Source organism: Bidens hawaiensis, unplaced genomic scaffold (assembly GCF_021521415.1).
Source record: "Bidens hawaiensis isolate Kalapana, Puna unplaced genomic scaffold, B.hawaiensis_p1.1 tig00009541_1, whole genome shotgun sequence".
NCBI classification, from domain to species: Eukaryota; Viridiplantae; Streptophyta; class Magnoliopsida; order Asterales; family Asteraceae; genus Bidens; species Bidens hawaiensis.
Genome location: NW_027491709.1, coordinates 379,482 through 451,570, shown reverse-complemented (window position 1 = coordinate 451,570; position 72,089 = coordinate 379,482). Strand labels below are relative to the sequence as shown.

General features: G+C 35.9%; 3 protein-coding genes across 3 annotated transcripts; 1 reads left to right on the top strand and 2 right to left on the bottom strand.

The window, feature by feature from the left end:
* Positions 1-29,152: 29,152 nt before the first annotated feature.
* LOC143532702 (F-box protein At5g07610-like) lies at positions 29,153-29,878 on the bottom strand. Its single transcript, XM_077027679.1, has one exon. The coding sequence runs from the start codon at positions 29,876-29,878 to the stop codon at positions 29,153-29,155; it is 726 nt and encodes a 241-aa protein (XP_076883794.1).
* A 26,406-nt stretch (positions 29,879-56,284) lies between these two features.
* Positions 56,285-60,497, top strand: LOC143532726 (inositol-tetrakisphosphate 1-kinase 1-like). The gene is made up of 3 exons (XM_077027695.1): positions 56,285-56,816; positions 57,518-57,649; positions 59,941-60,497. Exons 1-3 carry the CDS (start codon positions 56,337-56,339, stop codon positions 60,223-60,225), a joined length of 897 nt encoding a protein of 298 aa, XP_076883810.1. The 5' UTR covers positions 56,285-56,336; the 3' UTR covers positions 60,226-60,497.
* A 6,542-nt stretch (positions 60,498-67,039) lies between these two features.
* LOC143532724 (lysine-specific demethylase JMJ13-like) lies at positions 67,040-70,351 on the bottom strand. Its single transcript, XM_077027694.1, has 8 exons — positions 70,117-70,351; positions 69,881-70,037; positions 68,837-69,056; positions 68,702-68,755; positions 68,529-68,608; positions 67,991-68,268; positions 67,522-67,914; positions 67,040-67,436 (listed from the first exon to the last, which is right to left on the bottom strand). Exons 1-8 carry the CDS (start codon positions 70,322-70,324, stop codon positions 67,270-67,272), a joined length of 1,557 nt encoding a protein of 518 aa, XP_076883809.1. The 5' UTR covers positions 70,325-70,351; the 3' UTR covers positions 67,040-67,269.
* Positions 70,352-72,089: the final 1,738 nt, after the last annotated feature.

The following is a 72,089-nucleotide window of genomic DNA, read 5'->3' as shown; positions in this document are numbered from 1 at the left end:
ATAATATTCATAAGCAGTGTTGTGAAAGGCAGAACAAAGTAATAAACCGTTACAAGAATGCTCAATTACAACATTAGAGCGATTAAAGTGGAAATCGAGACTACGGAAAGGAGCAGTACTTGGGTCTTCAACATCAAACGCGACATATATAGATTTTAGAACGGTATGGCAATGGCCGATGAAATGCATGTGAGCAAAAAGACCAGGAGATTTTAAAAGCTTACTATCATCATCGCGGTTGATGAAGTGTTTGTGAGTCAAAAGCGATCGCCAGTGTGTTTAGATACGGATTTGAAACGAATGATCGAGATAGTAGGAAGCCGGACAAGGATTTCGGTTAAAAGGTCGTCGGGAACCAATGAATGATCCAGATCGATGATTGGAGTCCTCCATTAGAAGATAATACTCGAACAAACCGTGGGCGGCAATTAGGTTTTGATTAAGCGTGCTCCTTAACCCTAAGCCGTAGAGATTAATAAGTAATAAGTAAGAGCCAAGAAGACACCTTGAGACCCCCAACTTATGAAAGATGAGCACAATAGCCCTTCAATGTTGGCAGCAAAATAAAATAAAACAACATTTCATTAAAAGATTGCTAATAGAATTATGTGCCAGGTTATTCAGGGCCGGCTCAACACTTTGAGAGGCTTAAAGCTCACAACACATTTGAGGCCTCTTTTTATAAGTCATTGTTGAAGTATAGAAAAAATTAAATGTAATTTGAAATAATCAAAATTAATATAATTAAACAATCAGTGATATTTTTATAATTTTCATTAACATATTACTCCGTATTTAGTTCTAAGCAATAGGAATATGTAAGTTGGATAAACTTTGAACATATTATTTTATGGGGTATTGGTTTTTAATACTCTCAAGTTTCACCAATTGGTTAATAACACTCGCAAATTTCACTTTGTCACTCACCACTTCCAACTTTGACCATATTTGTTTTCATCACTTCCTCTCTAATAGACGACTAACGTCGTTAGTGGAAACGCTGATGTGAACATTTATTAACTGATTTGGTATGCTTGTGTGTTACATGTGGGTCCCACAAGGCCATCTCATCTCCTTCTTCATCATATTAGCCCTAAACACATCCATCACCACCCATCAATCTCTACCTCCACCACTTACCTCTACCACCACTCATCCTTCAACTCCTCCACCACTCACCAGATTACATTCAACTCCTCCATCATTGATGCTCCTGGTGGTTAAGCAACAAACATATGGAGGTTCTAGGAATGCTCCTGCAGTCACCGAAGGGGCTATGGCTAATATGATAAAGAAGGAGATGAGATGGCCTTGTGGGACCCATATGTAACACATAAGCATGCCAAATCAGTTAAATAAACGTCCACATCAGCGTTTTCACTAACGACGTTAGTCGTTCGTTAGCGAGGTAGTGACAAAAACAAATATAGTCAAACTTGGGAGTGGTGAGTAACAAAGTAAAAGTTGGGAGTGTTATTAATCAATTGGTGAAACCTGAGAGTATTTAAAACAAATACCCCTTATTTTATTGGTTATTAGTATAACTTTAAACATACTATTTTATCCGGGTTTTTTTTTTTACATTTCAATATATATTTTATTACAAAGAGTTATATTCCAAATATATACTTTTCTATTTTCCAAATACATATAGAATTCTTTTTATAATAAGTTAATTTAAGAGAAAAATACTTAGTGTATTCAAAGTAACTACATATTTTAAAACTTTCGATAATTTTATATTTAAAAATGTAAAAGTAACAAAAGAAAATTGATCTTTTTTGTTGTATTAAAAATCGCTTTTACCAATTACTTTTTAGCTAGCAACTATATCTTCTCAAAGATGATAACAGTTACCAACAACAAAAACAGAGCAAAGCCACAACCTATCAATTTTGTTTCAAAAGTTTATTCTATTCTCTTTACAAAACATAAATAAATGCATTATCAATGGTGTAATTTGCTAAGAAAATAAGCTATGGAATATTTTTTTAAAAATGAGGCCTTTAAATGTGAAGGCCTAAAAGTTTTGCTTTACCATCTTCACACTAGAGCCGGTACTGAGGTTAATCTACAAAATATAATAAAAATGAGAAGGATGAGAATGATTTGTAGCTACACAAGAAACCTCTAAAAAAATTAAAAAAAAAAACATAACTCAAAATTTAATAAAAAAACAAAAAAGGTAAAACCACAAAAATGTTTCTACTGTCTTCTCGTTCTCATAAAAACAAAAATCAAAAAACAAAAAACAAAAACAAAAAACAATGGTAAATGAAAAAGTCTTTGTGTCTTTTTGGTTATTATTGTGTTTTTTTTTATTTTCATCATTGATTGTGTATTTTTTCTTTGACATTGTGTCTTTTTTTCTTTATATTGTGTTACATTACTAAACATTATGCTGTATTTTGTTCGGCATTGTGTTATATTTTGTGATTTATTTTGTTTTTTTAGTTATAATTATGTCTTTTATTCATTTTCGTCATTGTGTCTTTGATTTTCGCATTGTGTATTTTCGTCATTTTTTTAACGGGAATGATGGTGGAAATATTTTAGTTTTTCAATTTTTTCGTTTTTTATTTATATTTTGAGTTATGATTTTTTTATTATTTTTTCTGAATTTATTTGTAAGGGGCTTTTTGTGTTGTCACAAATTCTTCTCACACTTCTCATTATTGTCTTCTTTGTTATTTTAACTTTACCCTTTAGCATTTTTCTTTTGTTAAACGTAGGAAATCTTTTTTTTATGTTAATGTTGAGTGGCAACATGACTTTTACTATTTATTTTTAAATTTTAATATAATTAACTTGTTTTTTCAATTTTTAATTTTAAGTACACATATTGCAAATTCCGACAGCCCACATTTTATCCTCCATGACTTTCTTAACGCACAAAAAAATTGTTGAGACTCGATTTGAATATTTAGTGACCCAATTCGGAGGAAATTTGCATGAGTATCCCAATTGAAACACTTTTGAAACTTGTTACAATTTTATAACATTATCCCTCTAATTAAGAAACACTTTTATAGTAAAAAATTTAGCCGGTCATGGGTCTCACCAACCCATATAGCTTTTAAAGCAGGTTATTATATCTTATTTATTTGTGAAACTCTTTCATCATCAAACCCTACGTATATTATTAACTTTCTTACAATAAATATAATAAAAAATCCAAAGAACATTTATAAATATTAGAAGCGAATAATGTAAAACAACCCCGTAATACGGGGATAAAACCTAGTAATACATAATTATAATGGCGTCACATGACATCAATTCAACATTTGCAGACCTACAAATGTCATCATCATCGTACTCAGTATATCCCACCAATAACAAAGCTATAGTAGGGTCTGAGTAGGATAAGATGTAGACAGCAGACCTACAAATATATACCAAACAAAACAAACATACACCATCACTTTAAAACCAAACATACACCTAACTTTTGAACCATTAAGACTCCTAGACTGAATTTTTGGTACAAATTAATGTAACTATTTGACCTGGCCCGTTATGATCTGACCCATTTTTGTAACTACTGACGAGAAATTTGAATCGGTCACTGTTGGTGTTCAATGCTAATAGGATAATTTAGGTATACTCATATTACACAATGGGTTGATTCAAAATAAACACCGGGTCAATTTGGGTTAGTTCAAATAACACACCAAGTCAAAATGGGCCACTTGATAATACTTGCGAACCTGAATGGTCGAAATAGGCGAGCGACACCCACACCCTTTGTCGTCGCCACAACCTACCATTCGCCACCGCCAACATCAACACCACCACTGCCACCAACCACTGTTCTACTGATGTAACCACCACCACCACCCTCATACTCACATAATTCGACTCAAGTAACAGTCATATGTCCATGAACTTCTAAATCCAGTTCTAGATTAGTTTCTAAGAATTAGTATCCAACGGATAGACAGTAACAATCAGTGACGGAACTAGAACTTTTTAACCGGAGGGTAATGATATAATTTTTTTACGTTCACTGGAAATGTTCAATAAGCTCACTTGTACTTGTACTTGGAGGGGTAGAGGACGACCGAAATTGACTTGGGATGAGAGGATTAGGCATGATTTGATAGACCTAAACCTCTCCGAGGACATGGTTGAGGATAGGAATTCGTGGAGAAGTAGAATTAAAGTTAAGGATTTTTAGAGAGAATTGAATACCTTAGGGCTTAGACTTAACTTATTTAGGTCACATACCATAATGGTATTTCCCTTACATATATTATTATTATTATTATAATTATTATTAGCTTTTATATAGCTGTTAAACTGTGATCTTATTATTAATATTAATATTATTATAATTAGTAGTAGTTTTTATATAACTGTTAAACTTTGATTTCCTTTATTTTGCTTCATACATATGTACTTAGAGCCGAGGGTCTCTCTGGAAGCCACCTCTTTATTCCTTTGGATAGAGGTACGGTGTGCCTACATCCCACCCTCCCCAGACCCTACTTATAGCTTTGCTTTCGGTGGGATTTTACTGGGCATGATTGATTGATTGATTGATTGTACTTGGAACTTTTCAATTGTTAGTGTTATTGTTATTTAACAGATTTATGACCCTTGTGTTTGATTAGGGTTTTCTTTAATCTAATTATTTTTCTTAAATAGATCTCTACATTATCAAAAGATAAAATTATTTAGTATATATTTATTGAAAATATGATTAAAAATAACGAAAACCATATAAAGTAAAAAAAAGTCCTAAAACAACTAAATGACAAAGTAATAAAAATATTCAATATAACTGAATAAACCATCAAACACTAAATGAGAAAAACTCAATCAGTATTGTTTTTTATTAAATAATAATAAATAGTAAAAAAAGAAAGAAAATAAGTTATTTTGAATGAGTGGACAAGTCACCTTTCTATCTATAATAATAAAATACTTTTATATATTTTATTAACCAAGAAACCATTAGTCTCCTATCTTCTTCCTTCTCTTCTACTGCAAATACACCCTCCTGCCAGCCACCGGAAATTCATAACAAAATGTTATTTTCACCATTTTTCCTTCACTTTAATAGGTCTACAAGAAACATTTTAAAGGCTATAACTAAGCTAAAAGTTCCTCGTCCGATATGCATGTTAACATAAATTACGGCCACCGGAGAGTCAACGGACCCCCCGGACCCTCCTGTGGTTCCGTCCCTGGTGGCAACAGCATTCATACGTTTACAGGAGCACATACGAAATTTGTATGGACGATTATGGAGTAATGGTTTATAAATGATGGCGTGGTGGCGGAACATGAATGGTTGCTATGGTTTCCTATTAACTACTTTATAACAAAACTTAATAATTCATGTGATATCTGGATTAACTTAATAAAACCTTACTAAAGCTTCCAGTTTGATCATCAACTTAGTACCAGATATAAGCTAATATTTTGAAACACATTTAAACACCTTAATAGAAAACATAAACAAGCCTGATTTTCTTCTAGAAAGAAGACAAGGTTTCGATGTAACGATAAACACTTGCAAATTCACCGGAATACTCTTTGTAATGATATAACTCCTTAAAACTCTTGTCGTGAACATTGTACCTTACCATCTTCAAAGGATCTAACACCACCAAGAATGTATGTTCTTCTTCTTTTTCTCTAACCACATCAACAACTTGAAATTTATGAAGGTATCACACATTCTAACGCCCATATTTTAAGATCACCTCTGGGTTACCCAGAAGCGCATCAAGTTCTACTCGATACTTGACAAACCACCCCGAATGATCCGTCAACATCTCGTACACATTAACGAGAAATGTGTAATCTTGGTATTTGTTCTTATATATTACATGTAGATGACCTCTCGATTCCCCAAAATATAATAACTTTCTATCAAACTGCGGCTCCGGCACAGGCAACATTTGCAACTGTTTAGCATCCAATTTGTGTTGGATCAGGTCCCTCACTCAACACACACAACACAAACTTACGTATATATGTAAAAGTGAATTGCAAGTAAGATAATATGCAGACTTCTGTTTATTCGATGAACATGCTATTTAAAAGAAAACAAAACAAACACATGCATAAAAAAATAAACCACGCTCCCTTGATTTTAGAACAACTTTAACTTCCACTTTCCCAGCCTTTTCTCCTACAAACTTGGTCAATTCTAGACCTTTTTTGCTCCATATCCTTCGACACACTCCATGGGTTGACCCGTGACCCGACTTGACCCGTACAAGACCCGTAACATCAAGATTAATTCCAACATTCACCCCCTTAATCTTGATGTCGGTTCTTGCAACATACTCGTTTCTTGGTCACATTCGTTCTTGCTTTCCATGCTAAAACCGGAATCGGTTTTCTCGATAAACTTGCCACTGTCTTTCTTGATTCGAACCTTTCTTGCTCGCTTACATCGAATCATCTTGCTCACTTATTGTTTTCTTACATCTTGCTATTCATGCTTGCTATCGGTTAATAATCCGACTCTAAGCACTTGCTGAACGAACCCCACGGGTCTGATTTCTCTTTTTCTAACTTGCTATTCGAACCATACGGTTCGGTCTTTCTCTTTCTTTACGAACCAAGAAAGTCCGCTTCTTTCTTTCTTTCTTTCTTTTGGTTATCGGTTATCTTTCTTCTTTCTGATCGATTCCCGTTCTTTCTTTCTTCTTTCTTGTGATGGCTCTTTCTTTCTTCTTTCTTGCACCGCCGTTACTTTCTCATTCTTTCTTTCTTTCTTTCGGTCTGCTGTGAACCCCTTCGTTCTCGTTCTCGGTCTTTTGTTCACAGTTTCGGTCTACAATCTTTCTTTTCCAGCAAAAATACGGTCTCGGTCTTTCATTCCGGAAAGAAGAACTGCTTTGGTCTTGGCCGTTCAGTCTGTTACGACTTTGGTTCTTCTTCTCCGGCAACGGTCTCTCTCACGCCAGTTCGGTCTGCACGGCGCGGCACGGTCTTCTCTTCTTGCTGGTGCTTCTCCAACGTCGATCTTTTCTGAAATCTCCTTTCCGATGACGGTCTTATTGCTGATTTTAATCAGCCCTTTCTTTCTAGCGATTAAATCGCCTCTTCCTTTCATCACTACTAACAGCCCAGAAACACAAGTGTTTATCACCGGTCATCCCGTTGTCTCAACTGGTACGTCTACCATGACAACGGCTTAACCGAAACACCTCAACGCTTTCGTCTTCTGCTGTTAAACACCCCGAAACAACACCTGCTGTTCCGAACCTTCTTCACCTTCATCTTTCTTGGTTTCCACTGCTGCGTTTGCCCCGCAATCAAGAGCTATACTCCCTTTCTCGAAACTGACTTTCAAACCGACCGTCTCCTTCTTCCTGAGCCCTAGGCTCTGATACCAAATGTTGGATCAGGTCCCTCACTCAACACACATAACACAAACTTACGTATATATGTAAAAGTGAATTGCAAGAAAGATAATATGCAGACTTCTGTTTATTCGGATGAAAAGGGTACTTAACAATATTGCTGCTACATGCTATTTAAAAGAAAACAAAACAAACACATGCATAAAAAAATAAACCACTTTCCCTTGATTTTAGAACAACTTTAACTTCCACTTTCCCAACCTTTTCTCCTACAAACTTGGTCAATTCTAGACCTTTTCTGCTCCATATCCTTCGACACACTCCATGAGTTGACCCGTGACCCGACTTGACCCCTACAAGACCCGTAACATCAAGATTAATTCCAACAATTTGAAGTACAAGAAATTAATGCTCCATTCAAAATAGGGAGCCCAATAAACGGCTCCATTCCAGTACACCGGATCATGGATATTACTGGGAAGCGGCTCAAAGTAAGATTCGACACAAATATTCATTTTCCTTGTTCTGGACGAGTAGACTTGAATCTGAAGCAAGTATCTATCGGGCTCTAAATCACGAATACAAACAACTTTATAGTGTACACAATCTGTTTGATGATATGCCAGAGCCATAGACCTGATGGTTTTAGGAACTTTCTCACATCCGGGGACCGATGGGATGAATGCGAGTTGCTTGGTGGTGGGATTGAATACATAATATTCAGTAGCACCGTTGTAAACAACAGAACAAAGTAATAAACCGTTACAAGATTGCTCGATGGAGACATTGGAACGACTAAAGTAGAAATCGAGATTGCGAAAAGGAGGAGGGCTTCGGTCTTCATCAAAGGGAACATATATATTTCCACCAAACTTACAAAAAGATTTTGAAACGTTACTAAACCGGTGGATTATACGGCGGTGAGCAAAAATACCAGGAGAAGATTTAGAAAGGTTAATATTATCATAACGGTGGGTGAAGTGTTTGTGACTCAAAAGCAATCGCCAGTGTTTACATACGGATTTAAAACGGAAGATGGAGGTAACAGGGAGGCGGATAAGGATTTCGGATATAAGGTCTTCGTTTGAACCGATTATTGCTGCTCCAGACTGATAACCGGAATCCTCCATGGTCTGTCATTCTTGAATCTGCTTTTGTAGCCAGTGAATGGAGCCAGCCATGCATTGGGTAACCGACCCTGAAGTTCCAGCCCAAAGAATCGGATCCAGTCACATACGGTTTAACCGGAAAAATCCAAGGCAAAATCTGAAGTTCCGGACCAGCCCAATATTCTTGGGTGGGACTTGGGCTCCCCAGCCGGGCTATCTTCGAGAATAATGAAAATTTTTTTGGCCGAAGTCGGAAAAAAATTGGGCTTTTAATTAATTGAGTAGTTGGATTTAAACTTTAAAAATACATATATTATTTTTCAAAAAAATAAATAATTAAAAAAAATGTGGGCCTATCGGAGTGTCGGCCGGTGGTCGGTCGACCACCTGACCTTGACCTTGCCTCACAGTAGGCTCTGCTCCCCAGGTTGCAATTTGTGTTTGGTCATTAGCCGGATTCTTTTCAAAGCCTTGCAATGTTAAACCTTAGACAAGTGAATCAAGAACACCAAACACGATTTTGCATAAAACGTTTATGCGACTCTTTTCATTCATAAGAAACAAGAACAAAATACTTTCGACTCTCTCTACTCTTCTCTACTCTACACAAATAAAACCTTTGATGGGTTTATATAACACCCACAATTCTAATACTACTCAAACTATGAATCACAATTAAACTAGACCTCTAATTTATTTAATAATAAGTAAAAGATAATTATGACACCAAGTTATTCAACTTGGTCCCTGAACTTTGGATCTCCACCAAACCGCCCCTTGAGATCTTCCGTACCACCCTTATACTTTTCGTATTAACCATTCGGGTCCTTCAAGTTGGTGTTGCTCCAAGTTTTACACTCCCTCTCAATACCAAATTCCATTGTTCCTCCAAGATCCTTCACACCTTGTAACGCTCGCACTTCCTTGAGCTTGATTCTTGGATTCGACTTTATAACACTACCCTCGGGTTTCTTTTTCCTGTTTACAAATGAGATAGTTTTGAGATTACCACTATTTAGAACTGCATCACCCGAATTCAGATGGGAAATAACTTTTGCTTTCTCAATTTCATGACCAACTCTAATGGTACTTAAAGCAATTCTTCCATCCCCACTCGATGCATGCTCCCTCTCGAACTCAAGTCCTCTATCCGTTCGTTCATTCGAATCACCCGAACTTTGCATGAACCTCATGCAAACTCCAACGTCAACTTTGTTGGTTTGTTGATCCTCAGCGTTTTCTATTCCACCATGACAACCCGTGACATGAGACAGAACTACCTCCTCGTGCACTTCATCCAACACGGTTTCTTTCTCGTCTTGTTCGGTTACCGTCATGGTTACATCTTGATCAACCGTATTTTCTTCTTCAACCATGATTTCCTCATCATCTAAATTCAACATAACAATAGATGATTCCAAGGTTACCTTCAACTGATTCGACTCTGGCACTACTTCCTAATCTGCCCACCAACAGGAGCCTACTTCAAACCATTCATCTACCAGATTCGGTTTGAATTCGGTGTCAGCTGCGTATTTTCTTTGAACCTAGGCCATATTAGCCTCCACATCCCACGGTTCTTCTTCTTTAACAACAGCTACATTATCTTCCTCTCTAGGCTCTCGACAATACCTTGCCATATGCCCTTTTTGTCCACAGTTATGGCACCTAAACGGAAGCTGTTTTGGTTGGTACCTTGATTCCTTGTCTCGGTTCTCTTTGTCCGATGAATCTTCTTCAGAGTTGTCATCTCGACCCTTTCGGTTCCATTCTCTCTTCTTGGGTCTGTCATGTTTCTCGTTCTCCCGATATTTACTCTTACCTTTCTCGCCATAACGGTTATGATTTTTACTGAACCGATGCTTCTCCTTTCCTTCGACATACAAGGCTTCATTGTCGGTTTTAATCGACACCCCGGCTAACTGTTTTGCTAATGCTTCTTGTACAGCAAGAATATTCTCGAACTCGGTTATACTCGGTTGGGTCGCCCACCCTTGAATAGCGGTAACGAAGCTACGATACTCCAGCCTTAAACCGTGGTTAAGTATTCGCTTCATACGAGCATCGCTAACCCGAGACTGTGGATCGAGTTCTCCAATCTCCCGACACAAATTCTTGACCTTGCAAAAATATTGTGAATTTAGAAGATCGCCTTGGGAAATAGTCATCAACTCACCTTCGACTAGTTGCAATCGAGCATCGTTATTTTTCGTGAATAAGGTCTCTAGCGTATCCCCCACTTGCTTTGGGTATTCAAGATCTTGAATGTGATCAAGAACATCATCATCAACCGTTGTCTTGATGATAAACATCGCTCGGCCCGCTTTCACATGCCACTTCCCAATACTACCATTAATATCGTTTGCAGGTTGTCTCGTCTCGGTACCATTCGTCACTTGCCAAAGATCTTGACCTTGAAGATACGACTTGATGCACGTCGAAAATTGTTTGTAGTTTCTTTGGTTCAGTTTCTTGATTCCTCCAACAACCTGGAATTCTGCCATGGTTTCGGTTTCGATATAACTTTTATGTTGCGACTAGAAACTCACTACAATTGAACACCTTGCTGCTTAAGAAAGACGCCACGACGGAACTTGGTTTGATATTGGTTGATGTGTGAAAAAGTCAAACCAACACCAAAATAATATATTCTTATGGTGGCTGTGATATATCTCACGCAAAAAAAACAATTCACACCAATTGTAATATTCTTCACAGAAGACAAAAACCAAAGAAATTAACTATTGCATCTTCTTTCTCGAGGTTTCAAATTCAGAAAAGACAAAAAACAAGAACTATACTTTGTTTGCTTTAATTTGATTGGAAACAGACGACCACGTCTAGATTCAACAGCTATGACTCCAGCAACTCGCTATGACTCCAGCAACTCTCCTTGTGAAAATTTTGAACCGTTTCTTGCCTTTGATCGGTTTCTTGGCTTCTTATATCTTTGATTGGAACTACCACCGCAATCAAAACTTACCGTAGATTGAAAACGCGAGCCTGGATCGATAGGCTCTGATACCAATTGTGAAACTGGAAGCACACAACACAGAAGGTTTGATCGGACGATCGACTCTTTCGTTTTATTAATAACTAAACAAAAACGAATTACAATAATAATAAACTAAGCATAATGGGCTTATATACTACTTCAGTAAACTTGTCCTACTAAAACTCAAATAAGAAAACATAATTATCTAAACATTAAAAGATAATTATAAACGAACTTAGCCTCAATTCAAACTAAACCTTGGACTTTATTAATCTCCTCCAACCACCCCTTTAGAGATTACCGAACCACCCTCGTTTATTTCCGTACTAACCGTAGCATACGTCATCAATCGGTTACCCCAACAAGGCCTCGATCAAGTAACACCATACAAGCTCCTAATGAATATCAAGCCGAACGTGAGTTATTTCAAAGTATTTGGATGTGTCTATTATGTATTCATACTGAGTCACTTGCGACACAAGTTAGAGAAAAAGGCGGTTCGGTGTATATTTGTTGGATATGACCGGGAAAGGAAAGGATGGAAGTGTTGCGATCCTAATACCGGACGATGTTATGTATCCCGAAATGTCGTCTTTGACGAGAATTCCTCGTGGTGGTCACCGAGCAAACAACCACTACCAGATTCCGAACAATTGAAAGAGGATCTCGAAACATCTAGGATCAAACTGAAGTTGTTTGATGAAGACGAATCAGCAACTAGTGATCATTCAACGAGTGATCATTCAGAACTTGAAAGTCCGACAGAAGAACCGAGAAGGTAAGTGACCGAAGAACAACCACGAAGGCGATCAACCCGAGACCGTAGACCAAATACAAGGTACGCAAATGTAGTAACCATTGAAGAGGAAATAATTGAACCAAAAGATTACTCTGAAGCTATTAAGAAACCGGAGTGGATAGACGCGATGAAATCTGAGATTGAGGCTCTTAAGGATAATGAAACTTGGGAGTTGGTTCCAAAACCAGATGGAGTAAAACCGGTTACATGCAAGTGGGTCTACAAGCTTAAGAAGAAGGCGGATGGAAGAATTGATCGGTACAAAGCTCGTCTAGTAGCACGGGTTTTTCCCAAGAATACGGGCTTGATTATGACGAGACATTTAGCCCCGTTGCTAAACTAACCACGCTTCGGGTCCTGCTAGCGCTCGCGACAAGTCTCGGGTGGGTCTAGAACAAATGGACGTAAATAACGCGTTCTTATATGGAGATTTAAGTCACACAATTTATATGGAACAGCCTATCGGGTTCGAAGAAAAAGTACAGTTAGGTTATGTGTGTAAATTAAAAAAGGTGTTATATGGGCTCAAGCAATCTCCGCGGGCATGGTACGGTAAATTTGGGGAGTTTCTTGAGCATTGTGGTTATAGAAGTACGGTTGCGGATGCTAGTTTGTTTGTTAAGCAAAGCGGGTCAAATGTAGCGGTGGTTCTGGTCTATGTAGATGACCTCATAATATCAGGTAATTGGAAGGAAGAAACGGACCAGCTTAGAAGTAATCTGTCCACACTGTTCAAGATCAAAGATCTAGGGAAATTAAGTCATTTTTTGGGTTTGGAGATTGAATATTCCAAAACGGGCCTGGTACTACATAAAAGAAAGTATACATGTGAGTTGTTACAAAGGTTTGGATTTGGAATGCTAAACACAAAATTAGCAACAACACCTATGGATGAAAATTTTCGGTTGTATCAAGACGAAGGAAAGGAGTTGAAAAATCCGATCGAATACCGACAAATTGTAGGTAGTTTAATCTACCTAACTTTAACAAGATCGGACATCGCGTTCGCGGTAGGCGTCTTAAGTCGGTTCATGCAACAACCTCGTCGTCCACACCTGTATGCGACTCATCGAGTTCTAATGTATGTGAAGAATTCAATCGGGCTAGGAGTTGAGTTTAAGAGGGAGTCGAGTACCGAGTTAAACGGGTTTTGTGATGTGGATTATGCGGGAGATCCGAACACTAGAAGGTCGACAACCGGGTTTGTGTTTTTTATCGGTAAAAGCATGGTGTCTTGGTGTAGTAAGCGACAACCAACGGTGTCGTTGTCGACTACCGAGGCGGAGTATAGAGCCTCGGCAATGGCAGCTCAAGAATTAGTTTGGTTGGTTCGACTACTTGGTGAACTTGGGCAGAAAGTTGATTACAAAGTAAAGATGTTTTGTGATAATAAGTACGCAATCCAATTGGCCGAGAATCCGATGTTTCATGCGAGTACCAAGCACATAAAAGTGCATTATCACTATATACGTGAGAAGGTGTTAAACGGCGAAATTGTTTTAACATACGTGGATACAAAAGAACAAGTCGCCGATGTGTTGACTAAGAGTTTGTCTAAAGTCAAAATGTTGAAGTTTTGTTCGAGTATGGAAATGAAGAAGGTTGGTATTGAGAGGGAGTGTGAAGATTATGACAATACCACCTTAACGGGCCAAAACGGTTAGTACGGAAATAAACAAGGGTGGTTCACTAATCTCTAAAGGGGTGGTTGGAGGAGATTAATAAAGTCCAAGGTTTAGTTCGAATTACTTGGAGGCTAAGTTCGTTTATAATTATCTTTTAATGTTTAGATAATTATGTTTTCTTATTTGAGTTTTAGTAGGACTAGTTTACTGAAGTAGTATATAAGCCCATTATGCTTAGTTTATTATTATTGTAATTCGTTTTTGTTCTGTTATTAATAAACCGAAAGAGTCGATCGTCCAATCAAACCTTCGGTGTTGTGTGCTTCCAGTTGCATAAAACGTTTATGCGACTCTTTTCATTCATAAGAAACAAGAACAAAATATTTTCGACTCTCTCTACTCTTCTCTACTCTACACAAATAAAACCTTTGATGGGTTTATATAATACCCACAATTCTAATACTACTCAAACTAGGAACCACAATTAAACTAGACCTCTAATTTATTTAATAATAAGTAAAAGATAATTATGACACCAAGTTATTCAACTTGGTCCCTGAACTTTGGATCTCCACCAAACCGCCCCTTGAGACCTTCCGTACCACCCTTATACTTTTCGTATTAACCATTCGGGTCCTTCAAGTTGGTGTTGCTCCAAGTTTTACATGCAATGCTTTTTTAAGTGACTCTTCAAAGTTGAGTTCGATTCTTGTTTGAGAAAAGCATTACAATTTTTGCATCGAGCCTTATGCACCGCACCCCATACGACATTTCGCACTTGTCAAATGCGTCCACGTTACACGATTTCAGTTTGTTTCATGAATCTTCTTGACAGTTAGTACTTAATCCACAAAAGTAAACACCAACAAAAAATTTGTTGTATATATTGCGTACTTGGGGGATGAATTCGATCAATGATGCAAACCTGTAATCATGATTTCAATATTACCTTCTTGAACAAATATTGCCTGGATTAATCTTTGAATCGTGAATCACTTTCAGATAATCCTATTGCGGGTTACACGCAATGATTTATCGGATAAGACAGAGATTTTCTGTAGTTGGAATTGGATTTTGATGATTATGTGAATGCGATGAAGAACAAGAGAAGAAGTAACCGTCGTCTCTCTGTTCTATGTGTGTCGATTGATATAATCTTGTTATCCAGGGAATGAAAATATTGATTAATATATTAATCCAAATCTAATTCCCTCATGAGCCCAAATAAATTAATTAAAAGCTCATTTAACATTACACTTAAGCCCAAGTATAAAACCAAATAACAAAGCCCAAATAACATTTTTGTTAAACAAGCCCGCACTCCCGCGTCACTTAACTCGTTTAATCTCTTAACGTTATTTCCTCCATTGATAAGTTAATCCAATAACACTAAAATATCCAACAATCCTCCCCTATTTTAGTGATATCCATGATTAGCTAAACCATCATCACAGAAACGCAAACGTATGCATAAATGAAAATGTCCTACGGATTGAATTTTCATCTTTGTAAATTATACGATCAAACTATTCGAATATCGGGGTGTCCTATGGATTGAACCCTTGCTATCCATTTTGAATACTTCAAGGAAAAATACACATACGTTTATAAATCCAAATTTCACTCGACACAATATTTTACTAGCCTGTGTCCTAATCCTTCAAAGAATATATCAAAGCTCAAGTCCAAAGCTTCTTGAAGCAGCTAAACTTCATATTCTTATAGGTAGTTCATTATTCTCGCACCTGCAATGCAATTTATCAATGAACTATTAAGAAGCTATACTTCAACCTACTTTATCTCGTGGTCCAAACACAAACCTTGGGATGTTTATGATATTGTTTTCCAATATCTATATGACAAGCTTTCCGCATTGAATTCAGCATCTAACGTTGTATTAGATGGGAATTGGGTGTCTTGACATAGGATATTAAAGTATGGACTTTAAACCCATCCCCATGACTAATATGTTCGTGAGATCTCTTCCTAACTCTTTAGTTAGATCATCAGCCAAATTATACTCATACATTACAAACTGAACTGATATCACACATTGCATAGTATAATATATAACCGTCTAGACTTTCCATTATACATTTGACATAGTCATCACTATCTCACCTAATAGATTTTGGTGATATCGGTTCGACCACAATGAAATGAAATTTCATAAATCCATTCAACCACTTTTATCAGTTGTTGCAAATGCTAGAAACTCGCATTCCATTATCAAGTGATGCAAATTCATTCCTTAATTACCTAATAAATGAAACCTCCCCTTAAGAGAGAATACGCATCCACTTATTTATATAACTTGTATCAGAATACTCATTCTAAAACTGAAGGAAACCTGAATAACACAAATCATAATGCATGGTTTCTTTCAGGTACTTAAGTTGTTCATTGCTTGTCAATGTTGAGCACTATTAATTACTAGCTTATATGCTCAACTTACCCATAACATAAACTATATCAGTCCTTGTGCTAATCATAGCATACATAAGCATGACACTTGGGTCTATAGGTAGTACTTACATGAGAACAATTAAAACGATAAAATTTTTCAACACTTTCTCAATATAATGAGACTGTATCATGGTTCTACCATTGTTGCTCCTTTTAATCCTTAAACCAAGGATCACATATGCCTCCCCAATATCCTTTATTTCAAAATTAGAAGACAGTAATTTCTTATTACCCAATGAAGACATGCTATGAAAATCACATAAGTCTAAATCAATGAGTTAATTCACATGTATGAAATTTATTTTTATGAATATCAAAAACCGATATTAAACTCATCTTAGACATATATTTCATTCTTAAATAAGTTATGACATAACCTAGCATGTCACAATATAAAAAAAAATCTAGCATGTTTAAAATGATAATGACATACAAACATATTCAATAGCAAACGGGACATTTATATTAACTTTAAACATTTAATTACACAAATATCCAAATCCAAAAGATTTCACGTCGAGGTAAAATAAATTGATATGACCCAATAACCTGCTTAAAACCACAAATTATTTAAAACAACCCAGACAAGAGGTTCTTTTTAATCCCTGAAACATACAACACATAATCCAAAACATATGTTTTCCACAAGTAAATAAAAGTCTTCAACCGGTTCAAATCCTTCAAAGTTCAAATCATTTCAGATCCTTGTATATATGACTCGTATCACCCGAGTCTACCCACCATGGAAGCATGTCATCCTGTACATATTAGGAATAAGAAATAAACCCACAAATAATTCGTCACCGAATTATTTTAAAACCATTAGACTTTTCGAGTCCAATAACAAACCCAAATATCGAGTTTAATTTATTTCACGTCTCAAAGGGTTTTCCAACTTATATACTTCTAATGAGTTAATTATTACCCGGGCCGTGGCCTATTAACCCTATGTATGTACCATGGGGTCAAATGCTTTAACAATTTTATATTTCATTTAAATTATAAAGTTTTATTTCATTTTTCAATCAGTGAAAATATCCAAAAAGTAGTAGTCAAAGTTTATATTAAAACTTAACTTTGTGGTTGACGTTCAATAACAATACAAATCTTGCATGAAAATATATTTTGTTTACTCAAAAAGATAATGATTATGTCGGTTTTATAATTTGGAACATCCTTCTTTGTAATCAAAACCCCTCACATCCAAAATCAAATACAAAACAGAATATAATTCCATGACTATTTTTAATACCAAAGCAATTTACCAAAATAGTTCTTTTCTTCCAAAGAATTGCAATGAGAATATTTAAACAGTAAACCGATAATATGGGGAAAACTTATCACCGTATTCAAAATTTTGTATCAGGATTACTGTTTAAAAAGTAATTCATGAAATAGAATTGCACTTAAACCAAGACGTTAGTTAATATGTGTTGGTGCACATGAATTGAATTATTTTCAATCAATCTATTCATGTTTTCAATTAACATAAGTGCACATTTTGTTATCACAAAATTTTTATATGTATTCATGATCACCGAAACAAAATAATGCAATTTTAAGAAAACTGATTCCACAATCATCAAACGAAATTAATTTAAAAATTGAATTGTGTTCTAGAAAGTCAACCACCAACACATACCGCTCAAAACATTACGGAGACTTATAAAGAACACTTTTCTTTATCACATATATTAGAATTAAACACATGAGATTGGACTACATCTCATTTGATAACCTGATTGTTGTCTAGTTTTTGATAAAATTAATTTCACACAAAAAATAGTCTAACAATATAACCCAATCAAACCCTATTAGGTTTATCTTTGTTGTATATATTGCGTACCTGGGGAATGAATTCTATCAATGATGCAAACCTGTAATCATGATTTCAATATTACTTTCTTGAACAAATATTGCCTGGATTAATCTCTGAATCATGAATCACTTTCAGATAAACCTATTTGCGGGTTACACGCAATGAGATAAACCTATTTGCGGGTTACACACAATGATTTATCGGATAAGACAGAGATTTTCTGTAGTTGGAATTGGATTTTGATGATTATGTGAATGCGATGAAGAACAAGAGAAGAAGTAACCGTCATCTCTCTGTTCTATGTGTGTCGATTAATATAATCTTGTTATCCAGGAATGAAAATATTGATTAATATATTAATCCAAATCTAATTCCCTCATGAGCCCAAATAAATTAATTAAAAACCCATTTAACATTACACTTAAGCTCAAGTATAAAACCAAATAACAAAGCCCAAATAACATTTTTGTTAAACAAGTCTGCACTCCTGCGTCACCTAACTCGTTTAATCTCTTAACGTTATTTCCTCCATTGACAAGTTAATCCAATAACACTAAAATATCCAACAAAATATTCTTTGATCACTTGATGATGCAATCCTGTCAATTTTGTGACGGGTTTTTACGGTTGCTTATTTGATTCGGTTTTGCTAAAATTTCTTTGGGTTTTTATTTATTGATTGTACTGAATTATAAATTCCTTCATATAAGTACACTTTATCTCAATGGTATGGAATAACAAACGCATGTTGGGTGTCAAATGGGTAGGTAGATAATATCTAGGGGCATGAGACAACTCTCTCTAATGAATCCAGCAAAATAGTCCTGTAATTTCGGGAGAAGGGATGCCTCCTAACAAAGGGGGTCGCAGTGGCCAGGCCCAAGCGATTGCTTATCAAAAACATAGGTCTCTGCAAAATCGTAAGCCATGTATGGGGCTGACGCATGCCTAGTGCTAGAGGGTCAAGGAAGTTGGTGACCTGACGATAGAGGAGCCGGTGACTGAAGCTCCGGTGAACAGCAAGATGTAACTATAACGGCCCTAAGGTAGCGAAATTCCTTGTTGGGTAAGTTCCGACACGCATGGAAGGTGTAACGATCTGGGCACTGTCTCGGAGAGATGCTCATCATATGCTTCTCACGTCCCGTGAATAGCAGAAAATATGAAAAAGGAATTGATCGTGATTTTGAACCTATTCTTTCCAGGACCATCTTAATTGAGATGGGAGATGAAAGACTTTCATTCAAGGCGCAAAACAAAAATAGAATACTTTTCATTTGATTTCTTCAACTATTGATAAGAATTCAGAAGTCAAGTTTCATAGACGAGGAAACAAAACTAACAAAAACAAAAGGTACTAAAATTAGTAGTATTAAGCTCGACGAATATGGACTGTGATGTTGACGCCGCTTAGAGGCATAAAACACGCCTTCTTAGCCTCAAGCATGTGTCACAATGGAAGAATCAACCTGCGCACAACCATTATTATTAACACACTAGTGGTTGTTGATAAAACTGATCCGATGTCTATAACCCAGCTATAGACCGGTCTAAATTTTGAAAATAAATCAAATCAACATCGTCATATAAATCGTTACTAGATCGCAACTTACCATATGTTTGCCTTGTTTCTATCACAACTTACCATATGTTGTCTTTACAACACCCCATTTAATCCGACCACGCTCGACAACTTGATATAGGTTGTCTAGGGATGAGCAAATTCGGTACCGGTACTGAAATCAGTACCGATTTGGTACCGTCGGTACCGAATCGGTACCAAAGCTTTGAGTTTCGGGATCGGTACCGGTTTCGGTATTTCCTGATTTTTTTACCTTCTGTACCGGTATTATACCGGTACCGTACCGGTACCGAACCGAATATTTTGGTATTGGTACCAAGAATTTGCGATTTTCGGGATTGGTATTTTCAGTACCGGTACGGTACCTAGCTCATCCCTAGTTTTGTCCATGTACAAGAAACAATAGCAAATAATAACCATTCTTTTGAGTTTGTTGAATTAACTTTTGTTTTTTACCAAACTTATCAAACATGTGAGAGCACCGGCCACATTTATCTACCAACACCACTATCTCGTCTCATTTTGCTCTTTATTATTTGAGCAGCTGATTTTCGAGTAGCAATGAGTACTAGGCTGAGGTGTAAACGAGTCAAACTGTTCCAGAGTTTGACTAGGCTCAAGCTCGGGTCGGACTTATGAAAGCTCGCGCTCAACTTGTTTACTGTTTATTAATAAATTCATGTATATTTTTAATTATTTTTATATTTAAAAAAATTTAAGCGGACCTAAGCCCGGCTCAAGCTCAGGTATAGTTACTAAAGCGAGCCAAAGCTAGCTCAAATCAGGCTCGGTTTACTAAGAGTTAATAGTCCTATGGAGTTAACGTATACCCCAGGCTGGCCTATACGATCTTTTCAAATATGTTAACTCTCTCTATTTTTTTTTTCAAAGTTTGTGGTTATGTCTAATTTATACATTCTCATTTGTGGAAATCTATATTTTCTACTTTTAGTTGCATTAATTACCAAGTCCTTTTACTATATCTTTATTCTCACCTTTTTCAGCATCATCATCAAGATATTAAATCACTATTCTACCACAACCTTTGTCAAATCAAACAAAAAACCACACAATTTGGTTACTAATTAAAAATGCATATTGTTGTATAAAAATCAATAACTAGATAGCATGTTGTACGTAACAAACAGAAGCGCACAAACTAACAGGAGCCACGTTCTATACTTCTATCTAAGGCAGAATATAAACTTGCAAGTAAATAAATTTCAATTTCTCCATTAATAAAGTTTTCAACAAACACGAAACTTCAGTCTGATAATCAATTTAGTACCAGATAAGCTGTTATTTTAAAACACATTCGAACAGCTTAACAGAAACCATAAACAAACTTAATATCTTCTTGAAAGAAGACAAGGTTTCAATGTAACGATGAACATTTGAGAATTGAGAGTATCGTCGTATGCCACTATATAACTCCTTAAAACTCTTGTTGTTAATATTGTACCTTATTATTTTCCCCGAAGTTTCCGGCACCAAGAATGTATCTTCATTTTTACCTCTAACCACAATAACTTGAAAATCATGGACTTATGAATGCTCCAATTCCCCCAAAGCACCCCAACGCTTATCTTGGAAGATCATTTTCGGAAATCACCAAGAAGCACATCAAGCTGTAGTTGATACTTGACAAACCAGCATGAATGGTCCCTCAACATCTCGTGCGCATTCACACGCAAAATATCTTCTTCGCGTTTGGTATGTGATATTAAATGTAAATGACCTCTTGATTCCCCTAAATACATTAATACTTCATCAAACACCAACCTCTCTGGCACCAACCCCTCTGGTACGGGAAGCACTTGCAACTGTTCATAATCTAATTTGAAGTACAGGGAATTAGTGGTGCTATAATTTTGAAAACAGCTGGGAGCCCAATGAATGGCTCCATTCAAGTACACCGGGTAGTGGAAATTTGGTTGCCGCTCAAAGAAAGATTCGATACAATTCTTCCATGTCCTTATATCAGACGAGTAGACTTCAACCTGAATCAAGTCCTCGTTGGGCTGTAAAAGACGAATACAAACAACTTTGTAGTGCACACAATCGGTTTGATCAAATGCTGTAACCATAGATCTGAACGGATGTTTTGGGGACGGATGGGATGAATGCCAGTTGCTTGGTGGTGGGATTGAAAACATAATACTCACTAGCAGAATTGTGAAAGGCGGAGCAGAGTAATAAACCGACACAAGAATGCATGTTCGCGACATTGGAACGATTATAGTTGAAATTGAGACTAGCAAAAGGTGGAGTGCTTCGCTTTTCAATGTCAAACGAGACATATATAGATTTTGGAACGCTATGGTAAAGGCCGGTGAAATGCGTGCGCAAAAATACCAGCAGGAGATTTAAAAAGGTTATTATAATCATTCCGGTGGGTGAAACGTTTGTGACTCAAAAACAATCGCCAGTGTTTAGATACGGATTTGAAACGGAAGATGGAAGCAGCAGGGAGCCAAATAAGGACTTCGGTTAAAAGGCCATCGTTGGAACCAATTAGTGCTCCCGATTGATCATCGGAATCCTCCATGGAAGCCTACGAGAAGCAAATTGTTCTAGTCTGGTATTTTATAGTGAATTAAACCCATTGTATATGTTTCGAAAATATCACAAAATTATAGGTTGTTACTAATTATTAATTATGAATTAAAATTTAATTATTAGCGATAAATGTAATTAATAATAGGATTATTGGATTAAAATAATCCCACCTTTAAGGAGTTGGCCATTAATAATCTCAGCTCAGTTATTTCCCTCCGGCAGTCACATCTTTTCGATGTTTTTTGTTTTATGATCCCCCGTTAAAAATAATTAACGGGGTTAACTTTTTTCTGAGTTGGCAAGTTCGTCATATTCACAAAATTATCATTAATTTCATTAATAAAATTATCATTAATGTGGTTAATAAATTGTATTTTGTATATTATTTGTTATATATAATTAAGTTATAGACATGGAATTAGTCTATGTACTTGCATCCTATGTGAACAAGCTAGTATGATGTAATATGTTCATATTGGTTTGCTTTAATAGGATATGTAGATAGATTGGTAGATCCTTGCAGAATTTGGGTTGTTATATCACCGATACAACTTCTACACTAAAGATAAAACTTTTGATACAACTTCAACCGGACTTCAGGCAAGTGACCGGTACGTTTTAGCCCAGTTAATTTGATGAACGATTTATTAATTGAAACGTCGGTATTTGCGGCAATACCGGTTTATATCAGAAACAATTTTTAAACCTAAGACTTTCATATACAATACCCTTTTGGCGGCCCATGAGGGTAAACATTTTAACCTACCCGCCTTATGTTCCATAATTGATTTAATTACCTCCTGATTTGAACTTTTTAACTTAGCGTCTTCGGTTCCTATTGCACTTCCAGCAACTCCAGTTCCTATGTTTTTAAATCTTGACTCGTGAGTTTTTATTTCTAGCTCAGGGAAGGTTCAAGCCAAGCTCGTTTGTAACTTATTGCATTCTATTTGTAAGTATGGGGTGTAGCATCTTAAACTATGTGGTGTGAATAGTATATTCTCAAATTTATTGATAAAACAATAACATTTTGTCTCTCTGTCACTCACAACTACGTCATATACTTTGCGAAAACCCATCACAAATTATAAAAAAACAGGTTGTGAATGCTCTTACAACCACAACTATTTTGCAAACTCATTCTCGGAAGTTTAAAACTCAAGCCACTGTCAAAGGGTCTTAAAGGTAAACACTATGTGTTCCAAGTTATCAATCTAACTATCTAACTATCTATATAATTGCCTACCATAAAATCTTAAGTGTCGCTCTCAGGCTGTTCCCCCATTCTCTAGAGCCACCAGATTGCTTGATTTATAAATGAAAGCTTCTCATGCATTTGACCCGAATTCACGGGTATGAGTCTCACCAAACCCGGTAGTCTTTAAATGGGTTATAACATCTCATTTATTTGTAAAACTATTTCATAATCAAACAATAATTTTCACCGGTCATGGGTCTCACCAAACTCGGACAACCCTTAAACGGGCTATAACATCTAATTTATTTGGGAAATAACCCCTTAATTATCAAAGAATGATATTCATGGGTTATGTGTCTTACCAAACTCTAATTGTCCTCAAATGGGTTATAAGATCTCATTTATTGACACTTTCATTATCAAACCCTAATTTAATTTATCTATTTTACATGTTCTTCGGTCTATCATCTCCATCTTCGGTTAACTTCCGATACCACCCACCATCGTCAACTACATCAACGCCTTTTTTTTCATTAGACAAATATTTGTATTCATATTTGTACATTTAAAAAAATCAACATGCCCGTGTTCGTTAAAAATCTAAAAAACATAAACATCTCAACTGATAAAACCCAAACGTTAAAAAATATAATAACAAACTAATATATATGTATTAAATTAAAACAAAACTACGTTAGAAATAAAATAAATCATCATAAAATAGCAAAACAATTAAAAACAAAACTTTAAATAAACTCCCGTAACACGGGAGGATCAAACTAGTATCTATATAATTGTCTACCATAAAATCCTACGTGTCGCTCTCACGTCGCTCCCCACCCCCTCTAAAACCACCAGATTGTTTGATTTGTAAATGGTAATCTCTCATTGATTTAGCTCGGTTTCAACCCATTTACATTAGACGGGTCTTAACGTCTTACCATCCCTTTATTTGTGTAACCCTAAAATCAGTCTTTCCCATCATCATCGTCATATGTCCATCCTTCGACTCCCCTAGACCTCGCAAACACCTCAACCCCCCCCCCCCACACACACACACAAAATATATATATATATATATATATATATATATATATATATATATATATATATATATATATATATATGTGTGTGTATGTATATATATATGTGTGTATGTATATATATACATCAGTACCCCAATTTATTATTTGCGTTTCTTCTTGGTGGGTTGGTGACTTCTATTTTTGTATTCTATTATAAATTGGATTTCTGATTATTGTATTTTCTATTTACATGTTGCCGTTAACCTAATCTAACTCACCTATGATTGTTTAATCGATTCAATTTGGGTAATCTTTATTTGTATTTCAGTTGTGTTATTTGGATGACTTTGCAAATTGTTAGTTTCAATCATGACTAGGGTTTTTAATCGTAGTTGTTAATTATGTTATTTGTTAATTCATTCTGCTTAGATTTACATTTATGTTAATTTTGAGTATTTGAAGTTGTGATTTGATAATCTCAAGCTCAATTAACCAAGGAGATGCAGTGTAATGTTTTTTAGTTGATTTTAGGAATACATTAGTTTAGGTTGTTCATAAAATAGTATTCTCATTCTCCCATCAATAGACCCCTAAAACAATTCTTTTTCTTTTCTTTTTTTTAGTTTTTATTCATATTTAATGCTTTCGTACATATGTAAAGGTTATATTATAGAAGGAAGTGGAAAATCGTTGTCAAAGTAAACGTCGATAGATTTTGGTTACATTTAGTTTCACTTTTTGCTAAGATTTTGTATCAGACTTATTTTGGTCATGAACAAAAATATGGAATGCTGAACAATAATTACAGAAGTTTCTATTGAAAAATTTTTTGGGGCTTGATTTTCTCTTAGTAATAAAAATGTTACCGAAAATAAATAATTTAATTTGCATGAGGGATGATGAGGTTTGCGAAGGTTAAGTTTGCAATAAACGTTTAGACGGGTGAGTATGTGGCGATCAAAATTCATGATAAAGAGAAAGTGTTCAAACACATGACGATCACACAGGTGAGAAATATGGTGTTGCTCTTTGTTTGACTATTTTTAGCGATCATATTGGAGTTAGATCAGATTGTTTATTGTTTGGTTTACGTTGACTTAAAAAGATAATTTGTTTGTTTTGTTTTGTTTTGTTTTGTTTGAGTTGCAGACTTGCAGATCAAATGCGAGATATCAACTATTAAATTGATAAGACACCCAAATGTGATTCGAATGCTTGAGGTTAGTTGGTATGTTTGTGTCTTAGTTGTGCTTTCTATTGTTGTTAAACTTGTATTAAGTATATTTAACCTTAATTTAGTCTATTGTATTTGCCTATAGTCAAAGTTTATGTTTGTTTCATTATAACACCCAATTTGATTTTGGATTAAATTACATATGTTATTAGTTTTGGGGCGCCCTAATCCCCAATTCATACTATGTTTTGGGCACCCTAATTCATACTATTTTATGATATTAGCTTTTGGGCACCCTAATTACCAATCACTATTAAATATAATTTTAGTGAGGCCCATAATTTGTTCGAAATCATGGCCACTTTACGAACCTTTTGTTTAAATGATAAAATCAAGCTTGATTTATCACATTATTCATTTTAATTTTATTTTATTTTTAATCTTTAACTCATTTAACTATAATTATATTTTAAGTTTTTACTTTTAACAGACAATGGCATGGATTTTAGATGAATACTTCATCTTTCATGGATACTTGCTTGCTGTTTTTACTGAACAACCTAGAGTAAGTAAAATTAGCATATTTAATTTCAAACCAATAAATTTATATTCATTTAGAAACTACATACATTATAGAAAAATGATAATTTTTTTAGTTTTAAATTAAGGATCTTGATGGATCCCTTAGTATAGATGTTGTCACCGGAAGGGGTGTGCTCTTTGCTACAGAAGCCCTTCTTAATGATCATGGAAGATGTTGCTGGTCAAAGGTTTGTTATAAAGGTAGAATCGTATTATGTTGATCAATTTCTTGGTGACCAATTGACCAGCTGACCAATTCTAATGAAGTTTAATTGCACTGCATATTAGGGATTTGGAAATGTTTGTTCATGGGCTGCTCAACTTATTCTTGAAGTCGGTGGCAAAGTGGTGGCAGCGATTGATATTAGTGGAGCAATCAAGGACAAAAAATTGAATTGACATTACTAACCTGCTAAAAAACTTAAGGAACACAAAGGTGTCAATGGGTTTTAGTGGTGCTTAAATTCATATGTGAAAGGTATTAATCTTTCCATCCATTGTTGAATTAATTACTTGAATAGAGTAATGATTTCACCATGTTTATGTAGTTTTTAAAGGGCAATAGAGGAAGAAAGGGCAATACTTTCTGAATTCGACACTACTAAGCTATAATGGTCGATTAACCCATTTGGGATGATACTAAAAACCAGTATATGCTGGGCTTCTCTTCGTCACTGATGTGAATTGGCATAAATTCTTTTTTTTTCAAATGTTAAATGATAAATAAACATGTTTGGGATGATACTAAAAACATCCCTTTTGAAATCAGACGGAACTATAGATGGGTTTCATTTAGATTTTTCGTATGTTTCATTCAATTTTCTGGAGCAACTGAATGGAGATAATAAAGTTGTTAGAATGATTTATGTGTCTTTTACTTCTTCAGTTGATGCCAAATCCAAGGTTAACATTTACAATTTTATTGGTTTAATTCGATTTGATTTTCGTTTCTTACAATTAGGCTTTCTTTACACTAACTATTAGAGTTGATCAATTTTGAATTTTGATTCAAGGATGGAACCATGTTTAAAGTCAAGAACGAGTTCACACCTTACTTTTATGTTGCTACATATGTATGCTCATATGGAGATTGATTGTATCTTATTATTATAATTATTATTATTTTGTCGATTGATGATGAGAAAGAAGGAAGAAGTTGAAGATGGGAAGAAAAGAGAGTCGATTCTATCAATGTTCTTCATTCATATTTGTATTGTTATCTAATTTAATTTTACATCACTTCATTTCTGCATTCTAAAATCTATTAACACACAAACACGCTAAGCAAACAATAAATTTTATAGCATAAACAAATATACATAAAATAAAATGAAATTCAGCGATACTAAAAGTTAATTGGACAAAATATATATATCATTAGTGGTACTGTTTATTATTCGACTAGGACTTACTCCAACCCAACTATAAACCTACTCATCTCAATTGAACCAAATGAACATTAAAAATATAATATACTTAGCAAACTAATATATACGTACTAAATCAACACAAAACTACGTTGAAAATTTAAAAAGTCAGTACAAAAATAAAATAGCAAAGATATATATCAAAATGATTAAAAACAAAAATCTTAATAAACCCCCGTACCACGGGGGCTAAAAGCTAGTCGATACATATTTGGTGACATTTTACAGAAATACACGGAAAAAGACCATATAATCCAGGAAACACACGTGTCAAATATGGTCTGCTAGAAGTTGTTTGCAATGAATTAAATGTAGTACCCTTAAGAAACGAGAGTTATAGGAGAGGGTTAGTTAACCAGCGTATTAAAAATATAGGTGATTAGTTGAATAGGGGTGTATTAATGCTTCAAAATTTGATTATAAGTGACGTTTTCGGAATATATACGATGTCATTCAAAATGGGTCAAATACAAATGTAATTCATAATTTGTAATGGTATCACGTGACAAAGTTCCTTTTTTGATCCACCCACTGAAGTGGATCTCTCTATTGCATTTTATTTATAAGTATGTGACGGGGCATCTTAATTAAACTACCAACCTTTATCACGTTTAAGTCTTATATCAATTCAACAACTTGATATAGGTTTTGTCAGTATTGACTTTCTTTTTAATCAAACTTCAGCCATTTGAGAGCGACTAGCCACTTTTATCCACCAACACACTGCCTCATCTCACATTGCTCATTATTACTTGAGAAGTTGACTTTGCAGTAGCAATTAGGACTAGGGGGTGTAAACAAGCCGAGCCTGGCTATGCTTGAGCTCAGCTCATTTCATTAGTCGCGTTTTCAAGCTCGATCTACCTCGGGCTCGGCTTGTTTATTATTTTTGAATAAACCTTATGCGACCACAAACTGAGTTCGAGCTCGTGTTCCGTGCCATACACGAGCCAAAGCTCGGCTCGAGCTCAGCTTTGTAGTGTGAGATTAATACATAAAAGGCCTAAAGAGTTTTAACTCAACAATACATTAGGTCGTTCAGGTTTAACGAGCCTATACGACCTTCTCATACAACGATCGAGCTTAGAATCGATAAGAAAATGACTTTTATTTGAGGCTCAAACTCGACTCGGGCTCAAGTATGCTGAGCTCGTTTTAAGAGTTTTATCGATCCAATGTCACTGTGCAACATTCGTTAGTCTAGTGGTTATATTCATGTAATAAAGTGAAGTCTTGAATGATGTCCCCTGCTTATCAACTTGCCAAGCATGTTAATCTTTAAATGCTATAACACAAACCAGCCACAAATTGGTTACTAAAAAGTGCATATTGTTGTATGAACCTTAATAATGACACTTTTTTTTATAAACAAATAACAATTTCTAACAAAAACGGAGGCGCAAAACAAGCTAACAGACATTCCTGTTAAGCCAAAATATAAACTCGCAAGTAAATAATTGTCTTCTAGAAAGAAGACAAGGTTTCGATGTAACGATGAACACTTGTGAATTCACATGTAAATTCACAAGAATAGTCTTTGTTACTATATAACTCCTTACAACTCTTGTCGTGAACGTTGTACCTTAACAACTTCCTGGGAGTTAACAGCACCAAGAATGTATCTTCTTCTGCTTTACCTCTAACCACGTCAACGACTCGAAAAACACATTTGTTTCCAAAATATATGTTCCTGAAATCATCCAGAGTCTGATATTGACGGATCACTTCCGGGAAATCACCCAGAAGCTCAACAAGCTGTAGTCGATACTTGACAACCCACTCCGATTGATCCCTCAACATCTCGTACACATTCAGGCGCAAAATATCTTCTTCGCGATCAGTTCGTGATATTAAATGTAGACACCCTCTCGATTCCCCTAAATACATTAATATTTCATCAGACCCCAACCCCTTCTGCACGGGCAATATTTGCAACTGTTCGATATCAAATTTGAAGTACATGAAACTACTGCGAGTTTGATAATACGGAACCCAATGCACGGCTCCATTCCAGTAAACCGGGTAGCGGAAGTCGAGTTTCTGCGCAGAGAAAGACTCGATACAAATCTTCCATGTAATCGTATCAGACGAGTAGACTTGAATCTGAAACAAGTCTTCAACAGGCTTTAAAGCACGAATACAAACAAGTTTGTAGTGCGCACAATGTGTTTTATGGAATGCTAGAGCCATATAACGGGTGGCTTTGGGCCGGGACGGATGGGACGATTGCCAGTTGCTTGGTGGTGGGATTGAAAACATAATATTCACGAGCATAACTGTGAACGGTATAACAAAGTAATAAACCGTTACAAGATTGCTCGATTATGGCACTGGAACGATTAAAGTTGAAATCGAGACTACGGAGAGAAGAAGGAGTGCTTCGGTCTTCGACATCAAACGGGACATATGTAGCTTTTTGAACGTAATGGTAATGGCCAATTAAATGAAAGAGAACAAATATACCAGGAGATTTAAAAAAGTTATTATCATAATGGTGGGTGAAGTGTGTGTGAGTTAAAAGCAATCGCCAGTGTTTGCATACGGATTTGAAACGATGGATAGAGGTAAAAGGGAGGCGTATTGGAAACATTAAACCTAAATAATACGTTGTTATTATTTAGTCAAATCAGTTATAGTTTTCCTTGTTAACTCCTATAATTGTGTTGTTTCCTCTGTAACATTTGTATTATATATTCTCATCAATACTATGGAGATTTGTGTGGTGAAAATAATTTATTTCAATATGGTATCAAGCCAGTAGTCGATCTCTTCTTCCCCACCCAAACCCTAGTTCGGCCGCCTTATCGCCGATCCTTTTTTCCTTCCCTATTCAATCCTACATCAATACACCCCATTCTTTTTCTACCATGGCATCAACTGATACTACTACACTTCCCATGAACACTCTTTTACATCTGCTTACCATAAAGTTATCGTCATCAAACTATTTGTTATGGCGTAATCAAGTCACCCAGTTGCTTTTGTACCAAAACTGGTTCGATTTTGTCAATGGTTCTAATGTCACTCCTCCCAAAACCATCGTCATTGACGACAAAGAATCTCCTAACACGGATTATTCTTCTTCGTTTGAGACCGATCAAAGAGTTCTGTTGCTTCTTCTATTCTCTCTTACGGAAGAGGCCATGTCCGAAATTCTTGGCCTTTCCACCTCTCAAGCCATATGGCAGGCCCTCGAGTCCGCCTACAACCGTGATTCTTTGGAGCGGTCACAAAATCTCAAAGACTCCTTGCGTCAACTACAGAAAGGGAGACTCTCCGTCTCAGAATATGGTAAGAAATTCAAGTCCATATGTCATCAATTGGAAGCTATTGGAAAGCCGATTCCGGAAGATGAAAAATGTCATCGGTTCCTTTGCGGTTTGGGATCTTCATTCGAATCATTTTCCACTGCTCACAAAGCGGCACGGCCGCGTTCCTTATTAAGTGATTTGCTAGCGCAGGCCGAACACCATGAGTTGTTTATTTCTTCTTTAAATGGCTCTACACCTTCTGTTGCCTTCCTTGCTCGTCCTCAGCAGCCCCAACAGTCTTACTCCAGAAGTCGGAGACGATCGGTCAGAAACATTAATCCCCGCAGTTCTGGTTCATCTTGCCAATCTTATGCTCAAAAATATTCTTATTCGGCAGCAAACTTAGCACAAGCATTTCACGCTAACAGTAAGCAAAATAATTCCACTTCGGATTGGTGCGTTGACTCGGGTGCAACAAGTCATATGGCACCTTCACCGGCTCAAGTTGACTCATTTATTCCCTATCATGGTCATGACCAGGTTTCTTTTGGAAATGGTAATGTACTTTCAATCTCCAGTATTGGTTCTTTGTCGGTTCGTCCAAATTTACACTTAAAGGATGTTCTAATTGTTCCTCATCTCAAGAAAAATTTGCTTTCGGTTAGTAAGTTAACCAATGATTACCCAGTTGAGTTTTTGTTTTCTCGGTCTTATTTCGCAATTCTGGATTCCGTGACCAAAGAAATTCTAGCAAAAGGAACACATAAAGATGGACTTTATATTCTTAGCCCTGGTTCAAATGCTTACATGGCTTCGGTTACTTCTCCATCTAAGGCATCTTTTGAATTGTGGCATAAACGCCTTGGGCATGTTGCATTTGATATTATTTCAGTTTTAAACCAATCTGGATGTTTAAATCTTACCTCCATTTTACCTAAACCCCATGTTTGTTCTTCGTGTGAACTTTCAAAGCAACATCGGTTACCTTTCAATTTAAATGAAAAGCGTTCGCTACGTGTTCTTGATTTGGTACATTGTGATCTATGGGGACCGGCACCCATTACTTCGAATGATGGTTATCGATATTATGCATTATTTGTTGATGATTACTCACGCTTCGCATGGTTTTATCCTCTAAAAGCAAAATCTGAATTTTTTGAGGTGCTTAAAACGTTTCTCAAGTATGCTCAAACGCAGTTTTCATGCAATCTAAAGGTGTTTCAAAGTGATGGTGGTACAGAGTTTTTAAATAATCAAGTCCGGCGTTTTTTTCTTGAAAATGGAACGCACCACCAAATGTCGTGTCCCTGTACTCCAGAACAAAATGGACGAGTTGAACGCAAACACCGTCATCTTACGGAAACCGGACTTGCTATGTTATTTGGTGCAAATGCACCTGCCACATTCTGGGTAGATGCTTTCTCTTCAGCAACTCATATCATAAATCGTCTCCCAACAAAGCTATTAGAGAACAAGTCCCCATATGAGCTATTATTTCGTTCGGTTCCATCTTATAACAATTTCAAAGTATTTGGATGTCGCGTTTTTCCTTATTTGAGGCCTTATGCGTCACACAAGCTTGCTCCTCGAAGCATTGAGTGCATTTTTATTGGCTATAGTACTCAATACAAAGGGTACAAATGTTTAGATCCAAATACATCTCGCATCTATATAACCCGTCACGCAAGATTTGATGAAAATTGTTTTCCATTTTCTGGAAATAACCCACCTGTTGATATGGCAAAGTTGTTTTTGAGCTCCTATAATGATGAGATACCTCACACACCAAACACTACTCCACCACCATTAACAACACCAACTCACCCATTAGAAAATCAAAATCATTCCCCACCTATACCCACTGCTCATTGCCCCACATGCATAACCAATACCACAACAGTCCCTCAAACCAATTCCCATGCAAACCCACAAACTATTCCCACCACCTTAGAACCTGCACCAACCAACATCTCCCATTGCCGAACCTGCCACCAGCCATTTGTCTTCACCTATTTCAACCCCTACAACCACTACCACACTTGGCCAGCCCTCACCTACTGCTCCTTCCACTCTTAATTGTCCTTCACAAATTTACCCATCCACAAACCAATCGCCTCCTCTCATCTCGCAAGCGTCTACAGAACCTTCTCATCCTATGATTACTAGAGGCAAGGCTGGTATTGTAAAAAACAAACACATATTTAATTTACTAGCTACCGCTCCTACTCTTCTTCATAATGCGCTATTGACAACTCAAGAGCCAAAGGGGTTTAAATCAGCTTCCAAACACAAACATTGGTGTGATGCTATGACGGTAGAACTAATGGCTCTTCATCAGAATAATACATGGACTCTTGTTCCTCGTCTGTCACACGCCAATGTCGTCGGGTCAAAGTGGGTATTTCGCACAAAATATCATGCAGATGGTTCTATTGATCGATATAAAGCACGACTCGTTGCTCAAGGTTTCACGCAAATTCCCGGTTTTGATTTCTCACATACTTTTAGTCATGTAAAAGCTACAACTGTTAGTCTTGTGCTTTCTCTTGCGGTGACAAATCGTTGGAATCTCCATCAACTTGACGTTAAAAATGCGTTTCTCAACGGTAATCTCAGCGAAACTCATTACATGGAGCAACCACCGGGTTTTCTTGACACTCAAAATCCAAATTATGTGTGTCGTCTCCACAAGGCGCTTTACGGCCTCAAACAAGCCCCGCGTGCTTGGTTTCAACGATTAAGTAATTTCTTGATACTTCAAGGCTTTACTTGTAGCCAAGCAGATACATCTCTCTTCATTTTTCATCGAGATTCATGTCTATTATACTTATTGGTATACGTTGATGATATAATTCTTACCGGAAATCATGAGCCCTCAATTAAACGTTTTTTGGATTGATTAAAAACGGAATTTGCGATTAAAGACTTAGGCAAGCTAAGTTATTTCCTCGGTCTTGAAGTCTCATATGCAACAGACGATTTGTTTCTAAGTCAGACAAAATATGCCCATGACATTCTCACTAAAGCCGACTTACTCCACTCTAAACCGGTAGGGACTCCTCTTGCCACACATGATATTTTCACCAGTAAAGGTACAGTTTTTAATGATCCTACCAAGTACCGGTCTCTAGTTGGTGCACTTCAATATCTGACTATTACCAGACCAGATCTTTCTTATGTTGTGAACCAAGCAAGTCAGTTTCTTCACTCTCCCACAGATAATCACTTTCAACTGGTAAAGCTGATCCTGAGGTATGTCAAAGGCACGCTCACTTACGGGTTACAATTCTCGTATCCAACAAAGTCCACTTTTATAGGATACTCCGATGCGGATTGGCCCGTTGCATCGAAACCTGTCGTTCCACTTATGGTTACTCAATCTTCTTAGGTGGGAATCTTGTGTCTTGGAGTGCCAAAAAGCAGCCAACAGTTTCCAGGTCAAGTTGTGAGTCCGAATATCGAGCGATGGCGAACACCGCTGCTGAACTAATATGGATCACTCACTTATTACATGACTTACGTGCGTTGCCATCAGAACGACCAACGCTGTTATGCGACAACTTGAGTGCCATTTTTCTCAGGCAAAACCCGGTAGCACACCGACGGGCAAAACACATTGACATTGATTATCATTTTGTACGCGAACTTGTGTCTTCCGGCAAGTTGCATACAAAATTTGTTCCTACCAAGCTTCAAGTGGCTGACATTTTCACAAACCCATTACCAAAACCACTTTTTGAATCGTTTCGAGATCAGTTACGCGTTCGTCCGCCACCTGTTCGCTTGAGGGGGGGTATTGGAAACAATAAACGTAAATAATACGTGGTTATTATTTATTCAAATCAGTTATAGCTTTCCTTGTTTAACTCCTATAATTGTGTTGTTTCCTCTGTAACATTTGTATTATATATTCTCATCAATACTATGGAGATTTATGTGGTGAAAATAATTTATTTCAATATTTCAATAAGGCAGAGAAGGATTTCGGCTAAATGATCGTCGTTGGAAACCAGTAATGACTCGGATTGAGTCGATTGTTGATCAGAATCATCCTGATACGATCCGACTGTTGTTACCTTACCCAAATCATCGTATTATTCGTACCCACGTTCCTACTTCATGCAACAACTCAACTCCATGTTCTCATGCATGCACCACTAGTTTTAATTAGTTTTAATTCTAGTTTATTTTATTATTTAGTATTCTAAGTAATGGGTCTAATTATTAGGATAGTGGGTAGTTTCCTTGTTCATTTGTTTTGTCTATAAAAGGTTATTTCTATTAGAATTGAAGTAGTGAAACATATGATGAAAAGTTGTTTCAATATCTAGCTTCTTTATCTTGTTCTTTGGGAGTGTTTGCCTACTACAAAAGACTATCTATCACATCCTCCATGGAAGCGTGGGAGAAGCGGATTTGGGTTTTGTTTGATTCGGTGTTTTTAGGGAGTGTCAAACTAGTTATTTCTTGGTTACTAATTTAGTTTACAGTTAAGCTTACTATAAATTCATATTTTCTAATTTGATTTTGCATGATATTTAGTGTTGTTAGTGATAATATTACTTGAGGATAATATAGTATTTTTTTTAATTAGGGGTTAATTTATATGTATATTTTTTTTGAAATGGTCGTATGGATCACTGACGGGCCACTACCCAGTACCCACCCGGACATCTTCATACCATCTTCAAGAGGAAACCTACCAATATGTGAGAGAATATTCTGGTCCAACTTAAGTCCTATTTTTTTTTTTAAATGAGACTTGAACTCAAGACATCATTATATTAAATTAAAGTCTTTGAATGACTCACACTAACCATTTGAACTATAGATCACTGGCAATCTATACTCTATAAACATGCTATGTTCTTTATTTGATCTAATTTAGCCGGATGAAAGGAAACTTTCACATTCAATTTTAAGGGATTCTATCCCAATTTTTATTTTCCTAGGTCTGTAGATAAAAAACCCACTTTTTTACGATCACGGGGTTTATTAGAATATGAAATTCAATCCTGGAAACACAGGATCCCAATTTTTTTACAACCCGGAGCTTCGATACATTTCGAGATCGAGAGATGTCTGGTGGTTGTTCTATCAGACAACAATTAGCAAATCTAGATTTACGAATGATTATAGATCATTCTGATTAGGTCCATTACGGAAACAATGCTTTTCGTCATAAACCTATATCATTGAGAGGTAGAAATTGAAATTTCTAAAATGGCCTAAATCCCCAAAACGCATGAACAAGTTCGGTGGTAATTATTAATTCTGTGAATTTTAAATAAGTCTGGCAAGCCTTGTTGGAGAACCTGTTCGTTGGCAAAACACATGAGAGGTAGACATGAACTGATGAACACACCAAAGTTGGTTTATTTATAGGTATATTTTATTTTATTGGCTTAATTATAGGGAGTTAAGGGTACAAATGTCCATATTGTGATAAGCTCATGCATTTCGTCAACTATTTTCTCCATGAAAACTCCTACAATTTAGCTATGATTATAAATCTTTCTCTCACCTATCTATTGTGAATTATGAAGTATTTTCTGGAAGTAGATACAAGAAAATACACGGTGTGTTTATCCTGTCGGATACATGTTCTACGAAAATCCCCAACATGACCTAAATCCTGTTACGCTATATAATGTGTTCTCCTCGAAAAACTAAGTGATTTACACTACGGATTTGCTTGATTTTGTGGACAAATAAGAAAGATGGAGATGGATGTTGGTTATGGAGGTTTAGGGTTTGAGAGGTAGAGGATGAAGAATTCCGTCGGACCCATTATTATTTGCGTCGGATCCGACGACTCTTTAAAAAAATTCGTTGGATCCCTTAATACGTTGACACGTGGCATGATTTTAAAGGTCCGCGAATTTTCGTCATATCAGAATTTGTTTCCGTCGGATCCGACAAGATTTTTAGGCCGTTTCGGGGATTTTTGTAGAGCATGGACAATTTCTGGAAATTTTATGCCAAACTAGGTTTGGAAAAGTTAGGAACCTTATACTGTCATAAATCTTACCAAAATGGAAAAAGAAAAGTATTATTATCGGACCAAATGCATAGCAGCATAGGCATCCGTCCACGACTATTTGTTTAATATAAAATGAATTAGCTAATAATAATAATATACCATTGCTTTGTCTTAAAAGAAAAGTGTAGTTACGTAACATATTCTAATATAAAGCAGTTAGAAAGTAACATGTTCTAAATCCAAAGTAGATAATAATAATAATAATAATAATAATAATAATAATAATAATAATAATAATAATAATAATAATTTGAGATTTCTTTTGTCAATCAATTAAGTATGTTGATTCAATGGCTTGTGGTGGTGGTTAATACTTAAGATTTAAGGTTTCTGTTTAAAACCTGATCAAGGTAAGGATATGGCAATGGGTCGGTATGAAACGGATATAAGTATTCTTAGACCCATACCCGATTATACAAACCATTCCAAACCTGCTCGATCGTCAGGTATTTATAAGACAATTACCTATCGGGTAACAGGTATACCCGCGAGTTTCGGGTATACCCGTTAGTTTAATAAAAGCATCAGTCGAGTAAACCTGACACAAAGCCCATCGGGTTTCTTGGGTTTTGACAATCTAACTAATCAATTACAAAAATGATTAACAAAAAATCATCTGATTCAATCAAAAAAAAATAAGTAATTTTTTTTAGTTTCGTGATAAACACCATTCAACCAAAAAATAAACAATTCTATAAAAAAAGAAGTCGTGAAAACCGACTGTTATCTAGATAGATTAAAAAAACCGAAGACTATAGACCTTGCAACAACTGAAAAGAAAAATGTTGTGAGTCAAGAATCAACAGAAAATAACATAAACCAACTCAAGAAATATATGAATACAGATTTACATATTCGAGATCAAGATTTAAGAAAGATAAAGAAGCCGAATGTTCCAAATCTCGAATTGCCGATTATAACGTATGGTATTGTGGAGGAGTTGGGCGGGATAGTAAAATTTGATATGGAAACAAATGTCAATCTATACTATATATAATACATGAGAATTGGGTAAATTAAGACACCTCATTTTTAAGTAATTTACAATTTTTATTGCTTAAGGTACATCTTTTATAGCATCTAAGATAAGGACAAATTTGTCCATTGAAAAATATGTCTTGAAATAGTTACAAACATTATCCCTCAACTTTACTCAACTTTTGTAAATTTAAGAAAATAATTACTACTTTGAACCTTTATCTTTACCCATAGATTCATTTTAATTTTAAATGTAAATAACTTCCCACCAATGATTTGCCAACGGCCATAATTTTTTCATACGCTAATATTTTTCTATAAAAAATTGCACCATAAAATGAGTATTTTATTGTCTTTAATTTGGGTATGATATTGTATAACTTTTCAAATAAAAAATTACATATTACGTATGGGTGTTCAAAATTCGGTTTTTAACGGTTTTCCAAGTAATATTGTGAGCCAAACCGTTGGTTCGATTTTTTTGTTATTAAGAACCGAAACTAAACCTTTGAAAATTTAAACTGAATCGTTACTAATGGTTTGATTACACGGATTGAGTTTCAATAATAAGTCGACCTTCCGGTCCGGTTTTATATGACCAATTTTTTGTATAAACCGTAAACCAAACGTTTGCTATGGTTTGAACATTCGGAAACCGACTGACCAAAGGTGATGATTGGTTCAAACGTTGTTCGTTAATTGTTACATGATTACTATGATTTTTGTTACCCGCCGCATCGCGCGGGCACCCGTATAGTAAATTTTAGTGGATATACTCTCTCCGTTCCATTTTAAGTGTCAAGGTTTAAAAAACACATAGTTTAAGGTGGATTGAATGATTTATTTTTTTTTCTTACCGAATGGCAATAATGCCCTTAAAAAGTGGGTCCATCAATATTGTTTATTAATGTTAGTTGTGTGTGTTTAAGGGTAAACTTGGAAATTGACTAATAAATTTTGAAAGTGGACACTTATAATGAGACAAATAAAAAAGGAAATGTGAAAAGTTATAATGAGACGGAGGGAGTAATTGTTTTGAACAGCTCTTGGATTGATAAATGATAAAACAATATATGCAACATAACATATATAGAATTTATGAATTTCAATGTTACCGTATATATTTTTTAATGTTATTATATAAGAAAAATTATGTTGGGTACCTCGGTTATTTATCAGGTAAATGGGTCAATGTTAACGAGTAAATGGGTCGGATAAGTGAGTATATTAGATATTTCAAACCTGTCCCAGACTTGCGAAAAATTTCAAAGCCCGTCCCAAACCCGTGCCAAATCCTAATGGGATGGGTAGTACCCGACCGAATTATGTCGGGTTTCGTGTTTTCCCATCGGGTTCGGGTTTCATGTCACACCCCGATTTAGGGCCTAGGCGTGTGACCACGAGTTGGTACCTGTTTTGTAAATATATCAGAGTTTATGGATTAATTTTAGCGGAAGATTTTATGTTGAATATAATATTAATTTACATTGAAAATTTACTTGGGAATTAAATACTCAAGTATCAGTTTACAAAATATATATTTTCATATTGCAAGGATTAGTTTATCAAAACGGAGCCATCTCGTGTAAGGCCCCATTACCGGTGCCATACTTTGGACGTTGGATTTACTCATAAACACAGTTCTAAATATCAGAGTTAATTAAAACTTTACGCGGAATATAAAACTTTCATAAACATTACATAATAATTCATAACTTGTCTTTCAGTAACTAAAACATTAAATATAGAACATCATGAGTCTTCAGATGCCAGACTCTTATTCTTCTGCCATGTGTCCCCGCTCAAGCCAGCTGTCTCATTCTACTCGCCTGTGTGCATACTAAAAGTTAGCTACGCTGAGTGATTTCTAGTTAATCACATAACATACAATACATACACTTACCTTCAATTATACACCCGAAGTTACATAATAATTACTTTACTAACTTACTTTCATTGCATAATTTCATACATGCATTCATACTTTATTACTTTCATACTTTATATTTACTGTCCTTTCTATCTCGGATATTATTAGGGTCTGATCCTTTCCTTTTCTATCTCAGATATTATTAGGGTCTGACCCCTCTTTTCTTTGTCTATCTCAGATTTATTAGGGTCTGATCCATTTCTTGTCTATCTCAGATATTAGTAGGGTCTGATCCCTCTTTACTTCTCTATCTCATATATTATTAGGGTCTGATCCCTTTCTTCTCTATCTCAGATATTTTTAGGGTCTGATCCTTACTTATTCATCTTCGTACATTCTGTCTTTGCATACCAATAACATGCATATACATTCTTTACTAATTCATACCTATTCATATGTTGTACATATATCTATCATACACATTCATTTATTATATACATACCTCCCTTGTACATATATCTATCATACACATTCATTTATTATATAACTATCACATCGAGTATGCACACAGCCCCGAAAACATAACATAGGAAATGGGGCTAGAAACTCACCTGAACTCGATTACGTTCACCGATAATGGTTATTCCTTTCTTGAGTTGTGCACGGCTAACTGTATAATAATTACATGTATTAATTAACTATTATTACTCATATCGTATTTCTGTCTTTATATAACCCACAACGAACGGGTGTCCGGGGGCAGCGCCCCTGGCAGCGAGGTTCTAGGGGCGGCAGCTCCTAGCAGGGTCCAAGGGGCAGAGCCCCTGGCTGGGGTTAAGTTGGGGTTAAAATTTTATTTTCATTAACTGTCTTAACACATTTTTCATTAGAATTTTAAATTATTAATTAATTCGCTAACTCATTCTCTATAACGAATTAAGCCTAATTCGTTATCTTTTGTGATCTGGTTCGTTAAACAATTCGTCATCTGATCAGCATCTGATTCATCATCTAAATTCGTTATCTAAACATCATGTGATTCGTTATTCTGGTTCGCTAGCTGATTCGTTATTCTGGTTCGTCATCGTAACATAGCGAATGGCGAGTAACGAACTAACTGGTTCGTTATCTAAATATAACGAATTGGCTATTCTGATTCGTTATCTGCACATAGCGAATTGGTGTGTGACGAATCAACTGATTCGTTATTTTAACTTTAACGAATTGGCTCAGTCTTATCCATACTTTGACTCATGGGTCAAAGTCAAAATCGTAAAGAACACCAATTGGTCAACATATCTTAGATCTGCAATTAAACCTTCGTTTCTTATCGAAACATCACGATTCTGGTATCAATGGATTCGGATTATAGCGCCTACAAACCCTAACCATTCAATCATCCAAATATTCATGTTTATAGGGTGCGATTTATACCTTTGTAAACCCGGTTCATAAATCAAACGATTAACCCATCAATTGCTAAAGGATTTCAGTGAGGTTTGTTGCTTTGGATTCGTTTTTACCATATACACCTAGATGTGTGATTTCTTGACGAAATCCAAACCTAAACGAACAAGTTCAAGTCATAAACGTACCTTAAACGAGTCGAACTATGAACACGGTCAAGTCTTGATGTTGGTTTGGCTTGTCACGACGTTCCGGCACCAACAAGCTTGGGTTTTCGCCTTCGGATCTTGGTTCGGAATATAAGATGGTGTTTGTGTGTGTTTTTTTGATGGTGTAGGCTATGGCGTAGAGATGGATAAAATGAAAAGGTTTAGGGTTTAAGGGGTATTTATACTCTCTTAAGCCCATGGACAAAAGACCCATTCCATCTCTTATTCCATCTTTTAAAGTCCAAGCCCATCATCATTTAGTTTATTTATCTTAGCCGACACACAAAACTTTATTGAATAAACGGAATTTATTTTATTAATCTTATCAAAATCAGGATGTTACATCTCGTAACGCGCTTCTATCTTCATATAGACTCCAATCCTTGCTATTGCTACTTATGCTCAATTGCCTGCAATGGGTTGGAAAAATACGTCAGCTATATGCTGGTGAACATGTATGAAAGTTACAATACAAACATAGTTTACTCGACAATCTCAGCAGAAGTATGTCTACTTCCGATATATATAGCACTTCCCTACACACACAACGGTATTCTCCGAGCCACATAGCTCTGAACAGAGAACTAGTCATGACCGTTTAGCCCGCGGCTACCTAGCCTTTGACAGATTAGGCTTAACAGTTATGTTTGGATCCAAACACATGCGTATTCGGTCTGAGTTGATTTTATTTTCTACTTTGTATTATAATGTTTTTGAGATCATGTAATCTCATGTAAACATTGACTGACTCGTTTAAGACAAACACCCGTTCATCTTGTCGAGTATAAATATGTCTTGACTGATTGAAAAGGTTTACGTATTCACTTGTAACGTCGGCGTTGAAACCTTGACTGATTGATTGAGAATGATATTAACCTATACATAAATAGGTTTGTATGAATATTTTGAATGGTGTTTCTTGATTAAGCTATGACTGCTAAGCTTAACCTTGAAATTGTTTATCTTTTATTGTGAATGAAAATACTTGGTTTTATGTGACGTTTGATATAGCATGCTGCTCCAGGTAAGTAAACGGGTCCCTCGGTTGATTAAGATTTATACGAAAACTCGTTTATGAATGATTATAGAATGTTTACTACATGCCCGTCAAAATATATCTTTTGTTAATATTACTTTGCTATGAAGTAACGTTTATGAAAACTCGTTTATGAATGATTATAGAATGTTTATAAAATACGTTCAAGGTTAAAAGCCATAGCCTTGATTAATTGTCTAAGCTATAATGTAAATAACTTAAACATAACTCCTACCTTAGAATGGATACTTAGAATGATAATGAGAAAAAGACCGGATCTTGATCTACTCGCTTATATGATTGCTACTTGATTATGACCTTGTTACTTGCACGAACTTCGAGAAATTGACACGTCGGCTTGCTACGACAATAGGGCACGTTTCCCTAGGCTATGTGTGTGTCAATGAAGGTGTGTTTGGGATGAATGAGGCTCAATCCCGTAACCCTCTATTTATAGGCAGAATCCACAACCCATCGCAATACGCGATGGGTTTTATCATACACGTCGCGTATCGCCGCATTTTGACGCCACCTTATCTGGTGATGACACGTGGCCTGTCATATCGTGCCACGTGTTGACACGTGGTTGGACACGTGTCCACGGTTACTTAACCTAGTCATCGCGCTACTTGATGGTCCTATGGATTAAGTCATCGCGTATCGCTACGCCCCATTTCTGGGTTGGTGTGCACGTTCATCGCGCTACGCAATGGGCTTTATCCCTACCCCATCGCGTATCGCGATGGGTGAGTATTTCAAGTTTTGACAAATTTAGTCTCTATACTTTATAAGTTTGTTTATTTAGCTAAAATTTTATAGGGTTATAGACGAAGTATTACATTTCACTACCATCCCTAACTGAAGGGGGATTTTCCTACAATGGTGGCCATGGTGGGTTTTCCGTTTCCTCCTTGATAGTATTCATTGGGTAAGTCAGGTTTGGAGTGTCAAAATCAAATCAATATGAACGGTTGACATCCATCTTAAAAAATCGGATATTTTATTGAGATGGTTCTAAATGTTATCAAAAATTTATATAAGTATAGAAAAGAAAAGAAGGTATCCGCGTAACGAAGTATTCACTATTAGATATGCTTGATGAAGTATTCACTATTAGATATGCTTGATATGCTTTTAGCATATATAACCACTTAAACCTTTGTTTCAAATTGATGTTTTGCAAGAAAGAAATAATAAGAAAAAATAATAAAAACGAATAACAAGTCCAATGAACCGACGCCCATATCCATCTGATAAGCTTTAAACTCATTTCCAACTCTAATAGAGATAATTGTTCACGTGAAAAGTGAGCTGCTCTAACGTTGAGTATAGTAAATGAAAGAAAAGAAGAGAACTGCAATTAAGAAAAAAAAACAGAGAGAGAGGGGAAGAAAAATATATAACTTAATCTCACGTACAACATGCATGACATAAGAATTGTCTTGTATACTACACACCTCTTACCATTTGGTCTTGAATGAATCCAATTATAGTAATATGATTATGGTGAAACTAAATTAACCAACATGTTGGTGCCATTTATGACTATCCTGAATCAGTTTTTCTCCTTTTCTGTTCAAATCCAACATTTTCAAAAGTAGAGGGTCACGAGCATCACTTTGTAACGAAATTTTATCAACAATTCTCTCCTCTAGCTTGTTATCAAGAGGGCATGAAATAGTTGATGCTATATCGATATAACGATATTCAATTAACTACAACTAAAACTTATAAAATGATTTGTAGCGTCAAATTAATATTCAAATGCTCTTCATAATCACAAGGTGATTTTCCTGAACAACAAATTATATGATAACTTGTTGGGGATTTTTGGGAATTGACACTTGGATTTTTCAGATAGTCATGTGATAACTTTCAGATCAAAAGTTATTTGGTGGTTTCCCGATTACTTTAATCGGATAAAACTCTGAAATTAGAGACAAAAAACTTAGTATGGATTTGAGAGAATGATGAACCAGAGAGCGACCAAAATGAATGAACGTCCAGTTTATCTCCAAAGCAATTAGGATTGAATATAACTGCCTTATGCAGTCATTAATTCATATTTTGAATTTAAGTAATAATGCCTCCAAATAATACTTATGATTATGTTAACCCTAGTCACGGACTGCCGCACCTTGGACCTTGATGGGGCTGCCACCCCTAGGATTCCGCAACCTGGGGTGCTGCCCACGGTCCCCCATTCGTTAGAGGCTTCGTCCAAACATCATAACAACATACTAAAGTAAGCGTGCACTCCGCACAAGCCAAACTTGCTTAACCACATGCTACAGAATAACATACCGTTAGAGGCTTTGTCCAAGATAGACGAAATAACATACCGTTAGAGGCTTAACCACATGCTACGCTTACGGAATAACATACCGTTAGAGGCTTTGTCCAAGATAGACGAAATAACATACCGTTGGAGTGCACAAGCCGAACTTGCTTAACCCCCATTCGTTCCGCTTTGCCATTTTGGGAAGACGTATGTGGACAAGATAGACGAAATAACATACCGTTTTGAGCAAAAAATTGTTTAAAGTTATTATTAATATATTCGGTGCCATTACCGCGCTGTAGGGATTTAATTTTTCCTTCAAATTGAGTTTCTATTAGCTTGTAGAAATTAGCAAATGTGAGGAAAACTTGGGATTTATGTGCTAAGGGGTATGTTCACAATAAATTGGTATGATCATCTAAAAACAATATATAATAACGATGCCCGGTCATGCTTATGACAGGCGAAGTCCACAGATCACTATGGATAATATCAAAGGGTAAAAAAATATTGGTGTTTGAGTCATGAAAAGGAAGTCTAACACTTTTACCAAAAACACAAGATTGACAAACATGCTTATTATTCTTAGCATAGGAAATAGAACTAGAAGTTTTTAACTTATTTAATAAGTCATGTCCCAGATGACCAAGACGATGATGTCAAATATCTTGAGAAATAGTAGCAAAAGCGGATGGATTGCTGAGGCCGGAAAACATCGATGGGAGTAGATGATAGAGATCACCGTTTCGGTTGCACCGGAGGATAGGGACTCGGGTCTTGTAATCTTTCACAAGGAAACCAAAAGGATCAAATTCAATTGATATCCAATTATCGATCGTAAGGCGACGAATCAAAATTAGATTTTTAATTAATTTAGGAGCATAAAGTACGTTATTTAGTTTAAGAGGGGAGAAAGGTGTGGGTAGGATTTGATTGCCATATCCATTAACCGGGATGGTCGTGCCATTACCAACAATTTTTGTGAAATGCCATTATTAAAGAAAGACTGAAAATTACCCAGGTTGTTTGTCATATGAGTAGTAGCTCCAGCGTCCATCACCCAACTTTGATCTGGAGGATTTAGAGACGTAGTGTACAACACTTGCTCAACGTTGGTGGGTGCATAGGCTGTATAGTAGGCTTAGTTGGGCCTTGGTCCAAGTATACCATTGCCATATGAGGTTTGTTCTTGAGTGGGGAATGGCCAAGGGGGAGTCGGCCATGATGTCTGTTGAGAAAATGTTGAATTTTGTGGCAAAAGGTATGTAGGTTGATTATGTCCACCATAGGTTGGGTTATAGTTCTGGTTATAATTAGGCCACTGATTATTGTGATTTGCACAACTATGATAATTTGGGCCTGTGTCCATGATGATGGGAGAGAAGGAAAATCTTGTAGAGAAGAAGGGATGGGGCAGAAGTAGTGCGACACAGGGGTGGGAGGCGGCAGAAGAGTGGAAGGTGTAATTAGGTTTTTTTTATTTTTTGTCTATGATACCATGTAGAGAATGATCGTCCTCCCTCTTCTCATTCCTTCCCCAATATATAATACAATGATATGTTTATCTAGGAAATCAAATCTCTCCTAATATCCACCAATATTACAAGATATAAGATGTATCTACTATATACATATATTATTCCTATTAATCTACCACAAGATATCCATCAGTTTTATCATCCTTATGTTGGAATTATGGACCGGTTCGGGTAAGTCAACGTGGTCGACTAGGTCATGACCTGTGAGAGTTACACCTTGGGCAACGAACCAAAATCCGCTTAAACTGTTTGACCGGTAAATGGCGAACATAAATATTTATTATTTATATGAGATATAAATAATAAATAATATCTCTAATGTTTACTTATAAACGAGCTGGGCTTTAAACAAGTGGTTAACGAAATTGGGCTTGAGGGTTATTATAATGTATATATATATATTATGATGATAATGATGACCTAATGATTGGACATCATCCTCATGCACAAATTGAAGTTCGTTCACGTATTTGCCGTACATAATATCGCCGCCATATACAATTAGCGAATAGCCGGAAACCGCCACCATCTGTCGTGCCGCTTGTTCCGCCCATCAGGTCCGTCACTACCACCGCACCTGTTCGCTGCCGCCGCACCTGTTCGCTTCCGCTGCCGCTGTTACAGTTCGGTGCCACCGCAAAGCCGCCATTCGTTTCAGTTCGTCAACTAGCAACGTTCGTTGAACCTCGGTGTCTCAACCGGTTATACATTAACCAAGGTAAACTTAATTATTGTCGGTTTAGATTTATGTTTCTTTGGTTGTTTCGTATCGTACTCGTATCATCTGTAACCGGATCCTGTACGGTTCCGTTTAATGGTGATTACTCGTTTTGTATTCCGCTGCGTATTCATATATTAATGTGATTAATAATTATGAAACTAATTTAATTAAACCGGGTTTAATCGTTTAAACCTTTGACTGATCACCACTGGAACCCAACAGTGGTATCAGAGCCGCGGTTACAACGTACGAGTCGATCCCGGTTCGCTTAAACCGGATCTACATCTCAAACTTTAAATCGTTTAAAGTTTGTAGATCTAGATTAGTTTTCGGGTAATGATGTACATAGAAATATACATCTTTTCAGCATCAAATAATCTTTAAAAACTGCAATTTCTATCTAATAACATAGCATAAAAGGCTACTTATCATAATAAAACGTAATTTCAGGTGAAACCAAACCTCAAACGAAGAAACAAGCAAAAATACGAAGAAAAACATAAGAAAACAAAGAAACACGCCCTCATGTCTCAAGAAACACGCCCCCATGCTTATGGAACAAGAAAAGACAAAATCTGAGAACAAAAGCACAGGGCTGTGCTCAGCATGCACGGGGCCGTGGACGGGAATGCAGAAAAGACAAAGAAGAATTGAGCACATGTCACTAAAAAGCACGGGACCGTGCCTGCTAACCACGGGGCCGTTGCCTGCTCACACAAAAGACAAAACAAATCTGGCACATGTCATAAAAATACACGGGGCCGTGCTCATCAACCACGGGGCCGTGCCTCACCATCCAGATTGCCTATAAATAGTGGCTCATGTTGCATTCATTAAGTGTGCCTTGAAAAGATTTCTATCCGATTCTCTCTTATAAAAACACACAATAACACTCACCTTGAAGATCTAGTGAAGAGTTTGAAGGTTTGGAGGTCATCACCACTAATCATCATCATCAACCATCATCCCCATCATTAAGAAGAAGGATTCATCTACATTTGGTTAGATTGTTCCAAGTTTAATCATTTATTTGTTATTATCAATCATCTTAATGTTCATCATAATGCTCATTATGAGCTAAACTCCTTTTACCATCTAAAATCTATGAAGAAGCTTTGTTTTATTTGATAATTAATCAAGACATGTGATGTAGTCTAGTTAAGTACATGGTTATATTACAATTATCTTTTGATGAGAAATGTTTCATCATCTTAAATCACTAATTCAAAGTTGGCGGTTGTCAATCTCTTTGGCAATTGTTCATGATCGATTCATGTTCTTGAAAGATAGAAATACTTTGATACATTATCGAAACATGGATCCTTATATTGTACTTAAAAATGATGAGATATAAGTTATGGTGTATTTTTCTAAACCTTGGTAATCCGAAAATGGTTTTGCTTAGGATATCAAATTAGCTAAAGAAACCATATGTTAATGGAATGTGTAATCATAACCTACTTAAATCAACCAAGGGGAGGTTGTGTGATGAAATACAATCACCCGAAGTTGTTAGAATTGGTATTCGAGAAATTGAAGTCAATCCTAATCTTTATACTTAACGAAACTACTTGCCAACTTAAATTGACATCATTGAGATGGTATGACATTAGGAAAGGGTGGACTTTAAAATGTGCATATCATCTCCTTAGTGCCAAAGATGCTCACTTTGGGTTAAGGAGTTATCTATCATATATTGCTACGGTAAGTTTATCACATGTCTATATATTAATTATCAATGCTAAAATGGAGTGGATTCTTGATCTTAGATGGTAACCTTCGTATAATTGAACAACTCGTTTAGAATTTCTTATCTTGGTCACCTATATATTATATATATATATAATTATTTATATTTTATAAAGTTCAAAAATTAACCTCAAAATGATTAAAACCTCCGATTGAAGTAAAACAACGATTTATTATTAGAAACCTTTGTGTCCACGGATCGATACTTGGTTCTTACCAATACTATTCTACATATACGATAGGTACACTTGTCTATTTTGTGTGTGTTTAGTCTTTGTAGAAATCACTTTTATAAATTTAAAACACGATCTTGTGCAAAAGCTAAATATCCAATCTATCATATTTTATACAAGCTACACAGCACGCATCAATGGACATCTTTCTGAAGATGTTTATATGGTTCAGCCTGAAGGTTTTGTTGATCCTAAATATCCTAATAGGTTTTGCAAATTAAATAAGTCCATTTATGGACTTAAGCAAGCATCTCGAAGCTGGAATCTTCACTTTGATGAGAAAATCAAAGAGTTTGGTTTTGTCAAAAATGAAGATAAGCCTTGTGTTTATAGAAAGGCTAGTGGGAGCACTATATCATTCCTCATATTGTATGTGGATGATATACTGATCATTGGAAACAACATTCCTATGCTTAAGGAAGTTAAGCACTGGTTGGAATCTTGTTTTGCAATGAAAGATCTTGGAGAAGCCGCTTATATTCTGGGAATAAAGATCTATAGAGATAGATCTAAGCGGATTCTAGGGCTAAGTCAAAGTACTTACATAGACAAAGTAATGGCACGCTTCTCAATGGAAAAATCCAAGAAAAGGGTTGTTCCAATGACTAAAGGAACCGTGTTGAGCAAATCGCAATCTCCGGCAACAAAAATTGAATCTAAGCGTATGCAAGCAATTCCATATGCTTCTGCGGTTGGCTCTATCATGTATGCTATGTTATGTACTAGACCTGACGTCTCGTATGCCCTGAGCATGACCAGTCGTTTTCAACAGAGTCCTGGCATTGCCCATTGGACTGCTGTGAAGAACATTCTAAGGTACTTGAATAGGATAAAAGATATGTTATTGGTGTTTGGGGAAGTGGAAGAGAAGCTCACTGTAAAGTGTTACACTGATGCTAGCTTCCAGACTGACCGAGATGATTCTTTCTCACAGTCAGGTTTCGTTTTCACTCTCAATGGAGGAGCTATTTATTGGAAGAGCTCCAAGCAGAGTGTAGTGGCGGATTCTACCACCGAATCCGAATATATAGCTGCATCGGATGCTGCTAAAGAGGCTGCTTGGATGAAGAAGTTCATCACCGATCTCGATGTGGTTCCGAGTATTCGTAAACCAATCGAGGTGTCCTGTGATGACACAGGTGCTATTGCTCAGGCCAAAGAGCCCAGATCTCATCACAGAGCCAAGCACATTCTAAGGAAGTTCCACCTCATTCAAGAGATACTGGAACGAGGTGACATCACAATAAGCAAAGTAGACACAGATCAAAACCTAGCAGACCCGTTCACTATGCCGATGACTCGGGACAAGCATGACCAACACAGGGATGCTATCGGTCTTAGATTAGCTAGTAATTTGTTTTGATTTAGTATTTGGATGTATGAACATTTAAACAGTTATACTTTTGAGTTCACTTTTGATTTAATGGTTAAATGCAAACGTTGAATATTATAACTGTGTTCATTTTAATACGTTTAATCCATGAACATTGTATTCTAAATTATCCGTAGTCGGTCAGACTCGTGGGAGCGATTCTGAATTAAGACTATTCTGACTTTGGACTCAAAGGGTTGACTTCCAAACTCACAGACCTCATTATGAATGATGTTGGATGTAACTCGCATCAAATCATCTTCATGGATCTTAGTCATAAGATGCATTTGATATTGGTATGCTCATTTAGTATCCTTAGACCTGAGATACATATTAGAACTTTCGTTTACTAAAGGTATTCTTTGATCAATGTCAACCGCTGTCGTGTAACTGCCAGTCATGAAGGCATTGGTTGGGAGTATTCTGAAGTTAATTGGGAGTTGTATGTAATCAAAATGGGATTCTGTACTCTTACATGATATGTAACAGTTAGACATCTTGACGCCTTCGTTGATTCAAACTGGTAAAGTGTGAGGCCTCACCCAAACTTACTGTGTGTTTGATTGGACCACTTTGACTCGAGAATGAAAACGATAATGATTGAACGCCATATGAGATTGATCTGATCCATGGCTTATTGTTCAATTGGTGTCTTATACGGAAAGGATAGATGACAACGATTACTATAAGTTCATTATCTTGCAATAGTGTATTCCAAGATCCTTTGGTTAATGAATTTAAAATGTCATAACCTGTTGGGGGCATCTATGTGTAGCTAGAGCACCGCTAGCTGTCAGCGTTGATCAACTTAACCGAAAACCGTCCAAGTGGGAGATTGTTGGAATTATGGACCGGTTCGGGTAAGTCAACGTGGCCGACTAGGTCATGACCCGTGAGAGTTACACCTTGGGCAACGAACCAAAATCCGCTTAAACTGTTTGACCGGCAAATGGCGAACATAAATATTTATTATTTATATGAGATATAAATAATAAACAATATCTCTAATGTTTACTTATAAACGAGCTGGGCTTTAAACAAGTGGTTAACGAAATTGGGCTTGAGGGTTATTATAATGTATATATATATATTATGATGATAATAATGACCTAATTATTGGACATCAGCCTCATGCACAAATTGAATTTCGTTCACGTATTTGCCGTACATAATATCGCCGCCATATACAATTAGCGAATAGCCGGAAACCGCCACCATCTGTCGTGCCGCTCGTTCCGCCCATCAGGTCCGTCACTACCACCGCACCTGTTCGCCGCCGCCGCACCTGTTCGCTGCCGCCGTCGCTATTACAGTTCGGTGCCACCACAAAGCCGCCATTCGTTTCAGTTCGTCAACTAGCAACGTTCGTTGAACCTCGGTGTCTCAACCGGTTATACATTAACCGAGGTAAACTTAATTATTGTCGGTTTAGATTTATGTTTCTTTGGTTGTTTCGTATCATACTCGTATCGTCTGTAACCGGATCCTGTACGGTTCCGTTTAATGGTGATTACACGTTTTGTATTCCGCTGCGTATTCATATATTAATATGATTAATAATTATGAAACTAATTTAATTAAACCGGGTTTAATCGTTTAAACCGTTGACTGATCACCACTGGAACCCAACACCTTAATCATATCGCAATTAAAAAGATGCAACCCAAGAGCCTATCTCAGGCCTTCGCCACCTCAACCAGAAACTCCTACGTAGGCATCTTCAGCTTTTCGTCAGATTTGTTATTACTACTCCACCCATCATCACCGACGATTACAGAGCTTGATATCTGAGAAAAACACATTACCCCATCAGATTCCAAAGTAATCTTCTCCACACTCTCGTTTGAAATACCCGACAACCGACTCCGTTTCACACATTTCACATAATCGCCAGCTACGTAAACCTGTATCAAAGAAGATATATTGGTTATGATTTATTGTTATATAATTATTCTATATGGTACTAAAAGTACAGTAGGGGTGCGGTAAATGGCAAAGTCTCCCCGAACATTGCCATGAATGGCGACATGTATAAGTCATCGGGTTAAGTCTAAAAAATAGTGATATTTTATTATTATTTAGGTGATTTTGGTATACAAACCACTACACCCTAAGATGAAAATCATCTAATTGCTGACGTGACACCACCTGTCAAAAATTGCCCCCTAATGTAGCCACTTCATTACACATAGTCTTAAAAGATATTATTTGATATTGGAATTATTATTTTTTTGGGTAAGGTGTAGGTCTCATTATGGATCTAGCTAACGACTAATCCAGGACCAATCCGTAAACTTGGTGAGCGGAAATCACCAAGAATATCCGGATCTCGGATTAAGAAACACACACGCAATATGAGAGAAAGAAAGAGTATAATATTGATATTATTTTAATAATACTTGTCTAGAATGTGGATTGGGTTACATTTCATATGGGCCTCTTGGGCGGCCCAACTTGGGAAAATTTTGTCTTGGACCATTGGCCCATTACAACCATAACTAAACAAAAGCACATTAAACATTACAATTTTCATCTAATATAAAAACCTAAATAAAGCATTAAACGAATTGTCAAATCTCCCTCTAGGCTATTGTATAGATAGGAGCTTTCATCTATAACCATTCTTGGTTTTCATCCTCAACAACCTTCATCTCGAACGCTTCAAAGTTCAATGAATCCAAACTCTTATTAGACTCGGATGATTCTTATTTCCATTGTTGGAGACTTGATTCTCAACCTTCTGTTCTTGCTTATTTTCTTTGAAGGATCGGTAACAGGAAGCTTGACATTTAATTCCCTACTTATGTTGACTTTATTGAACCAACTGGTTTCATTCCTTTGCGTATTGACGGATCTTCAGAGTTCAGACACTATCAAATCATCTTTAGATTCAACTTCCAACTTTTCACGTTCTCATGTTCTTTTGCATGCTTCGCCATCTGCAGCATCGGTCTCTTCAAACAAAAGCTGGTTTTTTATCCGACGGAATAGTCAACTGCACAACACTAGAAGATAAATAAGATGCGTTCGCAGACCCCAATTTTATGGTCAAATAAATGTTGAGTTTTCAAAACGCACCTTTGGATTCAAATGTTTTCAAACATAACACATGTTTTTCTACAATTTACACCTTAATTTCTGAACTTTGTAGAATTAACTCACTAACCTTGAAAGCTCGTAAAATTTTAAAATCCCAAAAGTTTTAATGTTTAAGAGCAATAATAAAAATAAGTAATATTAAAAATAAATATGTATTTTAAAATATAAAAATAACACTAAAAATAAAATCCTTTTCACAATTAATAAACCTTTTGATAAAACTTAAATATTTACATATAATTTTTGAAGTTTCTTGTTTGATGAGATATGTAAATAAGGGAGCTACAATTTTGTGATTTTTCTGACTAGAATATTATTGATATTGACGAGTCAGCACATGCCTTATATATGTGTGTATTATAGTGAACACAAGTATGAGCAGTCTACGATAATCATTGATATTGATGTCCGCCTAAGCTTAAGCATCCAAGTCTGTTTACCGGCCATTAGCTATGTTAAGATATAAGTTTAATTAGACTATTAAGCTAGTGTTTACCGCATACATGGCATACCCCTGTAATCAAGTTATGCACAAGCTTTCATCATCCAATTTGAATATACATGTTTGTCATCTGTGGGGTTTACGTATGTTATATCCCAGTTTGGATCCGACGATCTTGTGAGGGGACAACATCTAGATGACAGCGGGAGTGATCGACTCAAAGTTTAAGAATATCGTAATATATCTTGTTGATCACTTATGAACACATCACTATTTTGAATTAGTGAATTTTGTCAATTTAATTGCGGATTAGCACAAAGCTTTAATGAAATATCTGTTATACACACATATGATTTGACAACCGCAAGAATGGACATACGTGATACCCAGATAAACAAACATCATTTAGATCCAGAGCTTCAGAATTTGGAAATTCTCTCAATACGATTTAAGACCATGAAATCATATGTCGATGAAACGGTAATCCACCTATGTTTGTAGCTAAGCGAATTAAGTATATATCACATGCCAACAAGCATACTTAAACGTTAAAGCTATCAATGCATCATATAATAGGTCTACCCATATTTCCTTTTTAAGAGCATAAAGTTAGCATAGGCAGGGATAACCATCTACTCAATTTAACTATCATTTTCTACTTATGCTAGACAAACTCAATTTTCACAGCTTGACTCACATTGCTCCCCCTAAAACCAAGAACATTATTTTTGAAACCTTTTCAGATTTTCTTAAAATAAAGATAAAATCTTTTTGGTGAGTTCAGTATTTATTCTTGTTTTCTTAAGAACAAATCAAAAATTTTTTTCTGAGTTTAACAACTCATTTTCTCCCTCAAAATTTAGAAATATAAAAATATTTGCAAATTTATATACAAAAGGATATTTTTGTTGGGATTTCAAAACATTAATCATGTCAATCAACTCAAGAAGATAGTCAAATTAGACATGATTAAAAGCTTTAGTGAAGAGGTCAACAAAGTTGCAATCTGTATGAACGTTTTTAAATGTGCATTATAGCTGTGTATAACAGTGTTCAAGAGATTCAAAACCAAACCCAGTAGCTGATGTTGGATTGATCACTTGAGAGAAGCAGTTGGATGTAGTGAGTTTGAGGAACGCTTGACAAGTTGTGGTCAATCAAACTGAACCAAGTAGACGTTGAAGCACAAACTAACATATTAAACCTTTCCTTTCTTTAAATTTGTCCTCCCATGTCGCTAGCGAAAGATTCGAATCCACTATTGAATGGTTTAGCGTCAAATAACAAGGATTCGTCCCCGTCATATGTCAGGTGCAGCCACTATCTAAGTATCAAATACTGTTGATAGTCCTCCTTGACTGACCCTGCACACACTAAGAAAGATCCAAGAACCTCAATAGTTGAGTCAAAGCTCTGATACCAATTGTAATGATAAATGTATAAAAATATTATTTAATTGAAAATGAGAGAGAAAAGATGATGTTTTAGTGTAATTATAGAGATGGAGAATGAAGAATAGACTGAGAATGCTTTAAGAGTTGTAGAAGATTTAACGGCATTAGAAAATTCATTCTTTTTAGCTTTTAAATCATTTGGCCCCAACACTATACCCCAAATGCATTGCAATTTGCACGTACATACAGGCGCTTCTTCAACTGCATGTCTCCTTCAATACCGAGTTTTGTATTTCTCATGCCATCTCACCCATGTACACCGCTAAATTGGGATGAGCAAATTCGATACCGGTACCGATTTGGTACCGTTAGTATCGAATCGGTACCAAAGTTTTGAGTTTCGGGATCGATACGGTACCGGTACCTATTTCCCAAATTTTACCTTCGGTATCGGTACTATCCCGGCATCGAACCGAATATTTCGCTCCCAGTACCGGTACCAAGAATTTACAAATTTCGGAGTCGGTATTTTCGATACCGGTATCGGTACGGTACCGAGCTCATCCAGTAAATACGGTATTGGGTTTGGTCTAAACATTTAGATAGAAACAATGACCACACATATCCTAGTGAGATTACCTAGATCACAATCAACAATTAGTTTAATTTGTTCTCTATCGTTGACTAAAATGAAGCAAATTAATGTCTTGAAAACAAAAACCAACTTTGTCATATGGAAGTGTGAAACCATCCTCATTAATATTCCTAAAAGACAAAAGATAAATAATATATAAACATGTGGGCATGCTAGACAGATTCGTTTGTTTTTCCAACGAATCTAGACTTATTTAAATACACTAGAATCTGCTTCTTTTCCTCAAAAACTTAATATAAAACCAATCCATCCCTCATCAAACAAATCACACATCTCTCTTAAAACACAAACACAAACAAAATGCCAGAATCAAGAAACATGTCTTTTTCGAGTAGGTTATGTGTTACCTACACGAAAAAACGAAGCTTTCATGGTGGAACCATTCATAACTTACGCGCAACAACGAGGTATTGATTTCATCCCAATAGATGTTACCAAACCATTAACCGAACAAGGTCCATTTGATTGCATCATTCACAAGTCTTATGGCCAAGAATGGGACCAAAGTCTCGAAACATTCTCCATCAACCACCCTAATGCCACCATCATTGACCGCCCATCCGCCATCCAACGCCTCCACAACCGTATCTCCATGCTCGAACCGATTTCTCAACTTAATGTTCCCAAACTTGGCATTCCAAACCAAGTCCTGGTTCAAGATTTTGAGTGTTTAAAATCTGTCCAGACGGATAAAGAGTTGGTTTTTCCAGTGATCGCCAAGCCGCTGCTTGCTGATGGAGCCACTGGTGCGCATAAGATGTCACTAGTGGTTAACCATGAAGGGTTAGCCAAACTAAACCCACCCGTGGTGCTGCAACAGTTTGTGAACCATGGTGGAGTCATCTTCAAGGTATATTAGATAGAATATATATTTGCTAGGTTTTTTGTTATAATTATCATTACTAGCTACATGGACAATAAATATGAGGGTTATGGTAAATGTATCACCTCCTATATTTTTACTAAATTTCACCTTAACAGACACGCTATTAAATCTGTCACATCATATCTATACTTTTACTTTTAGTAATGTTAGTGCGTTCTACATATAGGGAATATATTTAGCCTTACCCTAAAAATAATTCCAAAATCAAATCATGTCTTTTAAAAACAAACTCATAACATACATCACTTGTGTCCTAGTGTCAGAAGGCTTGGGTTCTCTAGTGAATACTTAAGTTTGAATCTCACTTGTGTCATTTTTGGATGGATATTGGAAATGAAGAATTTAAGTAAGCCTTGTGCAAAGGTTGTCAGTTCGAACCCTAAGTCCACCCAGGTTTTATCCCACCGTGTGTTACACCAGAGAATTATACTCTTGTGGTAGCACAACGATTGTCAAGTGTCAAGTAGCAGTAGGCCAACAACATAGTCCGGCCAGAATGAGGCCTCGGGCTCTCCAAATTTGAAGAGTGTGGTACGTAGCCTAAGTACAAGAAAATCGACGTTCTAAAAAAACAACAAACTCTAATTAACTATATTTTATTTTTAGTAGCATATAGAATACTTATGCAACATTAAACCATAACTAATATATTTTCTCTGATACAGGTTTACGTAGCGGGCGATTATGTAAAATGTGTGAAACGGAGTTCGTTGCCGGATATTTCAAACGAGACCATGGTGAAGATTACTTTAGAATCCGATGGGTTAATGTGCTTTTCTCAGATATCAAGCTCTGTAATTGTGACACCCGGTAAATTCCCAATCCCTTAAACTAAGTAATCACCTAATAATTAGGTGATTGTAAATATTATGCGCGCCATATAGCGCGGGCATTTGTTATGTTTGCCCTGCGCGAGCGCGCCATGTTAGTCAGCGCGTGCATTTGTTATGTGCGCCCTGCGCGAGCGCGCCATGTTAGTCAGCGCGTGCATTTGTTATGTGCGCCCTGCGCGAGCGCGCCATGTTAGTCAGCGCGTGCATTTGTTATGTGCAACCTGCGCGAGCGCACCATGTTAAGAACCAGCGTGAGCATATGTTATATGCGCCATGCGCGAATGTTTTGGCTTTATGTTTTCATGTAACTTAACGTTATGTTGTCTATGGGTTGACCATCCCGCATGATGCTAAGGCGGGTGCATCCTAAATCGTTTATGCGCGTGCGGAAGGGAACTAACCTCCCCGCATGGCGGGAACATTGAGAGCTAGTTTGTCTGAAGCTCCAAGATGGAATTGACTTCAACATGACTGATCACTATGTTGAAATACCAAGACCACCTGGAGAATCTACAAATGAAACTCAATATCCCTAACTGCGAGAAGGTTACGCACCTACCCGCAGCAAAGAAATGTCCTTCACGCAGAAAGCTATGCGCACAAAGTGATGCGCACAGAACACTTAGTCTATTCTCCAGACATAAGGAGATTACTCCCGCCCAAAAAGGGAAACAGTAGCGTGTTTCAGAGATTTTCCACTTTTTACTGTACACTGACAAAAGTACCTGAAAAAGCACACTGTAACATGAAAAGTCAACTGTCAGCCACCCTATTCTCACCAACCACAGACCTGCATGTCCTGTCCAAATCAAATCAAGATCTTTTAACCACTCCTCCACTTTTAAATAAACAATAAACAATAATAATTTCCATACTTTATCATCATTACACCTAGATATGAAAAGATTACAATCCCCTAAAGCAAGGGATTGTGTTCCCTTGAGTTTGCCTATAAATATGTAACCTAAATTATCACTCAAAACACACTTCAAAGAACTGCAAACTTGCACTAATCATCTCCCAAAGCATCCGTTATTTTCGATTCCGTTCCAGTTACTAGACCTTCGATTCCGAGGCCAACACCAAGAAAACCCGAATCTCGATTAATCCCTTAACAAGAACCACAGGTGAGTCTCACAGCCCCTATTCTCGCTGTTTTCACTGTTTTTAAACTGTTTTCGGGGCGAGGGACACGTACTTAAAACTATGTTTTATGTGATACTCTTACAAGCAATACAAGCAATTATGTGTTTAAATAATGTTTCATTATGGTGTATTTACGAGCAATGCAAACGGTATCTATGGTTTTCGATGTATGTGCGCCAGAATTCGAGTAAGTGATCACTTTACCATTGGAACTCTAAGGGTAGGGACTGCTGGTTTGATCCACCCACTCGTAGGGGTCGCACCTCTTTGCATGGACGAGTGCCTAGTATGGTCATGGGGCAGTACTATGGGTTTGAGCCCGCTCGTAGGGGTCGCGCCTCTTTGCATGGACGAGCGCCTTGTTTTCCGGCACAACGTCCGCGCGTAACCCGCGGGACGGAATTATTGATTAGCTCGTAGTGGCAGCGCCACTTTGCATGGACGAGCACATTTTCCTGAAACGTTCGCGCGTAACCCGCGGGACGGTATTACTTATTTTAGCTCGTAGTGGCAGCGCCACTTTGCATAGACGAGTACAGTTCCCAGAAATGTTCGCGCGTAACCCGCGGAACGATTTTTATCTGAATATGTTGATAGGACTATGTTTTACCAAGCATGTGTTTTAATGATGCTATCAGAATTATGTTTCAGAATGATTTGTATCAAGATTATGATGCAAACACGATTTATCAAGTTACTAAAACTTGTGAACTCACTCAGTTTATACTGATTTAAATGTTTTTACGTGTCTTTCAGGAGATAACTAGGTAGCGCATGGAGTCACACTTAGAGCACCTCACGCTGAACATCTAAAACTAGCTTTTTGGAAGATTTTAGTTCTATCCCTTCGATGCGCGTGGTTGTTCCCGCCGCGCAAGGGGATATGGCGTGGAAATCTTCAACAGTTTTTATACTTGGATGTTTTTATGTAATTTTTAATCAATGTAATGTATTTGTATTAAACTTTTCATGCGAAATGAAAATCTTTGAATGTTTGCAATGGCCCGTGCTTAATTATCAATCCCCACTCGTGCGCGCCCGGCTGTTTCCGCCGCTCAGGGCCGGGTGTGACAGTAATCGACGGTGATGATAGTTGGAGTAGTAATAACAAATCCGATGAAAAGCCAAAGATGCCTTCGCAGGAGTTTCTGGTCGACGTAGCCAACGGCCTGAGACAGGCTCTTGGGTTGCATCTTTTTAATTTCGACATGATTAAGGATGATAAGACTGATGATTATCTTGTGGTTGATATTAATTATTTCCCTGGTTTTGAGAAATTACCATTTTATGAATCTGTAATGACGGATTTCTTGTTGAATATCAAGAAATCACAAGAAGAAAAGAAGATGATGATGAAGGAGGATGTGGATGTTCATGAGGAAACACAAGCTTAGAAAGATTGACCGAGTTTACGACAATATTTAAATGAATCTTTTGGTTTGTTCTTTGTGTTGGTTAACTAGTTAGTCACTTCAAGGACGAGTTTCATGTGCATGTTTTGTGTTGAGGATGCTTTTGATGCAGAGCCATCACTTTTTGTTGCATATTTTCACTTTTTGTATGTTAAAAAAGGAGGTGATCCATTTCCATAAAATAAAATTAGTGTATTGTTTTTTTAGGGAAAATTTCTTCGTTGCTCGTGGGACTTGAATCAAGACCTTTGAGCGTTTATGATTTAATTATTATATTACTTGTTAACATCTTTCATAAGTACAAAACAATTACAATAAATTGGCAGGCAACCGGGCAACAAGCTGCGCCGTAACCCCCTTTTGAATAGCAAAACCAATCCTACTAAAAACAAAGCTTTGAAACCTAGGAGCCGAAGAGGTTCCGTGTACGACACGTTGAACTCTACTCGAAAAATTCATAGCCTCTGGGCCAAAAAACCAAATGTATTAAAAGCAAATGGAAAAAAGAAATGATGATTCTCTAAATAAGCGTTTATTATTTGAAAGACTTTGTCTCTAAAATTAGGTCACCAACTCTATGACAAGTTACATCAATTTCTTTTGTCACGTAGCGAATTTGAACCTTAATTTTGCCATTTTCCCTCTCACAAGGGGAGATGTTCACTAAAGTCTAAAAGGGTTCAGAGCTAGAAATCATAAATTAATCACTTTTATTCACATGTCATATCACTCAAACATGATTGTTTTAGTTGATCATGTAATTAATGTCAATAGGCCTACGGGAATCTTTGTAAAATAATATAAAGCAACCTTATAAAGGAAAAGTATAAAGTAGAATAGAAAAGAAGAAAATTATAAAGTAGAAGAGAAAAGGTTACAATAATGGCTACAACTAAATAATTAAATAAAACAAGAATGTGAACAAAGTCGTGGATGAGGCCTTTTTTTACACGGTTTCTCTAAATTCAATTTCGTGTTTCTTTGAAAATGCATTTGTCTCTACTGATAACAGTCGTAATAATATATTTATATATCGTAACAATTGACCACCGAGCTTGAAATGCACCATAAGTATGTCACAAGTTGCTAGAAAATTTGTTTGTGTTTTCTGTGTGAATAGTGTCTCTCCACTAAGGTAACACTTTAGTTTTATAATCACAATACAAAACCATGAAACCTCATCTAAAGAATTTAATTGATTCATTAATAACAAGTTGCAAACTGATTTAAATTGTTGTCAATACGACTTGTTATTACACTTTTTAGGGGGTTACGATTTTGTTCAGAGACCTACGATTGGGTTATGATCTAACCTCTGGACCAATTTCCAAACCTAGGAGTGGGTTCTGATCCACCTCCTGGACCAGTTCTAAACAAAGTTGTTCATGGTCCGCCTCTAGAGCAAACTTCTACACTACACATGTAATTCATAACTTATTTATTGAACTTCCAAGATCTCTGATCCTACCTTTCAAACGAGAGGTTGTGGGTTGCTTTTGACCAAAAAACCCTAACCAAATGTGCCTTCAGAAACAAAAAAGGTGGCTCAAGCAAGTGTGCAAAGTGCACTTAAAGTGACACATTGCGTCTACCATCACCGTCGCGCACACATGCAAGTTTGTACCTTGGGTCCCTGCTAGTTTCTTTGTATATGGAAATAAAATCTAAGGAGTGTTTCTCTTTGTAAACCACTTTATGACGTGCCCCTCCTCTTTTTGTGTGGGACAAGTTTCCACTCATTCCACTTTTTCCCTTCCAAGTATGGATATCTCATTTATTTTACCTTCATTTTAAGAAAACAGATACGACAAATTTTAGTTACACAAATATTAAATCAAGCACCACCTATGAATTTTTAAGCTAAGGAAAACAGCTACGACGAATATTCTCTTCACATAAAAAAAAAAGAAACAAATATCTACAAGCAATGGTAGAACACATGTGGTGAAGATCAAAGATGAAGTTACAACGTATCAAAAGAAGAATAACACAAACATAAGAACACTAAGAACAATATGCAAATTCAAGTAAGAACTGCAACATACATAAACATATGAAGAATGAGAAAATGGGACACTTACGACGAATTTATGATGAGAAAAGAGCAAGTATGGTGAGAAGATGAATGGCTTATTCCTAAGCCCCATCGGCCAAAGGATCCCCACACTCACGGTGTTAATTGGTTTTGCTGCTCGTTGATTCCTTCACCGAAATTTATATAATTTGTTGTTTAGGAAAATCACCTTGTGAAAAGGATTGTTGGGGAATTATTGCAGAAAAATGGGTATCTTTGGAGATCTTAGAGTCACGAAAAGCACTTTCAGATCAAAACTATATGTGGTTCCCAAATATTTTGACCGGATAAAACTCAGATTGAGCGCAAGAATTCGAGTATGATGAATTGAGAGTTTTTTTTTCTAATGAAATAGAATGTTAATCCTATGATCAAGTAACAATATTAGGTTAGGGGTCTGTTAACGGCCTTTGGCATTTATCATGTATTTGAAGCTCAAATACATCAAATTACGCTTATGTTTATTGCATCAAAATTACTTACGGAATTTAATAATAAGTAAATTACTTGCGCTCCTGCCCCTTGGACCCTGTCAGGGGTTGCCACCTCTTTGACCTTGCTAGCACGCCCGTAGCTAAGGGGATTTCGCCCATAAGTACCAATATAAGTAACAATAGGATTATAAATCATAATAAGATCAAAAAAGTGTGCACCCAACAGCCCGACTTATTTAGATTCAAATTATAATTAACTTGATTAACAAGTTAATCCTCAATTACACTAAAATCGCTAACAAGTATTTGAATATTGTTTTGGCGGGGCAAATCGTTTTAGTTGTAGTCGATAGAATATCGTTAGCAAAGTGATGCTCGTGACCCTCTACTTTTGAAAATGCTGGAGTTGAACTGAAAAGGAGAAAATTGATTCGGGATAGTAAAAAATTTCACCAATATATTGGTTAATTTGGTGTCACCATAATCATTTTGGTATAATTAGATTCACTTAAAGACCAAATGGAAATAAGAATAAACATTGGTATGAGTTAAAAGATATTTAGTACACAAGACAATTCTTATATCATGTGCGTTGTATACGAGATTAAGTTATAGCTTTCTCTTTCCCTCGCTTTATTTTCTCACCTTAATTGCAGTTCTTTTCTTTTATTTTCTTTCATTAACTAAACTCGAAAACAAAACGTTATAACTCACTTTTCATGTGAATAATTATCTCCACTGGAGTTGGAAATGAGTTAAAGCTTATCAGAAAAAATATGGGCGTCTGTTCATTGGACTTGTTTATTCGTTTGTGTTATTTTTTTTTATTATTTCTTTCATGCAAAGCATCAACTTTGAAATAAAGGTTAAATGGTTATGCTAAAAGAATATCCAATAGTATACTTTGTTATGCGGATTATGGCTTTTTATCTTTTTTTTCTTTTGTATACTTATATAATTTTCCTAAGAACGTTTGAAACCACTCTAAATAAAATATTCGTCTTTTTAAAACGAGATGTCAACCGTTCATACTGATTTTAACATTTCAAGTTTGACTCACCCAAAAAATAATTGAAAGAAGAAACCCACAATTGTAGAACCCCCCCCCCCCCCCCAACCACACCCACACACCCTTTTTCCTTTAAGTCTGGTTTCAAACTTGAAACAATTAAAATCCTAAACTTCAACAATCACCATATATCATTAGACCATAATTATATAATTGATAAGAAAATCTCGAATTCATATTACTTATTATACTTTATCACTACTTTGGGTTTAGAGAATATGTTGCTTTCTCACTGCTTTATATAAGAAATTTAAAATATGATACGTACACTACACTTATTTTGAATAGAAAGCAATCATATATTATTATTATTATTATTATAAAATTTAGCTAATTCATTTCTTTATATACCATAGCCGTGAACGGATGCCTATGCATTTAGTCCGATAATAATACTTTCTTTCTCAATTTTGGTAAGCTTTATGATAGGATAAGCCGATAAGGTTCCTAACTTTGATTTTCTGAAAGTGGATTTCGATTAAAAACTATAAAGGTTTTTATTTTGGACACATGTTTAACTTTTGTTACTATTTGTTTAACACATGCTTTTATAATGTTTAAACATCTCTCCAAAGATAACAATTTGTTAAAATATTATTTTAAATTAAATTAATTAAAATGATGTTATTTTGAAATCAGATAAATCGGAAGTGTAATAATTTAAATTCATAAACCATAAAAATCTAAACCAGAATTTGATTTCAATAACTCTAATTGAAACTCATTAAAGTAGTTAAAAACGAAAAAATGTTTGTTGTTTAAGTTAAAACAAATAATCACCCCGGCCCGGGGGGGATAAAAAAATAGAAAGTTCATAAGATTATGCAAAGAGTGAGATGTTATTTTATGATAAAATGAATTGATAATTTCCGTATATAATACAAACCATGTGATTTCTTATTTAAGGGATCGAAGTATCACATTGATTGTGATGAAACATTACAACTATAAAAGAGTATACAATTAGCTTACATTAATGTAAAGTCCCATTAGAAACAAGTAACTCGCAACATAAGTTGTCACTGATTAAATAAGTTTTTACCATCACCCATTTTTTTCATTGATACTATTATCGATCACCAGTTGTCAATAATCTCATAATTTAGTGTGACCTCCACCATGGGCGTTCCCCTGGGACCTTATCAAGGTGTCACCTCAAACCCCGCTAAAGGGCTCGATGCCCCCATGAAACCTCCCCATGGTCTAGGGGTTCCGCCGCTTTGAACCCTTGCAATTTCATAGTGCATAAAATCATAACATAGTTGTGTCATGTGTATATGTCATTAATCCTAACATGAGTCAATATTTATTACAGTTTCTTGAAATAGTCTAATGCAAATCCGTTTATACTAAATAATACTGGTAACACTAATATTACTGGAAGTAAAGCTATAATTATCATTTTATAACATGAATATAATACAGGGGAGGGGGCGCTACCCTCTATAAACAAAAATAATGTTATTTATATCTGAAAATCCCTATCCCGTCTTATAAAATTTTGGTTAAGCCGCCCAATCGCCCCCTTTGAAAACAAATCCTAGGTTCGTCAATGAATATATAATTACGTCCATATACGAATAAAGTTTATGTTTTGTTATTTTAACCCACTTTGTACTAAAGAAAAGTGATTATAAAGTTCACACGGAGTCGGAGATGTCAATGTCTATTCCAAATGGAATACTCAATAAGAGAATCTTATTCCGCCCGATCGCCTTCCCAAGGAAACAAATCCGGGTCCCCTACTAAATATATAATCCGCTGGATACGAATAAAGTTACGTCTAGTTAATTTGATCCTTTTTGTATCAAAAAAGTGATCATAAAGCTCATTCAGCCATTCGTAAGATGCCAATATCTATTCCGAATGAAATATTAACAAGAGAATCTCATTCCAAAACCAAATTGGGTCATCATCATCTTCATGTATTTTTCTATATACATTCCTTTTGTACTAATTATATGCTTTTGCAACATAATTATTATTCCCAAATTGATGGACGAGAATACATGTTCAAACCAAATTGTGTTGATTAATAATGTTGATAGATACAACAAATGTTGACAAAGGAACCAATCATCATTGTCTCCGACCAGTATCCAATACACGGCTAGCTATGGGCCTTTAAGCCCGAATATTCCAGGCCCAGATTGTTTTGATGTTTGGTCGGTTGGTCCCCTCATCACCCATGGGCCAAGGCTAGTTCAAGTTACAATTTATACAAATGTTATTTTATTTTTGTATATTTTTTTGTCTTTTTAGTACGAAACTAGTTGCAATTAACCCACATATTGTAATGGCGACGCGACGAAAATCGATCGGTATCGGTGCGTTACAGTGTCGGTTTGATTCATTGTGGCGATGACTCGTCAGTACGAAATGACATAGTTGTGATCAATAAAAACCAATTTTCCAATAGAATATAGTAAATAATATGTTGAAGTTCTTGTGGTTATTTACATGCAAAAATTTTAGAAATCTACCGGATTTTGGAGGGAGTTTAAGATCAGGTTTTTAACCACCTTATGCTTATTAAGTTTATGATACATTCATGTAAATTTGTTATCCAAATCATACTATTCAATTTCATAATAAAAAATATAATCAAATAACAATTAATTATATAAATTAAATATAGCTAAAAAGCAAATCTTGGATCAATATAAGCATTAAGAAGACCTCTTTCTACATTTCTTGTTACCTTTATTAACACCTGACCTCATCTTGGCTGAAATTCCAGATTTACCCCTTTTCACAATCCTATTTACCGATGTACCCGTGTCAACTTTGCCATTGTTACATATTTTATGTTTTCTACTCCTCTTACTCCCTCTTGCACTTGCATTACTTTGTTGTATCTTTGTATCAACATATGCAACCCCACTCAATCCTCCTTTGTGACCCTGATTTTTAAATCAACAATAACAAGACAATTACCATATAAACATCCCCTAAATAAAAAATTTTCATAGCCTGTTACTAGAAACTCACGGGCCCATTAATATCCTGCTAACCAATAGAATCAGAGAAAACTATGATTTTAGTTCCTGTGGTTTGTCGATTATTACTATTTTAGTCCAAAAGTTCACATTTGGCATATTAAGTCCATTAGTTTCAGTTTCTTTTCAATTAAAGCAAGACATCTAACACTGTTTGTTTTCTTTAGCTAACTATTCGTGAAAAGACAAAAACACCCTTTTAGTAAAATAAATTAAAAGAAAAAAAATGTGCGATGTTAACGTGTTGCTTCATTTAACTTCTTGTGAAAAGAAAATAAAACCATTTTAATAAAAAATGTTAAAAGAGAAAAGACAAACGGTGTTAGACGTCTAGCTTTACTTGAGAAGAAACTGAAAAGACCAAAACTAAAGGACTAATAAAAGGGTTATTTTGGTCAAATGTCATGGACAAAAACCGTAGTTTACTGTAAAAAAATGTGTCAAACAAAGTTAGAAGTGTACCTTGTTGATATAATTATCATGTTTCATAAGTTTTTCTGCTTCATGAATTAATTGATCTTCTTCAAACTTTTTTGCTACATTTTTCATTTTTGGTAGATCTCCTCTCACATAAAGAACACGGTTCCTCCCACAACCGCAGTCAGAAAGTTCTTTATCTGCATAACCAAAGTTTATAACTTAATATACTATTAATACTTCCATAACAATTTGTTAACAGAAAGTAGTTTCTTGTGGTTTTACCGTGAAAAACGCATATGGGATCCATACGACAGTCACACTTCACATGTGCCAGATAACAGTCCCGTTTGCAAAGGCTGCAGCTAACGGTTTCTTTCAGATTTGACAAGATTTTAAGAGACCGGTCCAACGACTTCAAATATAATATTGCATCATCGTATTTGTGTATAAGAGATGCAAACGGGCCCTTGACTAAACGGGTTGACTCTGCATCCAGGTCACAAGTATAATCTTTTTTAGCGTATTTTACAGAAATAAGCATAGCCTCTTTGCATAAAATTTCTTCATAAGGGATAATTGGCTTCTTTTGAAGAAACGTGTATCTCTCGTTAGCGGCCCCACCAAATGGGAACCAATCACGGGCTGCAAAGTTCACCGCCTCCCCACAGTTGAACCCTACATGCAAAGTCAAACTGATTGGTCAAACGTTTGACCTCAAAAGTAACACATTAATGCATCATATAAAATATACCATGACTGAAACCAGCATGATATGCTCTGGGAAACGTGCCAACGAACTCTCCTGGTAATTGCACGAGTTTGTAAACCGGAACATGATTCTGCAACAGAATCTTTGGAGAAAACATGGTTGTTTTTTCTGCAAGCATCTCAAAGGCGCCTTCTGGCCCGTTAGTTGATAATATTTCTCGAGTGTAAACATTATTCTGGATGACTTTCTCAAACTCATTAGCGGCAGTACCAGGAACACCATACCATGTTTTTGGTGCCCCACAGTGATGATAATTTATACTGAAAAAAATAACGTGCTGTCAAACGGGTTGAAAGTTGTCTAAGTGTACACTTAATGTATAAAATCTCCAAAATCATTTGATTCAAGAAAATTTATTATTATTGAAATAAAATATAGTTTTGGTTATCATATTTAACGAAGTAATTTTCTATAATTAAATTAGGTTAATAAAAAGCGTTTTGGGTCAACTCAACCCATTTTGACCCATTACCCAATCAGTCTAACAATCCCGTTTCGCCTCATCTAGATATAAATATACCTATACAAATAGTGATCTTCAACATGCCATGCAAACATACTGAAAAGCATGCCAATGTACAACATGGGATCGGTCACTCCCTGAAAAAAAAAGTCAAATGCAAAGAATATGGTCAAATGCAAAACATTCAACATTTATGAGTAGTTAATTCTATAAAGAAAGCGTTACGTTACCGGAATATCATTTTCCACCAACCGAAGTGTGGATCTTGGCAACCTAGGAAGTTTCTGAAACCAAAATAGGAAACAAATCATACAATATAAGCAGTCAAATCAAGCATGTTACTAAAAGATAACTATATAAGAGACCTTAAGATTCCATTTGCTATTTGCAAGACGATCATTAGAAGAAGATGAAAATGCACTTCCATCTACGTTCACTCCATATTCAACTGTTCCTTTCTTGCCGCGTGCCATCTCAAGCCAAAATTCCCGTTCCATGTATGCAGATGGAAGGCATCCGGATAAACAATATTTATTAGCAGATACCTTATTCGCCATTAACTCGAAATCACGAAGAGTGTAGCTTCTGAAACAAAATTATATGTAAATATCATGTTTAACTTATGTATAACATATGGTAAAAGGTTGGGCCAAAATTTGACCAAAGTGTATTAATAAAGCATAAAGCTTTTAAATCATTTTACTCGAGAAATTATACTATATTAGTATTACTGAAAAATATAATTATCGTATGCAGGGGTGTACATGGGTTGGTGTGGGTTAGTTTTAGGTTCAAACCAAACAAAAAAAAACAAAACAAAAATTCAATTTTTTGGTTTTTGAAAACCTAACGATTTCATTATTCTGGTTGTACCTTTTGAGCTTGAAAATTTTGTGTTGAAAAAAATGGTCCAAAACAGCAAAATTAGGCCTGAAATCTGGGCCTACTTTTTTATTTTATTAATCAATGATCAAATGACACATTTGGACCTAAACTATTTGAAATCCGGTGCTCCAAGTTCATATATGTTGCATCAAGGACACTTGTTGATTGGAAATTTGTAAAAGTTAAATAATAATTTGTCAAACGCATTAGTCAAGATGGCCATTTTGGTGATTTCCCCTACTATAAAAGGTAAACAGGTCAACCGGGTCAAAAATGACCATAGTTTTTTAAAAAAGATAACAGCTTTTTAATCATTTTACTCAAAAGATTACATTATAATTGGAAAAATACTATCCTTGCAACTGTTTCGTGTTAACCCAACAGCCATGTTTCAGACCTAAATATATTACTCGTTCTGACCCATGGCTCGGTACCCAACCCGTGCCCATTTTTGACAGTTATACTTAGCAGCAGACAGCAGTAACAAACTAATAATAACAATAAGGCATATTAAAAATGTTTACTTTCTGCTGGTAAAGAATGTATTCTTGTCATTCATAGTCCATTTAGAAACCCGAAGAGGCTGCACTTTCGGTGTAAACTTAAACCCCGGTTTCTCCTTCTTCATTACAACACCAGTCGGAGCAGTAGATATTACGGGAGGAACAATCTTGCATATTCCTATGAACAGTTAACTTTAAATTCTTAACACCATTTAATAAACATTAATTTAATAATAATAATAATAATAATAATTTACCATATTTTGATGCTTCTGGTGCAATTTGCTGAATATACCGTAACGGATCTTCAAACTCCTCAACCGAAGGATGATAAACCAGACATTCCGTAATCTGATTCATCCAGTCAAGATCATCATCCGGTTTACTTTCTTTGGGTGATTGTTTGATCTTCTTAACGCTTGAAAACGAAGAAAATTCAATCTTTTGCTTCAGTTTCATCGGCATAATTCCGGTTCTTTGATCAAAAACCACGATTCAACACGCCAACCTGTCAAACAGGAAGATGATGTCATCAATGAATGAATAATTATACACAATGCTATATTTAAACGTGCATGCACGCCAAATGTTTGATTAAATTCCAATGACAATCGAAACGATACGTTAGTAATTTGAAAGTGTAATAGTTCGGTACACCAAATCCCACTTCATATAAACTGTTTAAACAGAAAGATTTTTTTCAATGAATGCATAATTATACACAATGTACTTTAAAACTCGTATGCACGCTAAGTGTTCGATAAATTTCCGTCAGAAATCGAAACAATATGTTTCTAATTTAGAAGATTCATTGTTTGTACACCAAATCCCACTTCATACAAACTGTTTAAACAGAAAGATTTTAATTAACGAATGATCATTTTTACACAATTTAAATCTTTAAAATGTGTATATGCACGCCAAGTGTTTGATTAAGTTCCAGCGAAAACCGGAACAAATATGTTAATAATTTGATCATTTATATGCAAAACCCTTGTGCGTAAACTGTCGTATTGAGATGATTTACAGGAGAAGAAGCGTACGATTTACAGAAGAATGATTATGTAATAATTTAATTGCCAAACGTTTGGTTTTTCAAACTGGGACTGGAACTGAAGGATTTTGATTTATAGGTTTCGAGACGTGTTGACGGTTGCCGGCTTGGCGGGATGAATAATATGAGTTGCCACGTCACATTAACTTTTTGATATAAATTGCCACGTCATGCCATACAAGTAATTAACTCATTAAGGGCTTCTGTAGTGACTAGTGAGGATTGAGGAGGTTAATATTGCTTTTATTTTAGTTTTATTTTTTTGTCATTTAATGTTATGTCAATGTTAAGTAGCCATTGAGAATTTTTCTGATTTTATGCGTAGTAGTTGAAGTGTTGAAGCCTCTTGTAACGATTAAATATTATTTAATTACGCAAATAAAAAATTATAAACAAAATGAAGAGCGATAATTGGTCCTTTGACCATTCATTTCCCCCAAACGTCATCATGGAAAAAAAATGTGCAGATCCCAAGTTTATCGAAAATGCCCCTTGCGTAGTGGTGTTTGGGCGTTTTGAGAAAAAACGAACCAAAAAAAAAAGAGCGTCAGGGTAGCGGCGGTAGCTTTGCTACGGATGCCCTAATCTTTATAGGTGTTGGGCGTTGTATTTTATCTCAACTAAATAAATTTTATGTTTTAAGTTATGGTGTTAAACTATTATTTTAAATGAATGATAATTAATATGTTCTTCGTTTCATCATTGCTAATATATATTTGGTGTTTGAATGTGTAACACGATTGGTCTAATTGTTAAGGATTTGAGGATGAATCGGTTGCCATGTTGAGAAATTTTCCTATTGACATGATCTAAGTTTAGTTAGGAAAGACAGTGGGAGCAATATTACAGTAGAACCAAAAGATAGTACTATTATAGTTAATAATACACCAGTTTCAATAAATTTTAGTGTTGATCCATTGATGCAATCCAAGAGGAAGTCAAATCGTGATCGGGCTTGCCAAGAAGGCTCTTCTCCGCTGTCTCGGTTCTTTCTTTCAATGAAAGTTGACTAATATGAAATCAACGTTCTTAGACGTCCACGTATGATTTTGATGTCAGAGACCGGCTTTAGTAACCTTTACTGAGAATTTCAAAACTATCCCTTGGTCGAAGGCAACAATGAAGTTAACGACTCCAATTAAACGCTAGGTTGTGGTTCCTCAGTCCAGCTAATCC

Bases quoted from the DNA above. Each gene is read 5' to 3' on its own strand.
- LOC143532702 (XM_077027679.1), bottom strand. From the start codon at position 29,878: ATGGCTCTAGCATTCCATAAAACACATTGTGCGCACTACAAACTTGTT.
- LOC143532726 (XM_077027695.1), top strand. From the start codon at position 56,337: ATGGTGGAACCATTCATAACTTACGCGCAACAACGAGGTATTGATTTC. The intron at 56,817-57,517 runs GTATATTAGATA...TCTCTGATACAG, and splicing joins ATGGTGGAGTCATCTTCAAG to GTTTACGTAGCGGGCGATTA. The intron at 57,650-59,940 runs ATTGTGACACCC...AGTAGTAATAAC, and splicing joins CTCAGATATCAAGCTCTGTA to AAATCCGATGAAAAGCCAAA.
- LOC143532724 (XM_077027694.1), bottom strand. From the start codon at position 70,324: ATGCCGATGAAACTGAAGCAAAAGATTGAATTTTCTTCGTTTTCAAGC. The intron at 68,609-68,701 runs GTAACGTAACGC...TTTTTTTTTCAG, and splicing joins TGGTGGAAAATGATATTCCG to GGAGTGACCGATCCCATGTT. The intron at 68,269-68,528 runs GTATATTTATAT...TATTTTTTTCAG, and splicing joins GAAGATCACTATTTGTATAG to TATAAATTATCATCACTGTG.